General features: G+C 34.5%; 6 protein-coding genes across 7 annotated transcripts; 3 read left to right on the top strand and 3 right to left on the bottom strand.

The window, feature by feature from the left end:
* Positions 1-2,052: 2,052 nt before the first annotated feature.
* LOC126666598 (uncharacterized) lies at positions 2,053-4,901 on the top strand. Its single transcript, XM_050359445.2, has 7 exons — positions 2,053-2,237; positions 2,318-2,369; positions 2,612-2,678; positions 2,838-2,938; positions 3,201-3,245; positions 3,460-3,930; positions 4,523-4,901. The coding sequence occupies exons 1-7, from the start codon at positions 2,092-2,094 to the stop codon at positions 4,691-4,693; spliced, it is 1,053 nt and encodes a 350-aa protein (XP_050215402.1). The 5' UTR covers positions 2,053-2,091; the 3' UTR covers positions 4,694-4,901.
* A 461-nt stretch (positions 4,902-5,362) lies between these two features.
* On the bottom strand, positions 5,363-8,930 carry LOC126677278 (gamma-secretase subunit APH1-like). Its single transcript, XM_050371853.2, has 6 exons — positions 8,773-8,930; positions 8,543-8,698; positions 8,312-8,397; positions 7,549-7,674; positions 7,211-7,338; positions 5,363-5,890 (listed from the first exon to the last, which is right to left on the bottom strand). Exons 1-6 carry the CDS (start codon positions 8,883-8,885, stop codon positions 5,750-5,752), a joined length of 750 nt encoding a protein of 249 aa, XP_050227810.1. The 5' UTR covers positions 8,886-8,930; the 3' UTR covers positions 5,363-5,749.
* A 14,865-nt stretch (positions 8,931-23,795) lies between these two features.
* Positions 23,796-27,138, top strand: LOC126666271 (protein farnesyltransferase/geranylgeranyltransferase type-1 subunit alpha). The gene is made up of 5 exons (XM_050359280.1): positions 23,796-24,083; positions 24,172-24,281; positions 25,832-25,952; positions 26,101-26,196; positions 26,593-27,138. The coding sequence occupies exons 1-5, from the start codon at positions 23,838-23,840 to the stop codon at positions 27,022-27,024; spliced, it is 1,005 nt and encodes a 334-aa protein (XP_050215237.1). The 5' UTR covers positions 23,796-23,837; the 3' UTR covers positions 27,025-27,138.
* A 9,334-nt stretch (positions 27,139-36,472) lies between these two features.
* LOC126664206 (uncharacterized) lies at positions 36,473-37,057 on the bottom strand. Its single transcript, XM_050356482.2, has one exon. The coding sequence runs from the start codon at positions 36,979-36,981 to the stop codon at positions 36,595-36,597; it is 387 nt and encodes a 128-aa protein (XP_050212439.1). The 5' UTR covers positions 36,982-37,057; the 3' UTR covers positions 36,473-36,594.
* A 98-nt stretch (positions 37,058-37,155) lies between these two features.
* LOC126664189 (uncharacterized) lies at positions 37,156-45,009 on the top strand. 2 transcript variants are annotated; one of them, XM_050356480.2, is made up of 12 exons: positions 37,156-37,306; positions 37,636-37,712; positions 38,338-38,413; positions 38,505-38,577; positions 38,677-38,728; positions 39,443-39,504; positions 41,335-41,398; positions 42,174-42,231; positions 42,339-42,425; positions 42,812-42,905; positions 44,076-44,185; positions 44,624-45,009. In XM_050356480.2, exons 1-11 carry the CDS (start codon positions 37,224-37,226, stop codon positions 44,166-44,168), a joined length of 819 nt encoding a protein of 272 aa, XP_050212437.1. In that variant the 5' UTR covers positions 37,156-37,223; the 3' UTR covers positions 44,169-44,185; positions 44,624-45,009. The 2 variants fall into 2 exon arrangements, with proteins under 2 accessions (XP_050212437.1, XP_050212438.1); XM_050356481.2 differs by lacking the exon at positions 37,636-37,712 and having other exon boundaries at positions 37,163-37,306.
* A 9,355-nt stretch (positions 45,010-54,364) lies between these two features.
* LOC126666075 (tetrapyrrole-binding protein, chloroplastic) lies at positions 54,365-55,309 on the bottom strand. The gene has a single exon (XM_050359034.2). The coding sequence runs from the start codon at positions 55,219-55,221 to the stop codon at positions 54,454-54,456; it is 768 nt and encodes a 255-aa protein (XP_050214991.1). The 5' UTR covers positions 55,222-55,309; the 3' UTR covers positions 54,365-54,453.
* Positions 55,310-72,089: the final 16,780 nt, after the last annotated feature.

Consider the following 72,089-nt stretch of genomic DNA (forward strand, 5'->3'; position numbering starts at 1 on the left):
TGTTTTGAAGCATTATTGTGATCAACTGCACCATTATGTATATGGCTTGAAGCATTATTGTGATTGGCCACACAATACTCCATGTGTCTCACATCATTTCTGTGATCTGCAGCACCGTACTTCATACTAGATTGATTGATCGGTTGCGTCTGATCGGCAGTCCCTCTTTGCGAGCTGATCCGTGCTGGTGTGTAGCCAAGATCAACCATCTTGATGGTAGTTTCGGCGATGTTTTTTCGAGCCATGACTTTTGACATAATATCGTTTATGCTTAATAGGCTTCTTCCTATGTCCGACCTGATCTCTCTTTGAACAGTCATTTTTTTTCGTCAAGTACGGTCTTCATGGCTCTCGCTAATTGGTCTCCTTCATAATATCTCGGCCGATTTTCATGCGTGATCTTATTCCTCATGGTTATGGAATCGGCCATTGATAATGTTGAAGGATTTGGGGATAGGAAACGATTATCGTCACTCGAATCGTCATCTTCGAATTGGTTGAAATTTTTGACTCTAAGATCGACCGATTTCCCTTCTGTGGGAGGTATAGTAGTTCCCTCGTGCGACAGTTGGTTCTTGTCTCTCTTGGTCATGATCGCTTCCAAATCAGAGTCTAAATCTCATGGCGTCTCGCTTCCTTCGAATAAGCTTGATCGACTCATTGAGCGTGTATATCTTTTAGCTCTTTAGTACCGATTTTTGTGCTAACCATAAACATGTCCCCAGTGGAGTCGCCAAAAGATGTTCGCAGGAAAAACTTCCAAACTCAAATCTTTGAATTTGATAATGGGAACTGTTTCGGTTTGATGCTTTAATCGGAAACTCGAATTTCAATCAAGTCACACAAAAGAACAATAGTAACCAATTAAACTAAAATTACTAGTATCGCTCCGGAGGTTCAGAAACCTAAGCGGGATTGATTTCCAACTACTCCTAAGTTAAGGGTTTAATCCGGAGATTAAGATAGAAAAACCTGAGCTTTGATTTGTGTTTTTTGACGAAATTGTGTAGAGCCTTTATTAATCTGAAAAAATAACTATTTATAGGGACAAATCCCCTAATAATAGGAAAAAGAAAACAACTAAGACTCAATGACTTAACTAAATTCGAACCTGATAAGACTAAAAGTCTTTGACTCGGCTAATAAAAAAAACAATAATAAAAATGGCTATTATGGGCCCAATCCCAATTCAGCCCGCTATGCTCCATTCTAACTGACATCCCATTGTCTTAAAGTCTATTTTTGGACTGGTGTAAACACATTCTAATTCACATTTTTGATTTTCAATTCCACCCCTAAATACTAAATTGATCTCTTTTTCATTTGAAAAAAGTTAAAATAAATCATCCATTTTTAACTTTTTATGTGAAAAAGTGTTCAAACGAAAACTTTATAGGGATTTTTTTTGAATTTTTTTCGAGTGAAAAAAGTCCAATTTAATTTTAAGGGTGGAATTGAAACCCAAAGATACAAATTAGAGTGCAACTTAAAAAATTGCAATGTCAGGGTGCAACTGAAAAAGGGCTAAAAAATGGGTTTTTTTTGTGATTAAGCCAATCAAATATTAAGCATACTTTCTTTATAAGCTACCAATTCATTAATTCACTTTTTTTTGCTCATCAATCACTCGATCTCTCTGGGTTAGTGTTCTTTTTTGGGTTAATAACTCTTAAATTTTGTGTCTTTATTGCATATCTTTTGATTCTGGTTTCTGGGTTTTGTGTTGTGAGGCAACTCAAGATGTGGGTTATTTCTGATTTTTCATATCTTGTCAAATATTTGATTCTATGAATTCATGTGAAATTATATTGCTGGTTATTCTGTATTTAAGTTATTTAAGTAAATGTTCAAAATTACGAGGATATCAAATATATGTAAAAGTCCTATTCTTCTCAAGCTTGCTGTGTTTGTTTATGTGGATAATCAGATTTCTTTCTTGATTTTGCTTTTGTAAGTTTATTAGATAATATGGAGATCTAATAACTTTGGTGTTTGTTGGTAACTCGAATCCCTTTTGATTGATGATAGAAAATGTTGATACTTGCAGTTGTGTTCTTTCTCGGGAACTTATTTCCAAATAAAGCGTAAAGAATGCGTGCTCCCTCATTACTTGCACAATGCATACTTGGTTTGGTCCCTCAAGACCGAGCAAGTGTTAGCATTTCCAGTGTTTCAGATAGGGATGTGCAGCTTCCTTCTCCTGCAGTTGAGATTCTCCCCTCAAAGGTAACATCCTAATCTTTATCCAAATCTGCTCATTACCAACCTAGATATGCTCATTACGCATTCTATTTTCATGCTGTGCAGATCGCTCACCCTTTAGATATGCAGGAGAGAATGTTGAATTGCAAGGGCTAAATGTCTTCAAGGTATGTAAATTCTATCTCTTATGACTCTACATTGCACAGAAGATTTTTTAGTATTGAAGGGATTTAGTTCTTTAACAGTATTTATGTAGCTTAGCTGTTATGAACCTTTATTGTAAAATTTCCAATTGATTGTATTGGAAATTGGAAAACATTTCTTTCTCCCCTTAGGTAAAGCTTACTGTTATTTAATTTAATAGTTCATGTTTATGACCTTGGTTGATTCTCTTTTTGATCTTATTCAGGGAAGAGTTAGCATTGCTGATATTATTGGGTTCACAGGGTCCGAAATGATATCATCAGAAAGTGACGGTAAGTATTTCACATTTCTTTTGTGCACTTCTAAAATTAACTTTTTTGAATCTGATTTGGCAGTGGACATATATGCATAGAAGCATATGATGACACTGTAAAAGAATTCAAAGTTCTGAAGTGAGTAGTGGTGACAGCTAGACCCTTCTTGTTTCGCAGGGTCTATGAAATCTTGGAACAGCTCTCTTGATCTTGTAAATGTCCTTAAGCATGAAATCCGCGATGGACAACTGAGCTTTAGAGGCAAGAGAATTCTTGAGGTAATTAATTAAGTTAATGAAAAACTTTTGCTACTTCTATGCTTTTTGTTAAAAGTTTTCCTGATTGCTCCCCGCGCCCAAAAGGGTAGATTTCTCCTCACATGTTTTAGACAGTCAAGAAACCTTATTAGTTCCTTTCTTGAGGATTTTTAAGAGCAATAAGCAGCCCTTATATTCATGTTGCTGTCATCGCTCTTTTCTCATTTGAAGTACCGAAAAATGTCAGCTGATGGTTGATCTTTCTATTTGGTGATTCTTACAGCTTGGTAGTAACTATGGACTTCCTGGGATCTTTGCTTGCCTGAAGGTAAACTCCATTGACCTTTTTTATGTTTTCCTTCTCGTATCATATTATTTCATTAAACATGTGTGCGTTTCTTGTCAAATATAGCCTATTAAGTATTAGAAATCAAATGGGCTTGAATTTGTGCACTTTAACCCTCGCTCTTTTCATCTTTTGTTGCAGTCTTTAAGACTAACCTTTTTATTGTTATATATGTTGACAATTGTGGTAATTACAGGGGGCTTCTGCTGTGCACTTTCAAGACCTGAATGCAGAAACACTAAGGTGCATGACTATACCAAATGTCCTTGCCAACCTTGAGCAGGTTCGGGAGAGGCAGAGTCGACAACCAGAGAGCCCTCTTACTCCATCAAGGAACTCTCTGTCACCGTCAGTCCACTTCTATGCTGGGGACTGGGACGAACTTCCAACAGTGCTGTCAATTGTGAGAAATGATGCCTTAGAAGCAACAACAGGCATGAACCTTAGCTTCTCTGAGGAGGATTTCATGGATGCATGTAGTAGCCAGGACGGTAACATCATAGGGCACGAAACTTCCTCAAGGCGATCAAGGAAGCTTTCGGGAAGCCGGGCATGGGAGAGAGCTAGTGAGATTGATCATGGAGAAGATGGCTATGATGTTATTCTGATGACAGATATCCCATACTCTATAATTTCTTTGAAGAAGCTGTATGCTCTCATTAAAAAGGTTAGTTGGTCAGCTTCTTGTTCCCTACTTTCATTTTGTATTTTCTTAAAGCAATTTTTTGTTACCAGTCTACTGATTATTTAGAGCTCAGTATTTAAAATAATAGAGGATTTACAGTTTTTTATTTGGGATGATCATTATGGGATAGGGTAGATTTTGTCCTAATTGCACATTATAAGTGAACTAAATTGAGACTTGTATGAGGCTTTGATGTGCTAGACATAGCTTGTTAATAACCTGACAAGTGGATTCTGGAACTTGCATGAATCTTATAGAAGTCATTAGAGCTGTTTTGATGATAGCAGAAATTTAGTGATGATAATGAACAACGAAATAATTTGTCATTTTTGTTAAACAGTTTTGACTGAAAGTCTGTAAAATTTAAAAGGAAGTTGTACAATGTAACAAATTTGATTCCGAGTGATTTTAATGCTACCAAATTAGGCAGACCGAGTTGAAAAATACATGCATTAAATAGTTGGATTGATGTCTTCCTGCAAACATGGTTTTTTGACAAGGTTAATTTAATAAATGATTTGCTGCTTGTATCGATTTTGATTCTTAAGTAATATATTTACTTGTGGAAAAGCAGTGTATGAGGCCTCCATATGGAGTATTATACTTGGCAACAAAGAGAAATTATGTCGGTTTCAACAATGGAGCTCGACAGTTGAAAAGTCTGGTAGATGAAGAGGGCATTTTTGGAGCTCATTTAGTTAAGGAGATGGCTGAAAGAGATATTTGGAAGTTCTTTCTCAAGTAAAATTTGCTAACTGATATAGATCCTCAATATCTACGAGTTCAGAATCCTAGTCTTGTATATTACGTATCAAAATTATCCTTCATTTTTTCTTTCTTTTCATAACAGTGAAAAATCAGAATTTAAGAGTTAAAATTAGTGATTTTTGTGTCATACCTATGTAATTCTTTTTTGTTTTATTTCACATACAAAATATATAAATTCTTTGTCAGATTTTTTACACTACAGTTTAGCTTGTAAATTACAATGTTCCAAAAATCTCGAGTTTAGATTCATATTATTTGCTATTCATTTGTCTGGTTGTATATTTTGAAGTTCTGGAGCATAGTTATTTAAATTTTATCATGAATTTTGAGAAATTTCCACGTTAAATCTTTCCTCTCATCAAACTATAATAATGGAATATCTTTCATTAATAATATTATATTTTCGTCAAATAAGGTAATAGAAAAAAAAATGATATAATTATTTACACGTCAAGAGAGATCGTGACGTATACGTATAAAATTAGAGATGATTGTGTTATACATACTCATTATATGATTTATATAGGGAGCTTTAGAGTCAATCAACACTCGTAATAAGAAATAGCTCACCAATATGATTTCCATAGGCAACTCTGAGAGTTTATATTTGTAACTTTAAGTTCATTAAAGTTAAGCAGTGGAATCATTCAAATAAAATCACTTAAACTATTTTACAGGAACAAACAAATTTTTAGTGATTGCAATCAGTTCATTATGAGAAATGCAGTTTTTTTGCAGGTCTTAACTATATAAACTGTTAGGAGTCTAAACATGAGAGAGCAAATCCTAAGGCTTCTCTACTTTGAATGTCTTATTTGCTAAGAACTATCATTGAGCTCAATTCAGGATTTAGTAGTTACTGCCTGCAAAACATATTCATTGTAGGATTGCAAGCTGCACAGAAACACCTGAGAAGATTTTAGATGCAAATCTCAAATACGAGATGTACAGAGTTACAAATGATCTGTTTCATCTGCAAAAGTATTTCCCGGTCTTTGATCCTCTGGTTTTTACATTTACAACATTGAGCCGACTATGAGCTGCCTTGTGCTCTTCTGTTTTCTGTTAATCTTCTCCGCACCATTTTCCCACAATGCAACAATGTCAAGACTGCGATAAAATAGAGAAGAGGAATGCCAACAATGCAACCCCCAGATGCTGAATTCTCCAGTGTCTATCAAGATGAACAACAACAAGTCAGCCTAATTCAAGCAGCAAATCAAAGTAACATTCAAAGTAATTATGGATCAAGACAAGTTCTTTCCATAGCATAAAAAAGTCACGAGCAGTATCTCACGAACTATAATCAAAGTGCATGAGTAATTCACAAGCAATCCTCCCAATCAAAATTAACATTTACTGCAAATGACCAATATGCACTCTGTCAATATCACACATGAGCTTAGTACAGTTCCCCTTTATATCTAATCTAACTATTCTTTTTCTTTGGGCTTAATCACCAAAAAAAACCCACCTTTTAGCCCCTTTTCAGTTGCACCCTGACGTTGCAATTTTGTCAATTGCACCCTAATTCGCACCTTTGGATTTCAATTCCACCCTCAAAATCAAATTGGACTCTTTTTCACTCGGGAAAAATTCATAAAAACCCTTATAAAGTACTCGTTTGAACTCTTTTCCACACAAAAAGTTAAAAATGGATGATTTATTTTAACTTTTTCCAAATGAAAAAGAGATCAATTTAATACTTGAGGGTGGAATTGAAAACCAAAGGTGCGAATTAGGGTGCAACTGATAAAATTACAACGTCGGGGTGCATTTGAAAAGGGGCTAAAAGGTGGGGTTTTTTTTTGGTGATTAAGCCTTTTCTTTATTCCAGCCCCTGAGTTGTTACCCTCATTCAAGTGAAAGTCGGTCTATTTAAAGGAAGCAATACATTTCTTCCACGTATATATATACTATGCGCACACAAACATGATAAATTGGATCAACCACCTATTTAAACTTTGAATTAATGTAGATTCTGGTCTAAAAATATGAATTTGTTATTATTGTCATCAATCTACAGTATTAAGCTTAAATCAGGGGCCACTTCAATTCTGTGATCAACAAAATTATAATCAGTCTTGCATCATTTACAAATCTAATATTTTGTCTCCCCAGTTTGCTGCTATCATATGTCATTTGATACACAATCATTTACCAAAAATCTAAGAATTTTAATTTTAATTTGATTGAAAAACCGACAAGGTTTTCAAATTCCCGTAAAACACTACAATTTTATGAAAACTGTAAAGTGAAAGTGCACCTGAAATACATTTCGGCAGCAAATTTACCAAGCCACTATCTCAAATTTTGAAGTTATCAGTTAGTGGCCAAGCAAGAAATATATACTACTGTTGGCACTTAATTCTTGCTGTTCACAGGTTAAGTATTTCCAAATTTCAGCTTTCTGAGCACATATCAGATAAAATAGAAAAGAAAAGATAAATGAAATGACATAAACAAGAAAAAAACCAGAGCTTTTTGTTTTTACCACCAATCCTGCAACAAGATGAACTATGGGGGCAAAACTTTGGTCCACTTTATTCCCTTCAGCATACCCATTAAATGCAATGACCATTGAGAAAGTATGAATTGTAACAAATGCAAGAGCAATCATAGCTGCAATGTGTAAGAAAAGTAATGGTTAGTGAGATAAACATACTCCAACTTAGCTTATAAAGTGCCTGTGGACTGCTTAGAACTAAAATGATATTTACCAATTCAGGGAAGTTCACATCAATAAACTGTAAAGTCTGAATTAGTCCGAGCACAAGTCCAAATTCCAATTGAAGGAAACACATACAAAAACGAAGTTTAAAAAAAACTTACCAGAAACAAGGAAAAATGGAATACGTGAACAACTATCTACGAAGTAGGTTGCTGGGCCAAACGCCGGTGTTAAGAGGCTAAGACAAAAGAACACAGCATGGGCTACACCATGACCTAAACCACCAGCTGCATGATTTGAAGTAACAACAGCTCAAACATCAAATATGACAGCAATAAGCAGAACATACAAACAAACTTTGGAACAATATCTGCTGCAGGTATAGAAAGCACTCTGGAACCATCCTAGGTTGCGACTTTGTTCCTATCTGATTATCACCAAAAGTAGGAACTTTATAATGACATCAAATTAAGGAATCCAGGTCCAACAAGAGGTCAATACTCATATAACATAGTAACATAATAGACATAGTAGAGGTCAGACGGTCAATATGATATAAATATCTATTATGAAAGACACCCTACTTCATACTATACAGGCCAATTGTTTAATGATCTAACTACAAGATATTGTTGAGAGGAACTAGCCATCCTGTACATAATGCTGGTTGAACCAGTATCTAGAGAAAATTATAGTTTTAGTTCAAGTCTTTTACCACATTCCCCCTTTTATTGCCTTGTTAAAGTTGAAACTAAGCTATAAACATTCGATCAAATACATGAAACTACAAATGTCGTCAGTTTATTTTTTTCCGCCTGAAAAGGTAAAGCGAAATATGGAGTCCATAGTCGCAAATTGAAATGGAAGTTGTGAGACTATAGGCATTAGCAATAAAAAGAGAATTAAAAGCTGTTGAGAGATTACCCATAGCAATTAGCATCTTATCTGTCAGAAATAATGGTGGTTTTGAAAGCCTGTCAGCAAAACTATCCAAAATATTCTCCAACCGCCTACAAAGTCCACAAACAAGAATGATACATGACCAACAGATGATAATACGAAGGATGACACATAGTACAACACACATGAAGATCCAATTCATTGATATGAACACAAAACTAAAAGCATATATAGCAGCGATTCTTGGAAACTTACTGGTAAACTTTCCAGAAAAGAAGACGGAGAGCTTCTTGGAAACAAACAGAAGAAAGAATAAGCAAAGCATAGGGCCACCATGCTTTTGTTTGCAAAGGAAGAAAAGCCCTCCAGACTCCAGACAGCACAATCAGACTTATAAGCCATAACAGTGTACTGCTCAATGATGAAGATTAAATTAAAGAAATGGGCAGTGAAATTGTACTACTAAAAGAGTGAAATTAGGGTACCTGGAGAGGACAGTGAGGATCAAGAATGGTTTCTTGGAGATGACAGAAATGAAGAGTGAAAGGGAAGGTCCTAATGCTATTAAACCATACCCGATCCCTGCTAACACTGTCATTTCTTCTTCTTCTTCTTCTTCTTCTCTCTTCACCACTTTATAGTTTTAATTTTTTTTGGCCAAACCCATACTAAGGCCCCTGTACTATTAGATTTTTGTTTAGATGGCCCCTATCTCAAAAAACTTATTTGTCCAGTCCCTTTACTAACATTTTTAGCGATTTTAATGTCCTTTTGAAGAGAGTGTATCCCACTCTCCGTTAAATAACAAAATTTGCCGTTAACTAATAAAATTGCCGTTAACTCTAAAAGTATATTTGTATGATAAAGTCAAATAATGCCACATCACAATTCTTTTAATAATAAATGAAAACTGACAGGGGTAAAGTTGGTATTTAACCATCTCCTCCAAATTCCAGCAACCTTAACCACAACATACCTCCACTATCCTTTCTCCAAATCCCAGCGCCATAACCATAACGCACCTCCACTATCCTTTCTCCAAATCTCATCCACATAAATGAAGACATCCTGTCAAAATCTTACAAACTCAACGACCACCACCTCATCGTCAAGCTTCCTACGCCGTGGCAACTCATTCGAGTCCGTCCTTGATTGTAAGGTCGTCATCCTAGGCTTTCGCTCTTATCCTGAAACTAAACCCCTTGTATCATTACAAAATCATAGTTAAGAACATTGATACCAGACTCTTCGATACACGATGTCGCTCTCAGTTGTAATCGATCTTTAGACAACAATTCACCTTGCGCGGCATGTACTGTAAGATTATCGAGGAACCTTGCATCGTATTTGACCAATAATCTATGAGTATTAATTTTTTATTTTTTATTTTGATTTTTCTGATTTTGTGTGTTGGGTTATTGGCTTATTGCTAATAATTTGTCGGTATTTATTTAAGAGGAGAGAATACAAACTTGGTGATGGATTTGGTGAAGTTGCTCTGATATTTGTGGTATTCGATTGTTTCAAATGGATGAACTCTATTTTGAATCGATTTAATCTGTTTCGAAGCGATAGTAATGAATTTGTATTCGGTGACGTTGCTCTCTGTTTTGAAGAGAAATTGACATGGTCGTGATGATCATCATGTTGAGCATAGTTTAGTAATGTGAAGAATTATCTCTGTAACGAAACAAACCCAGTTCTTGCTAATTAATTGTTTTGTTATTATCAACTGTTTTAATTTCTTCATCCCTATTATTAATCTATATATGATCTTACACCTGTGAAAATCGCCGCCGCTTGAGAAGAGGAAGGAGCTGTTGCCGTGGAAGCCAAAGACGCCGCCGTTAGATCAGATTTAGAGGTGGCCGTTGTGGGAGGAGAGAGAAGCTGCCTTGGTGTCTAGAGATTTTGTAACTGCTTGCGTGGTGGAGCTGTTGAGCGCTGGAGGCTGCTGCTTGTGGAAGACCTGCTGCCGTGGATCTTGAAGAAGCTGGGGCTGCTGGACGTGGAATTTTTTTTCCATCTGGATATTATTTTTTTCCATGTGGATTTCATGTCACATTCCTTTTCTTACACACTCTCACTAAACGGAGATTGAGTTACACTCTCTGCATTCCGTCCAGATAAGGGCATTAAAATCGCAAAAATGTTAGTAGAGGGACTGGACAAATAAGTTTTTCGAGATAAGGACTACTTGAACAAAAGTCGTATAGTACAGGGGGTTTTAATATGTATTTGGCCTTTTTTTTGTCTAAAGATTTGGATCAATTTTTACTCGGGATAAGGTACAAAAATGATCATAATGTTTACTCTGTGACTCACCTAACCCTCTAATGTTTTTCGAGTTCCAAAAATACCCTAATCTTATCAAAGTGGAATAAATATGTCCTCCACCGTTAGACGGAGGGTATATTTGTTACACTTTGATAAAGTCAGGGTTATATTTGTTCCACTTTGTTAATGTTAGGGTCATTTTTTAACATTAAGACAACTGCTAATTGTATGTCGCCTTAGCCGGGTTAACGTTTAAAAACACTACCATCAAATGGAAGACAAGGTAAGCCACAAAGTAAATATTAAGGTCATTTTTATACTTTGATCCTTTTTACTCTATCAACTTTATTACTCCATCACTTCCGGTCCCATTTCATATTTTAGGCTAATAATCATGCATGGCTTCTGACTTTAAAGGGTAAATGTACAAAACCCCTTAATGTTTAAAAACGGCACAAAACCCCCTGATCTTTATGACTGCGTTCACAAAACCCCCTAAGGATGAAAATACCCATGGCGCCTTTTTTTTAGTCAACTGACATTCTTAAAAAAAATATGGCGGCACCACATCAGCTGAAACGTCATCAAAAAAGCTAAAAAATTAAATCACTCAAAAATACCCCTAAAATCCAACCCAATTCAATCTAACTTAAACCATCGGTCAAATTATCACACCACCGACCCGACGCGGTGGTGGTTGGTGGGGTGGTGGTTGGGCCGATTGTTGGGTTAACCGAATGGTTTAGGTTAAATTAGGTTGGTTTGATTTTTTTTGTTTTTTTCTAAATTAAATTAGGGTATTTTTCGGTGTTTAAAATTTAAGGTATATTTCTGGCGTAAAAGATGATGTGACAATGTCAGGTTTTTTTTTTTAAGAATGACGGTTGACTGAAAAAAACAACGTCAGGGGTGTTCAAGTCATATTAGGGGTTTATGGGGTTTTGTGAGCGCCGCCACAAAAATCAGAGGGTTTTGTGCCCGTTTTTAAACATAATGGGATTCTATGCACTTACCCTCTAAAGTCAGGGGCCATGTGTGATTATTAGCCCATATTTTATACAAAAATTTAAAAATAAAAAACATTAATTGCTATATTTAATTATTTTATTTTTATTTACAATTGTAAAATTCTCTGTAATTTTTTTAAGGTCATTAAAAAAAATTAATATATTTTTTCTAAATGAAATTTTCTGTATGAATATCTTTCCAAACGTCCCTTTTAATGCTCTCGTATCCATTTCATGATATTATTAAATCTCTAGATTTTTGAATTGAGTTTGATTTTTGAGTTTATAATTTAGATTGACATACGTTCTTGAATGTTTAAAATGTTAGTGATGGGGATTTGACTACTGAATTATTCTCCACTTTGACTATCTCTAAAACTCCAAATGCTACGGGTCCCTCGTTTTATTCATTAACTTTCAAGCTCCAAGGTGTAAAGTGTACGGTTTCTAGGTGTCACGGTCCAATCTCATGGACCGAGACCGGCGCTAGGGAATGTGAGTGGTTACTCTGAAACCCGTAGCAAGCCCAAAAACGTAAAACAATTTTTCGCGAATCATAAACGTCATGCATGACGGATAATAACACGTGTCATGCTGAACTCACATGTCAGGCATACATATCTTCTGGTCATCACAATATAAATAACGCAGCAAGCGTAAACATTATTAACTTTAAAACATTAAGTTATATTTACAGAAAACTATATAATAGAAACTGGCATACAAACCACCTATCTACTGCAGCTCTAAGAGTAAAGTACTGTTTCTTTACATACTTTCAAAAATACGCACTTCTGGAAGTAGGATAGAAGCTCTTTGCTTCAAAGCGTCTTTTACCTGAAAGGAAATCTGTGAGGTGTCAGTATATGGGGATATACTGAGTGAGTTCATACATTTACTAATAAGTATTCAAACAAATCATAAAATAATGCCATAGCATTCAAAACGGATGCAGTCTAGTACGTGATCCAATTGAAACCCTAATCCTCAAACATACTAATCATATATCATCCAATCCAATCATTTAATCTCAAGTTGTGAGTCCAACTCACTGGTGGCTCCAACCAAGTAGATACGGGGACTCCAGGTTACACCGTAACAGAGTGCTCACTCGTACCAAATTCATATTTCCAACTTCGAAATTCATACTCATAATTAATCTCACAGCTGTATCAAATCAAACTGGTGATCACACAGTCCTATTGCCGCTCAATAGGTAGCACGTTCCATCGGATCAATATTGGTTCCCGAACTCCTGGTCCAGCTGCTTCTTGCCTCGCTAGATCTAAAACAATTTCAAAATATTAGACTCAAATCAGAATTCTATTTTAAGATTGACTCTAGAATCGAGACTCAACACACTGAACTCTCATTAACCATCGTGCTTCTCACGTATATCCCAATAAACAGTGTCTAACTCGTTTATGGATCAATTACCGTTTCTAGAATTCGTTCTCGTTTAACCTTGTTAGGTTAATGTCTTTCAAATTAATCGATAACTAGTCGAATACTAATCAATTTCAAATCTCGGTATGCGTGTACGACAAATTTTCCTTAGAACGGGTCAATCGGCGAAAACAGTGTGCGTACGCGTGTCTTCCTGTGCGGCTGCACAGGGGACTTACGTCCGCACAGTCTAGCTTTGCGTTCGCACAGCCACGGGCTTAGCCCGAGGTCGATTTCCGACGTGCTTTCACTTATAAAAACGTTCCAAACGCATTTAAAACGCTAATTCTAATATCAAAACATCCAAATTCAATCTTATACTCGATAAAACGATAAAATCGTTTCATGGCCTAAAATTTTGAATCGATATAACTCAAAATATATCCATCTAACCGATAAAACGTCAAGCTTACCGTGATACGCCACTGAAATACGATCATTTCGAGTTATAGAACGTCGGAAACGGACGAGAAACAGAAATCAGGCGACGAACCGTACGAAACGAACGAAGAAAAGAGAAAGAAAGAAACTGATGAAAGTTTGGTATCTGGATCCTTCATCATGGAGGTTATATATATATCGGCTAATTTGTATTTTGGTCCTTGAAACTTTTCAAAAGTTTCAATTTAGTCCAAAACCTATCTGCGTTCAAATTTTAAACAGTCTCCGATTGACTCGAAACTTTTATCATAAATACTATAAATTATTTCGCGAACTTTGGTGAAATAATTATCGTCACGAGATTTATAAATTATTTTATATTAATTTTCAAAGTTATTTCTTTAATTCCCGTAAAACCGCTTAATAAAAATTACTCCAAATTCCCGATATAATTAAATTAAATTCTCCTTATTTTAATTTATTGGAAATCTCGACACGTGGCACGACTTAATTATCTTAAAATATTTTGGGGTATTACATTCACCCCCCCTTAAAATAAATTCGTCCTCGAATTTAAAACTTTAGCCAAGTACCTTGAGTAAATAGATATGTGTACTTCTGCCTCATATCCTCTTCTGTCTCCCACGTGCACTCTTCTATGAATTGACTCCTCCATAGGACTTTCACCATCGAAATTCTCTTCGTCCACAATTGTCGGATCTGCGTATCGACAATTAACACTGGCCGCTCTTCGTAGGTTAACTCTTCGTTTACGTGCACTACTTGTGGTTGAATTATTCGAGAGGGGTCTGGTACATATTTCCGAAGCATGGAAATATGGAAGACAAGATGAACTTGCGAAATCTCTTGTAGCAAGTCTAGCTTGTAGGCAACTGAGCCTATGCGCTCTATGATCTGGTATGGTCCGACATATCTCGAAGCCAACTTGCTCTTCTTTCCAAAACGAATAACTCCCTTCATCGGTGATATTTTGATAAACACGTAATCTCCAATCTGAAATTCGATATCTTTCCTCTTGGGATTTGCATAGCTCTTCTGTCGACTGGAAGCAGTAATTAACCGTTGCTTTATTAACGGTACTTTCTCTGACGTAATCTGGACGATCTCTGCTCCAGTGAGCTTCCGTTCGCCAACTTAATCCCAACAGACAGGGGATCGACATTTATGCCCGTATAACGCTTTGTATGGAGCCATCTCGATGCTCGAGTGATAACTGTTGTTGTAGGCGAATTCGACTAAAGGTAGGTATGTATCCCAGTTACCTCCGAAATCTAGCACGCATAGTCGAAGCATATCTTCTAACGTTTGAATCGCTCGCTCAGATTGGCCGTCCGTCTGAGGATGAAATGCAGTGTTGAAATTCAATCGCGTTCCTAACGTTCCTTGTAGGCTCTTCCATAATTGAGAGGTAAATATGGAACCTATGTCTGACACGATTGATACTGGAACTCCGTGTAAGCTCACGATCTTATCGATGTATTCTTGAGCTAACTTCGCCACCGAATACGTTGTTTTGATAGGTATTAAGTGTGCTGACTTCGTCAAGCGGTCTACGATTACCCAGATGGAGTCAAAACCCTTGTGTCTTGGGTAGTCCGACTACGAAATTCATCGTGATTTGCTCCCATTTCCACTCTAGGATGGGTAACGGCTGAAGAAATCCATAAGGTCGTTGATTCTCCAATTTGACTTGCTGACAGGTCAGACATTTAGCCACAAATTCCGCGATATCTTTCTTCATTCTGCTCCACCAATACATTCCCTTGATGTCATGGTACATCTTTGTAAAACCAGGGTGAACACTATAGACCGTTTCATGCGTCTCTTCCATGATCTTCTGTCTCAAGTCTTCCACGTCTGGAACGCACATGCGATTGCCATATTTTAGTACTCCGTTAACGATACTGAAATCTTGACTCTTTCCGTGTTGAACTTCCTCAATTAGATGTTTCAATTGAGGATCATCAGCTTGCAACTCTTTGATTTTGGTCTATCAATGTTGATCGTATCGTTAGTTGTGCTATCAGGTTTCCGAGAGATGAAATCTCGAACTCAATCCCTTTGCTGAACATCGTATGAATCTCGTTAATTAATGGTCTCCTCCATTTTGTTGCAATATGCGGGAGACTTCCCACCGACTTCCTGCTTAACGTGTCTGCCACTACGTTGGCCTTGCCTGGATGGTATTGAATCGTGCAGTCATAGTCTTTCAATCACTCCATCCATCTTCTCCGTCTGAGGTTCAACTCTCGTTGATCGAAAATGTACTTTAAACTTTTATGATCTGTAAATATCTCGCACGTGGCGCCATACAAATAATGTCAGCAGATCTTCAGCGCGAAGATCACCGCTGCTAGTTCTAGATCATGTTTCAGATAATTCGTTTCATGCCTCTTAAGTTGTCACGAAGCGTACGCGATTACCCGTCCATGTTGCATAAGGACGTATCCTAGTCCAACTCTTGACGCATCAAAGTATATTGTGAATCCTTCTGTTCCTTCTGGTAGCGCTAAGACTGGTGCCGTTGTCAGACACTCTTTCAGTTTCAGAAAACTGATCTCACACTGGTTCGTCCAGTTAAATTTCTCATTCTTTTGGGTTAGCTTTGTCAAAAGTACAGCGATCTTCGAAAAGTCCTGTACGAATCGTCTGTAGTATCCCTCTAGACCGAGAAAACTTCGAACTTCGGTAACCGATTCAGGTCGTTTCCATTCTATCACAACTTTGATCTTCTTTGGATCAACCTTAATGCCGCTTTGTGAAACCACATAACCTAAGAACGCCACTTCCGTTAGCCAAAATTCACATTTAGAGAATTTGGCGTAAAGCTGATGCTCTCTTAATATCTGTAGTACTATCTGTAGATGATGTGCATGTTCTTCTTCTAAACGTGAATAAATCAAAATCGATAAACACAATCACGAATTGATCCAAGTATGGTTTGAATATCCTAATCATCAAATCCATGAATGCTGCTGGCGCATTCGTCAATCCGAATGACATAACGAGAAATTCGTAATGTAAGCAGTCTTTTGAATATTGTCATCACGAATCTTCAGCTGATGATAGCCTGATCTCATATCGATCTTGGAGAAATACTTCGCTCCTTGTAACTGATCGAATAAATCGTCGATTCTAGGTAACGGGTACTTGTTTTTTATCGTCACCTTGTTCAGCTGTCGATAGTCGAGACATAGTCGAAGCGATCCATCTTTCTTTTTCACAAACAACACTGGTGCACCCCACGGGGACACACTCGGTCTGATGAAACTGCGACCAAACAATTCTTCCAACTGATCCTTAAGTTCCTTGAGCTCTGCAGGCGCCATTCGATAAGGAGGTATCGATATCGGCTTCGTGCCAGGAGCCAATTCGATACAAAACTCAATTTCACGATTTGGGGGTAATCTAGGTAATTCCTCTGGAAAAACGTCTGGATACTCCGATACAACTGGTACATCACTTATATTTATACTCTTCTTCTCCACGTCTCGTACTATCGCTAAAAATCCTTGACATCCTTTCTGTAACATACGACAAGCTTTAATAGCTGAAATAATACTCATAGAAGATTCTATCTTGTCACCCTGGATTGAAACAGCTTCAGTTCCAGGCGTGTTGAACGTTATTGTCTTCTTCCGACAATCCACATTGGCATAGTGCTGAGCTAACCAATCCATTCCTAATATAACGTCAAAAGCTAATACCTCGAGTAAAATCAAGTCAACTAACAAATCTCGTCCTTGGACTTTCACTAGACACGACGGATAAACGATACTAACTTCCACAGTCTCACCGACTGGGGTAATTTCGAACAGAGGATTCCTAAGATACGCTGGTTGTACTCCTAACTTACTAGCAAAGCTAGGCAAAACAAAATAATGCGTAGCACCCGGATCAAACAAAATTAGTGCGTCTTGAGAAGCGATAGGAAAGGTACCTTGCACCACCGCATTGGAAGCATGAGCCTCCTGAGGATTCAGTGCAAAGTACCTGACCTGACTCCCGCCAGCCTGCGAAGCCTGACCAGTACAGCGATCTTCGCCGTTCCTTCCTCCTCGATTTGCATAACCACGACCTCTCTGGCCAGTAAAGGTACTTCTAGTCTAATCATATCCTGACGCTGCATGATGCGCAGTCCTCTGTTGCTGATAAGAAGGCTGTACTACTGTAGTCATGGAGCATTGAGGCATCTGCCTCGGACAATCTCTAGCAAAGTGACCCTGCTGGCCACAGCTAAAGCACGCCCCAGTAACACTACGACATACTCCATAGTGCCTCTTATTGCAATTCAGATAAATAGGTGCTCCACCTCCCATATCACTCATGGATCTGGCACTAAATCCGGTGCCTGAAGTACTAACTCTAGTTCCATATCGAGCTCTCTTATTTCTCTGCTGATGTGATGTGGGTCGAGAATGACTTCCAACGTATGACTGGGTAGGTGCGCTCTGTATGCTGCGGAACATATTACTCCTCATAGGTGCAACATTAGAAGGATCAGGAATCTTCCCAAAACGGATCAGAGAAACTTCCATTTGCCTAGCGCTGTCGATTGATTGCACCAAAGTTCTTCCGATATCAGACGTCAGACTCACAAATTCAGCTCCTAAACCTTCCACAAACCTCGAGTTCACTCTGACTAGGTCTGTCGTTAGGTCTGGTGTAAACCTACTCACTCTGGTAAACTCTGTCACAAACTCTTGCACAGACCGATTGCCTCTACTCAGGGTCAGCCACTGATTACGACAACTCTCCATCACCGCATACGGTAAGAATAATTCCCTAAAACGATTCACAAATTCAGCCCAGGTCATAGTATCCATGGTTGAATGAATGTGCTGCTGAAACCAGTCTTTTGCGGACCCTTTCATTGACATTTCCACCATGATGATGGTTTGTCTCTCGTTAGCTTGCAGACGTTGAGCATTATGTTCTACTTCTTCGAGGAAATCTAGAGCATCACCTGAGCCATCAAACTTAGTTGGCTTAAGGCGCATATAAGCCAAGACGATATCTCGATCAGTAAAAGCAACATTGCGTAGCTGTTGCTTCTGTAGTTGTTCACGATGCATATTCTGCACCTCAGCCTGATTGGCTTGCATAGCCACAATTCCTGTAAGAAATTGATTCAGATCAAAACCCACAACATTAGGTTGCTGGGCTTGCGCTTGCACTCCAGGTGCCTGCGCCTGGGCCTCTTGGTCACCACCTCCGCCATGAACAGAAGACTCATCTTTAGCTTCTGGGTGAACATCATGTGCCCCTTCTACAACATGTCGTGCTGCAGCGGCAACTTGCTCTTCTTCTTGTCGTTGGTCTGACATCCTGACTAAGACAAACAGCAGTACTTAGCCGCATAATCGCATATCATCGCAAACGTATATCGTATTAAATGCGCATCTTATCACATGCGAACACACACCTATGACAGACTCACATCCTAGAGGGAAGGCTGAAAGTTCGAAAATCAAATGATTACATAACAAAGACAAGACTCGAGTCCTATGTGCTGCAGTAGAATCCCTAGGATTCCTAATCACATAGCACTTTATTGAAATAAGCAATGGTAACTGAAACATGCTCTGATACCAACATTGTCACGACCCAATCTCATGGGCCGAGACCGGCGCTAGGGAATGGGAGTGGTTGCTTCAAAACCCGTAGCAAGCCTAAAAACGTAAAACAATTTTTCGCGAATCATAAACGTCATGCATGACGGACAATAACATGTATCATGCTGAACTCACATGCCATGTATACATATCCTCTGGCCATCACAATATAAATAACGCAGCAAGCGTAAACATTATTAACTTTAAAACATTAAGTTATATTTACAGAAAACTATATAATACAAACTGACATACAAACCACCTATCTACTGCAGCTCTAAGAGTAAAGTACTGTTTCTTTACATATTTTCAAAAATACACACTTCTGGAAGTAAGATAAAAGTCTGTTGCTTCAAAGCGTCTTTTACCTGAAAGGAAATCTATAAGGGGTCAGTATATGGGGATATACTGAGTGAGTTCATACATTTACTAATAAGTACTCAAACAAATCATAAAATAATACCATATCATTCAAAACGTATGCAGCCTAGTATAGGATCCGATTGAAACCCTAATCCTCAAACATACTAATCATATATCGTCCAATTCAATCATTTAATCTCAAATTGTGAGTCCAACTCACTGGTGGGTCCAACCCACTAGATACAGGGACTCCAGGTTACACCGTAACCGAGTGCTCACTCGTATCAAATTCATATTTCCAACTTCAAAATTCATACTCATAATTAGGTGTATCAAATCAAACTGGTGATCACACAGTCCTATTGCCGCTCAATAGGTAGCACGTTCCATCAGATCAATATTGGTTTCAAATCAAGCGTATGTGCAATTCAAATATAAAACTTTCGCACTATAAACATGCAAATCAAACATAAAGCAATATAAAATAATTGCTTGTATAAATACTTTAAAAGCAAATCGTATAAACTCACTGAAAACGCTTATCCAAAAATACGCCGGGGCTTGAAACGTCACGCTTCCCGAACTATAGGTCCAGCTGCTTCTTGCCTCGCTAGATCTAAAACAATTTCAAAACATTAGACTCAAATCAGAATTCTAATCTAAGATTGACTATAGACTCGAGACTCAACACACTGAACTCTCATTAACCATCGTGCTTCTCACGTATATCCCGATAAACGGTGTCTAACTCGTTTATGGATCAATTACCGTTTCTAGAATTCGTTCTCGTTTAACCTTGTTAGGTCAATGTCTCAAATTAATCGATAACTAGTCGAATACTAATCAATTTCAAATCTCGGTATGCGTGTACGGCAAATTATTCTTAAAACGGGTCAATCGGTGAAAGCACTGTGCGTACGCGCGTCTTCCTGTGCGGCCGCACAGAGGAACTGTGCGTCCGCACAATGTGTCTGTGCGTTCGCACAGTCTCTCGACTGTGCGTTCACACAGTCTGTAGACTGTGCGACGCACAGCCACGGGCTTAGCCTGAGGTCGATTTTTGACGTGCTTTCAACTGTAAAAACGTTCCAAACGCATTCAAAAAGCTAATTCTAATATCAAAACATCCAATTCAATCCTATAATCGATAAAACGATAAAAAAAATTTGTGGCCTAAAACTTTGAATCGATATAACTCAAAATATTTCCGTCTAAACGATAAAACGTCAAGCTTACCGTGATACGCCACTGAAATACGATCGTTTCGAGTTATAAAACGTCGAAAACGGACGAGAAACAGAAACCGAGCAACGAACCGTACGAAACGAACGAAGAATAGAAAAAGAAAGAAACTGATGAAGGTTTGGTATCTAGATCCTTCATCATGAAGGTTATATATATATATATATATATATATATATATATATATATATATATATATATATATATATATATATATATATATATAAATATGGGCAACTTTGAAACTTTTCAAAAGTTTCAATTTTGTTCAAAACCTATTCGCCAAATTTTAAACAATCTTCGATTGACTCGAAATTTTTATCATAAATACTATAAATTATTTCGCAAATTTTGGCGAAATAATTATCGTCACGAGATTTATAAATTATTTTATATTAATTTTCGAAGTTATTTCTTTAATTCCCGTAAAACCGCTTAATAAAAATTACTCTAAATTCCCGATATAATTAAATTAAATTCTTCTTAATTTAATTTATTGGAAATCTCGACACGTGGCACGACTTAATTATCTTAAAATATTTTGGAATATTACACTAGGGAAGCTTTTATTACTATATTTGGTTTTTCTGACGAGGATCTTTCTAACATGAGTCACTCTGTTTTATCGTTTGTGGTGTGTATCGGGACTTGATCTCTGTCCCATATTGAGTGGGATGATCATAAACGCAATTGCTCGTTGTTTAAATCGCTTGATATTTGATTTTTTCAGCGTGTGATTTCTTATTCTATAAACGCTCGTGGCATGTCGCATGAAAAAATGACTAAACATGATTTGTTTTTTTATGTGATCCCGTGTCTCAATCCTATGTCTTTCGTGGTGAATCGGATGGACTCGCTCCCGTTCCTCCCCTTGAGCTTTGCGATGAAGAAGCTCCTCACAATAAGGGCTTCAGATCACCTTCTTTGCCTATCTCTTTTATGCCTACATCTCACCCTTTTGATCACACATCTTCCTTTTCTTTTCAAAACGATCCATTAAACTCTATTTTTTCGAGTCTTCAATCCTTCCGCTCCTTGGTAGAGTCTAACTTCACTTTTATGGATCCGTAAGCTTATAAACTCTATTTCAAAAAACAAATCAATATTTTTGTATATATATTTTTCATTAAATTTTAAAAAATCCTATAAAAATAAATTTTAATTTAATTTGATTTATATTAATGGTTCCGATTTTGCTCATTTCAATTTTTAAATCATATTTATGCATAAAATGTTGTGCTGAATAATACCATAGTGATAGTAAAACTTTAAAATTTAAATAGTATTTAAAGCATTATAATGATATAAACTTAAATTTTATTTTTTGTTTAATACATTATTAGCCAATTTGAATACTAACCATATAATTAAATTCAAGAAAAAAATTTCACTAACTTTGTTTCAACTCATTTTTATTAACAAAATAACTTTTGCACAAAAAAGGGTTAAGCTTTAAAAAATGTGTATAACAACTAATAAAATATTAATTCATAAAGATATATTATTTCCTCCAAAAACAAAGAATAAAATAAAATATCCAACATTATTATTGTTCACAATATGGTATATCCTGGTTAGAATGAAGTGAAAAAGAAAGGGTATATGCAGTAACACAGTATCAATATAATAAAAACCTCTCTCCTCTCTCTAAACATATCCTAGCCGTTAATTTTTTTTTTAATTTTTTTCAGATACTGTCAATGGTTTGATTTTCTTTATTGACGGTAGTCATCCCTTTATTTATGTTATTTAATTTTTATAAATATATATAAATAGCGACTCTTTTTCATTTTTCTTAATAGATTAAAATCTATCAACTAATCGCAATTCATTTACTAAAAAGTGTATTACTTTTAGCTCTAATTACTTAAAAATCACCCATCTTTTAACTTTTTATTTTTATTTTTATCATGATTTAGAAAAAATTTCAATTATACCATATTTTTAATTTTTATGTTTCATCTGTACCATAAAATTAAACTTTTTAACAATTTAATTAATGTAAGGATGAAAATATTAAAAAATTTAAATAGAATGATTATATTATATTTTTTTCTATTTGAAAAAATACAAATGAAGTACTAATTTAATTTTTTTTTTAAAAATAGGTCAATTCAATTCATTAGATTAGAGATGAAACATAAAAATTGAAAATAGGGTATAATTGAAAATTTTTATAGGTCATGATATAAATGAAAAAAGTTAAAAGTTTGGTGGTTTTTAAGTAATTAGGTTTTAGTTTTATTAATTTTTTATTATTATTTTTTTAAATATTTTATGTAGTCTTTTTTTTATGAAAAATTTGTTGCGGTGAGAATGGAATGCTGTGAGTTGTGGGTGATTGGAGAAATTTGATCGGAGAATTATCGAAGATTGCACTTATTTAGCGAATCAATTAATAATTTATTTTTATTTTCGTAAGTAAGATCTGCAAATTAGGCAGTATGTCGTGTGTTATGGAATTTTGTTTTCAAATTATTTGATATTCCATTTAATGAGATTTGATGATTTTTAAAAGGCTTAATTTCTTAAAAAAACCCCACCTTGCATTTTTTTTTTCGTTTATACCCTGACCTTGTAAAAACACCATTTGTACCCAATTTTGAGTTTTTATGTTTCATCTCTACCCAAAACATTAAATTGTACTCTTTTCATTTGAAAAAGAGTTTAAAACAATCCTTTATTTTTAACTTATATACTAATTAGATATTAAAGTTATTAATAGTACAAAAATACCATCTTCTTCAAAAAATTAAAAATAATAATAATTTTTTTAAAAAATAATTCCGAATTTTTTGTTTATTTTTTTAATTTTTTTTAATTTTTTTAAAAAATATTTATAACAAAAAAATTAAAAATAATAATAATTTTTTTATTTTTTTATTATTTTATATAATTAAAAAAAATTAATTAATTATTTGGATATATTTGATCATTTTTTAAGTTTAAGGATTTATTTGTACTTTTAAAAATAGAAAAAAGTATGTTTTAATTCTTTTCTAAATGAAAAGAGTATAATTTAATGCTTTTGGGTAGGGATGAAACATAAAAATCCAAAATTGGGTACAAATGGTGTTTTTACAAGGTCAGGATATAAACGAAAAAAAAGAAAAAAAAGTGCAAGGTGGGGGTTTTTTAAGAAATTAACCCTTTTTTAAAAAAAAATCAATACCATAATCAAGCAGCTACTGATCAAAAATGGACTCCGACGACGATTTACGGCCGGAGGAGGAGAAACCGCCACTAAGCCAGAGAGCAGAGTGGTCAGATGTGATCCCAATCCCACAAGACGACGGTCCGAACCCAGTTGTCCCAATAGCATACAAACCTGAGTTCGAAGAGACCATGAACTACTTCAGAGCCATTTATCTCTCCGATGAACGATCCCCACGAGCTCTCGAGCTCACCCACTTAGTTATTTGTCTCAATCCTGGCAATTACACTGTAACCCACTTCCCCCTTTTGTACTCTTCTTTTTCTGTCTGATTAAGTGCTATATTTATATTTGATTGTGTTTTTTGTTTGTTTAAAGGTTTGGCATTTCAGAAGACTAGTTCTCGAGGCATTGAATGTAGATATGTATCAGGAGTTGGATTATGTTGAACGGATTGCGAAAGAGAACACTAAAAATTATCAGATATGGTGAGGATTTATGAGTTTATTATGTTTTTGTGATTGGTTATTAATTGTGTTTGATTTAGGAAAAGCATCATAATTTTTATAGTTGTTTAGTGAATTATGTAGCACGGACACGGACACATGGAAACGGGACACTCGGACATGGTGAAACGGTGTTATTTTAAGGTTTCCTGTGTAAAAAATTAAGTTCTATGGCCGAAACATTTCCGAAGAGGGATACGTATGAAGTGTCCGTGCTACCTATTTATATGTCAAGGTTGCTCCTTTTTATTTGTTATTCTCACAAAAGGTAGTAAATTGCTAAGTTGGTCATTAACATTTCAGGGATTTGAGTGTATGATTTTATAGCTGCTAATTGGTCCATGTTTTAATGGTGAGCGGTCAAATGATTGAAACTTTATGCAGTTGGCATTAGTGAAGTGTGTGTATCTATGTCCTTATTGTTACAAAAGACTTTAAATTGAAGCCTAGGTGGTTAAGAAATTAGATATTTATGGTTTTATCATTGCTAATAAATCCTTTTCTATTGTTGATAAGTGAAAAGTGAAAGTTTATGTGGTTGTTTAGTGACGTTATGGATCAAGAGGTACCTGCTTTTGTTTGTCTTAGTTCAAAGTGGTAGTAAGAATTCATCTTGTACATATTGGATTAGCGATTTATAATTTTTTAAAGCTGTCTACAAATTCAAAGGTTCTATATGTAGTATTTGGTGGCTGTGTTATTTATGAGCTTTTTAATATGATTTTATAGCCGGCAGTTGATTATGCCTGCCTAATCAGAAGTGAAAGGTTGAAATGTTGATAGTTTCTAAGTGAATTATGAATCAAGATAGCTCCCTTTTGTTTGCTATTGTCAAAAAAGGCAGTAGATTGATCACTGGGTGGTTAATACTTAATACATTAGGCATTTCCATATGTACTTTACCTGCGGTTAACTGCGTGTACCACAATCTAGAACTATACTCTTTCATGAGCTTGAATGTGAATTTCACAAATGAACATATACAAATTTTTTCAAAGACACATGTTTGGAATGATGATTATTGGTGGGGTTATCTGTTGATTCTGTATTGATTTATGAGCTTTTCCATTTGAATCTTCTCACTGCTTTTTACTAGAGTTCAACACATATTTTTTCCGATCAGGGAATAACATTCAGTCACTTCCAACTTTTCTTCATTTGTTTTAATGGTTCTGCTCTTAAACAAACATGATAAAATTACTCGGTGATTGTTGATGTACGGCATAATTGGCTAATATAAGAGCTTTCCAGTGAAATAGATTGCTTTGATTATCAGCGGTAAATCAGTGGAATTAACTTGAGGGTTCACTTGTTCTTCTGTTTAACTCTATAAGAATACACGTTGAGTGAGTGGCTATAGGAAGAAGTGTAGACTAGTAATACATATTTACTTGTTTGAGTGGCTTTTGGCCATCTCGTTCACTTTAATTTAGGCAAACCATCCAAAACTCAGTTAGAGCTGTTATCTACTTTAACGTCTTTTGAGCATTTCAACTTTTATCATCAACTTAACAATAATTAGATGTTTGCAGGCATCATAGGCGGTGGGTTGCCGAGAAATTAGGTGCTGATGTTGCAGCGAAAGAACTTCAGTTTATCAGGAAGATTCTTTCCCTTGATGCGAAAAATTATCATGCCTGGTCCCACCGACAGGTTTGTTCTTCTTTAGTCCTCTATGCCAAATGCATTTCTCTGTTATTTTCAATCTGAAATGTTTAGATGATACATCCTTTGTCGGTTTCTTTTTATCTGGTGTGCATTTAACATTTTGAATGAGTTCATGTCTTGTCTCTGTGTTCAGTGGGTACTGCAGGCTTTAGGAGGATGGGAAGATGAACTTGACTATTGTAGACAGCTCCTTGAAGACGATGTTTTTAACAATTCTGCTTGGAATCAGGCAAGGATCGCACATTTCGCATGCTATTCAAATAATTCATTACATAAACATACTCCCTCCGTCCCAAATTGATAGGCACTATTCCAATATTCTTTGTCCCAAATTATAGGCGGTAATTTATTGCTTGAATGCTTAAATGGCACATATACCCTCATTAATTATAGCATATTACATTGAAAAGAGAGTAAAACCCACTAAAAAGCAAAGTCAATTCTGCATTAAATAAGGGCAAGTGTGGTATGTTGTTATAGAATTACTCATTTTACATAAATTTACTAAATTTCTTAATACTTGTGTTTGTCCTAAACTGTCTATCAATTTGAGACGGAGGGATAATTTAGATTACACTTTTAATGGGGTGCTGAGAAATGTGTTCATATCTTTGTCTTGTAACAGAGGTACTTTGTTATAACTAGATCTCCCTTATTGGGAGGCTTGAAGGCCATGAGAGAATCTGAAACAACGTTCACAGTGGAGGCCATTTTAGCTAACCCTGACAACGAGAGCCCCTGGAGATATCTTCGAGGTCTCTACAAAGGCGACACAGAGTCTTGGATTGATGATCCTCAAGTCGCCTCTGTATGTCTGAAAATTTTGGGTGCTAAAACTAACCACGTATTTGCTCTGAGCATGCTTTTGGATCTTCTCTGCCACGGGTTTCAACCAAACCAAGAGCTTAGAGCGGCTGTTGATGCTTTGACGACTTCAAACTCTGATCCATCTGAACCAGACTTGGGAAAAGCAGTGTGTTGTATATTGGAGCGTGTGGACCCGATGAGAGTCAACTATTGGATGTGGAGGAAGAGCAAATTGCCTGCATTAGCCTAGCTGATTACTGATGCCTGGAGGCTTCTTTGTCCATGGCTGTGTGAGTTGGTTACTAATTTTGTATAACTAAAAAAATTTCTAATTTCATTCGAATCTATAATTTAAGAATACTCATTCAGGAGGGCTAAAAACTGAGTTTAGTCATAAAAAGTAATTTCCAGCTGTCCTTGTTGCTTAGACCGTAAACGAATGATCGATTTCGTTTTCATATTTGACATAAGAAGGCTTGTATGAATGATTCACATGTTGCTAATAATGAGAATGCTTGTGGTGGTGCAAACTGAAATAAAATTGATATTTCAACATTCATAACAGTTCATCTCTATTTTTCTGAAATAAGTTTGCTCCCCCCTTCGTTGAGTTTTTGATTCGTTTTACATTTAAACTGTAGTAGCCAGCAATTTTGTCACAAATTGGAAACAAACTTGGGAACGATTCCATTTGGCTAAATAAATTCCATGTTTGAAATAAAGACATGTAAATTATAGAATTAAAAAAATCCACATTCATATCTATTCTCGGTCTAAATTGCATGGAAACTTTCAAATGGAAATAATTGAAACGGGAAACAACAAAAGAATTTTTTTTGAACAATATTAGTTTATAAATATTAATTTAAGAGTTTTAGAAGCATTTCCAAATGTGGAAGTGAAACGCGAAACATAAAACTCCAGTAGGTCCCATGTACTATTTACATGAGGCAGAGGGATGAAACAGACTCGCATAGAAACTGTAAGGTTATTTCAGTTCTACGTAGCACCGACACCGATACAGGAAAAAGCAATGCGACACTTGGACACAAACATGATGATTTAGTGTTATTTTAAGGTTTCATATGTTAAAGATGAAAGTTGAATTTGCTTGTGGCTCTTAAAGAGTCATATCTGTCCGGGGTACAAATTTTAGAAATTCCTTTTAAAAATAACTTTCCTGTAGGTTATGGATTGGGAAACTTGATTTGGCTATCCCGGTTCCCTTCGCGAAGCGGTTATTTTTGAGGAGCAACTCACAGCTGGCCTTAGGTTCTCTTTGCATCCTTTTATTTTTGAACTTTACTGCGAATTGAATATCGCTGTTGGGAAACTTCATCCCAGGATTATTCAAATTTAACCTCTTTTATAGAATTTTGTAGGCTTCGGGGGTAGTCCCCTTCCATGACCGTTTTTCATTACGTCGATTCTTTGTCTAAAAATGATGAGGTTTTGATTTTTCCGAATGGTAGAAAAGGGTAGTATGTTATTACTTTACCGTGTCTTGAAGGGTGGAGATCAAAATTCTTTATCATTACGCATGACTTTGCTTTTTTGCGTTTTCCGAAATGTTTTCCGATTAAGGTGGTGAAGACTTCGCCTTCGCTTTTAAGCTTGCCTAAGTCCACTCTGACTTTTAATTTGTCTTTCCATAGCATTTTTCAAGAACCGATCTTGTCATTATTAGTTAATAATCATCTTAGGTGTCGGTGGTTGTCTTTGGAGGATCCATCAAAAGGACTTGTTGATATCTCTTATTAAGAGGTTGTTGAAGGTATTATCTGATTTGTACTTGTTTTTGTTTTTTGTAGGATGTCTTTTTCGTCTGGTAAACTGCTTTTTAGGTTTTAAAGTGGATATGTCTGTTTCTATGGGCGAGATTGCCCTTGCCGGTGTAGATGCGATTTCTTCTGAGGCAATTCGTTTGAAGATATCGTCGAGGTATTTGCCCCCCAGACTTTGGTGGTTTCTTCAAACGAGACAACCGAGATTGTTATTATTGTTTCCTAACCTGCTGCTGAGTCGGTTCCAGAGTCAACTTCTAAGGGTGTTGAGCCTGCACCAAATGTGATTTTGAGGATCACACCAATCACGACGGGTGTAGATACTCCTGCTGCTAGTGGCAGCGATCCCAAGGTTAAGAAAAAATGCCGACTTGTTAAGAAGGCGAATTTTGAAGAGATTATGAGAGAGTGGCCGATTGGGTCGAAAGGCAAGATCCACCAAGCCTTCTGAATGCCGCTGTGTTTGATGGATTTATTAAGAACTTATCCGTTTCTGAGGATATTAAGTGGTTCGACAAGAAACCCGGCGAGGACTTGTCGAATTTAACTTATCTTCATGGCCTTTCGGTATGATTTTCTTCTTTTTTTGTTTTTCTACTTTGAATATTTTGTTTTCTTATTTGTCTTGACTTTTGTGTTTTTAGACTGTTCAGGCGATCCTTGTTTTGAACGATCATCGTCAATTTGTTGAAGACAAAGTTCAGAGGCTTGTAACCCTGCTCGCCGAGTCTGATTCAAAAAGGGCGATGCTGAAGGGATCATTTAAGGATCATGACACTCTTCTTTTAAAGTTGAAAGCTCAAACTACGATTCGTGATCCTTAGGTGGCTCTTTTTGAAAAATGGGCTGCTGAGCTGACTCGGGAGATTGAGGCTCTCATCACTACCAATGTTCAAGTTGTTGGAGAGAGAGAGATCATTTCAAGGCTGAAGTAAATAAGCTTCATTTTTGCATGCTTGATACGAAGTCATTTCATTCGGCTTTGGTAAGTTAATATCGGGTGGCCATTGGTGATAAGCTGCAGGAACAAAATTATAATATAGATCTCTTCGGGGTGATCAAATTGGATCCTAAAAATTTGGTGGGGTTTTAGACCTTTTTATTTGTGGGGTTTTAGACCTTTTTTATTTGTGGGGTTTTGGACCCTTTTTCATTTGTCGGGTTTTGCGCTGAAAGACTCCTATTAAATCTAAAAATTTGCTTACAAGCTACTTTAATAAAAATAAAGATAAAATTTAACATTCATCTGGTAGGTCCTGAGTCCCTAGTGGCGATGTGTTATTTGCTGACTACTTTCTTCTTCCTTCTTTTCAACAGTCTTCTTTGACTCTTGGAGGTCCACTATTAATTTATCGTAGTATTTTTTAGCAATCTTTTAATCTCATCTTATGGTCACGACTTTTTTCTCAGTCGATATCTTCATAGCGAGTGCCCTTATACTAGTGATAGCCACTGAATCGTGGAGGAACAGCCTTCCCAGTATCACATTGTTCGATATGTCCATATCCATTATGTTAAATAGTGTGTTTTTTTATTGATTCCTCTTTATGTCCCTACAGTAACTGCTAAGGTTAGCGCTCCGAGGGGGTTGATAGGCGGTCTGCCGAGTTCTGATAGAGGAATCAAGACTCGTCAGAGTTTGGCTGCTGTTCCACCTAGACTTTTGTAAGCCAAATTTGTCATGAGGTTCACATCACTTCCTTCATTTATTAGAATTCGCTCTATGTTCCAATTCTCGATTATTGCTGTCACCACTAGGGCGTCATTATGGGGTGCTTTGACATGCTCATAATCTTCGACATCGAAGATAACCGGACGCATTGGCGATTCTCTAATGCTCATAATCTCTCGCCTCTATTTCTTCCTGATGGTGAAGCTGTTTGTGCCTGCTTCATTGATCATGTAAATTGTTCCCATGATCTTTGTCGGCCTCTCTTCATCTCTCTTCTCCTTCGGTTTTTCGTCTTTGTACCTCTTATCTCTTGGTCATTGCTTCCGCAATTTTTGGAGACAAACTTCTTGAGTTCGCCTATTTGGATCATTCTTTCGATCTCTACTTTGAGATCTCGGCATTCATCGGTGCCGTGTCCATGCTCATCATGGAATTTGCAGAATCTGTTGGTATCTCGTATCTCGGCCCTTAGTTCCGGTGGCCATTTTACATTATGTACGTTCTCCTTTATCCATATTAAGACGTTTGTCCTTCTTGTGTGGAGTGGTGTGTAGTTTTGTTCATCGTTTCTCGCTTTGTACCTATTTTGTGGGGAGAATCGCATGCTTTTCTCATGTCGATGGCTCTTCTCCTCGGGTCTCGACCTTTATTTTTCTTTTGATTTTTCTTATTTGGATTCCTTTGCTTTTGCTTCTTTTCCTCTTATAGTCCTTCACCGTTTATCGAGCTCAAAGTATTTGTGCTATTACCATCAGGTTTGTAAAAGTTGTAGATTTGTTGATCTGCAATTTATCTACTAACTTTCCGAATCGGGTCCCCTCACTGAGGGATACAATCGACATTGAGATTGTCGATTTTCATTGCCTCTTTATTGAATCTTTTGATGCAGCTTCTCAGCATTTCTCCCTCCTCTTGGACGCAAGACCTCAGAATGCATGTGGTGGTCTTGGCTGGTATGTTAGTCAGGTATCTATTTAAGAATTTATTCAACAAAGCTATGTAATTTTGATAGATCGCGGTTTCAGCCTATTGAACCACTTTTGAGCAGTTCCAGTGAGAGTGGTGGGGAAGACACGACACATGATAGCGCTCGTTACATTGAGTAGGCCCATTGTTGCGTAAATCTGGACGTGTAGGCTCTTGGATCTCCTTCTCCATTAAACGTCGGCAAGATTGGAAGTTTCATGTTGTGATGATGGTTTCCTCCATTATTTCAGCCTATAGGGGCATGTCCTTTAATTTTAGGTCGTCCAAATCTAGCTCTTCAGCTTTTATCCCTTTTAATGCTTTGGCAATTTTTTCTTCGAGGTCTTTCTATACTAAATTTGTAGTTTTGCTTCGAGGTGAAGATTCAGAGGATTCACATTCGTCTTCCTGATTTTTCTTCTTTTATTGTGCCTTATGGGGCATTTTTCTACTCCTTTTTTTTGTCCTTTTGTCCTCATGGGAGTTTCTCTATCTTCTCCTCATCTGTTGTTTCCTTGCATTTTGTTCACTACTTGCGTCGTCCCTTTCTTCGCCACTTTGTGCGGCGTTTCTCCGATTGTCTAGGTTTCTTCCTTTGCTTTCATTATTTTTGTCCGTGTTTTGCCTGGCCTTCTGGGTGCTTCTTTCTTCTTTAGTATCCTCTTCATTTTCTCAAACTTTTAGGTTCCTTCCTTCCGGATTCCTTCCTTCCGTTTCCATTCTTTTCTTGTGACAATTAGGAGGAGGGGTCATGAATTGAGCTCTTTGTAAGTTTATGCTTTCTACATGTGCGTTTGCGGAATTTTTGGCTTTTTCCGCAATTTTATCCAGGTTGGCCTGGAATGTTTCTAGCATCTTCTTCAGCTTGTGGCGGTAGATCTCTGGGAAAAATATTGTTGGAGTTGGTTCATCAGTTACGTTTAGATTAGGGAAAACAATTGAATTGGTTCCCCTAATTTGTTGAGTCTGGTATTTTGGTGTTGAATTTAGGGGGTTCAAACTCGAACTCCCTACTACGATGGAGGTCACCCCGACGATGCTAACAGCATCCACTTTAGTGACTTTGGAGGTGTTGGCTCCGGTATTCAAGGCCTAAAGAGGCGTTTTATCCAAAAAATTTGGATCCATTGGTTGTATGTTGAGTTCAAATAAAATCTCCTTCGATTTTTTGAAGTTATCAAGCTTTTTTTACAGACGGCGCCAATTGATGGAGTCTGTCTTCTCAACTGACTTTGAACCTGCAAAACAGCGTAGGTGACTTATCGGACGGTGGTTGTCCGATTAGCGTTCCGATGCTTAATTCAGTCTTTGAGCTTAGGGGAATATTCAACGTAAATTATGTTATATGCAGTACCTCAAGTCCTTTATATAGTGAGCATGATAAATATCTTTTAGAGTTGGAATAGGAAATGAATTCATATTTAGTAGTATGCATCTGAATAGAAAAATGATTCCTATTCAGCAAGAGTCCTATTTAGGAATTTCTTCCTAAATATGATTATTTTGCTAGATAGAAATACGTTTCTAAGAGGAAAAGTGATTCTGGAAGATCTGGTCTTCTAGAATCTTTGTATCGTTTCTCATGTAATCATATCTGTTGGCGACGCGATTGGGATGTGATTCCGAGATTTACCGAATTCTATGGGATTCGATCTTTCTGGGGATTCGGGTGAATTCTCTTGAGTAGTCTTTAGTTACGGCCAGTTCTCTATGACTCAGACACAACAAACTTTGGGCAAGTCCTTGGATTCGTTCTAGTGAACGGATCCTATACCACTCGGTTCAGTGTCTTATTATAGAGTTTGGTTTCCATCATAAACATTTATACAATTTCTTTTGAATGTTGTTTAATGAAAAATGAAATTTAAGGTTCAAGTTGAATTTTACTGTTGACAATCAAACTCTTTAACTAAGTCAAATAATAGAGTTAATTAACAGATTAAGAAAATAATTAATTAAATAAAATCGCAACGGAGTAAATAAAGAATTTTTTTTAAAGTTATAGGAAACAAGTAAATATGACCTAATACAAGGGGTAAGTAGTAATGAATCCTTCATTATATATTTTATATGGAAAATGTTTTATAACCCACCATTTTAACCCACCTTATTTAACCCTCTTTATATGACTGTATTTTATTCGTCCAATTTTCCTCCAAAAATGTAAATCTTAAAGAAAAAAAATTCCATACTGTCCGGATAGCAGGAAATTCCTGCAGCCTGCGATGTGTCAGCCTAAAATGATCCACGCCTGATTTACTTTTATTTCTAATTATTTGGTTAATTAACCCTTTAATACTGATTATTTAACCAATTTGATTTTTCACAAATAAAGAGAAAGTGCAAGACATGCAAGCCATTTTCTTAAAAATAGAGTAAAAATAAAAAAACTTGTTTTCTATTATGAGATAGAACGTTAAATCGTTTGGATAAGTTGTGTTTTCTGTTGGCCTCTCATTGAATAAAAATATTTTTTCTTTTCTCTTCTTAGATATTGTTTTTTGTTTTTTTGTTTTTATGTTTCTATTTTTTATTCTTTTTGTTCTTTGTTTACTTTGGATTGTCGTTTTTTTACTATAAAAATAATCAGTAATGAGAGAGAGATAATCAAAAAGTAGAAACTAGTTTCCTATTCCTCCACCCTTCAACTAAACACAAAACATTTTTTCATAGCAATATCCAGAAATTACATATATAACAAATTTAAAATAATTTGTATTAGCAGTGGAGCATATAATAAAATTAAATTATAAGTTTAAACTTTTAAAGATAAACTGTGGCATTGATATAATGTGGCTTTGTAGGTGAAGTGCACTAATTTCTGGATATTGCTATGAAAAATGTTTTTTGTTTGGTAGTACGAATAGGAGGAAAGAAAACGAAGGAAAAAAACATAGTTTAATTTTAAAATTTATTATCAATTTTTTTATGCAGGTATGTTTATTAAATGGCTTAATTGCATAAAAAATCACAAACTTTAACGTGTTTTGCAAATTTAACATAAACTTTCAATTTTGGCAAATTAATACACAATCTTTTAATTTTTTGCAATTTCAACACCGATCAATTTTCTGTGAAAAAATGCTGATGTGGACGCTGGAACAGTGGTTATTCCAGTGTACACATCAGCATTTTTCTCTATTTTTTTGAAGAAAAATTGATCGGTGCTAAAATTGCAAAAATTCAAAAGTTTGTGTATTAATTTGCCAAAATTGAAAGTTTATGTTAAATTTGCAAAACACGCTAAAATTTGTGATCTTTTATGCCATTAAGCCAAATATTAATGAAGACACATTGTTTGAATTTTCAGTACAGCAAGTATTTTAAAAGCCCTCTCTACAACTGCAACAAATTCATCAATTATAGTTGGAGCATTTTGGTGTTGAAGCGGATCAATAGTTCTAAAAATCTTAATATGCATTCATATCGAGTCTGTTAAGGGGTTGACAGCTTAAACGATGTCAAATATTATGGTAGCAAGTACACGTGGGAGCACTTTTGGGGATTGTTAGCAGAACTCGACCTGTTGGGATTACTTTCCATTTCATCAGAATAAGAGCACTTTCCAAATAACTTTCACCGATCTTGAGGAACCGCTTTTTGACTAGATTTTATAACCCTTGTGTCTTCTCTGCGAGCTATCCTGATTCTTCGGCAGGATCTATTAACTTAAATCCCCGTCTCCTACTTGGCCTATTTTCTGCATTCTTCTCAAAGATATGACATGGCATACATATAGAATAAAAAAGGTCCTAGTGGTCTTCCAACGAGGAGCTTCAAGCTTAATTCTATCGACCCTCTCAATTCACTCAATCATTATCAACCTCTTCAACTTGGCGTTTGATTTTGTCAAGGAACAAATATGTATTAATCTTGAAGCTTTCTTGCTTAACAACATGTATGAGCAGTAGTTATAGACAGCACTAAGAACCAATCTTTTAACTGCACAAATAGTGATGTTTTCATTTGGTAGAACTTACAGAAGGTATGATGCAACATCAAAATCTTTGATGAGAAAGATGATAAGTTTGATAGGCCTGAAATGATGAGGGATAACAAAAATGTGTGGGATGAGATTGCCGAATTATGGACTATACGTACCAAATAGCCCAAATCAGAAATCATGAAATATTTTGTCTAAACTATTTAACAAATAGCAGAATTTAAAGTTTTTTGTTGTAAACCGTAAGACATGTAAAAAAACCTGATTAGTGCAATCATGAAAATGTGGAGAAAAAAACCTAATTAGTGCTATCTGATCATGTGAAGAGAAAAACTTGATTAGTTCTATAATTCAATGATGGTGAGAAAATTAAACTGAAAGACAAATACCACAGATATTTTTGCTAGCATTCTATCTAATACAACAGAGATAGATTACTAAATCAAAACAAATCGACAAACAAAACTACTGCTAAATCATGAATCAAGACAATCGTTTTAGATAAGACAATCAAAAATGAATTTGATAAAAAGAGTAATACTTATTGATTATGTGGATAAAACGAACCAAATCCAAAAATAGAATGAAATAAACAAATCGAATAAAAGATTAAAATAGATAAAAGGACAAGATTTCTGAGACTTACAGATTGATAGATATTGGAAGCCTAGAGATAGATACTGTGCAGAAAGCCAACCAAATCCAAGGCCAAGCCTCCTACTGAAAAGAAAAAAATGCAGCAACGCGCCAGTGAAAGAATGAGAAATCATTCATTCAGCAATTTCATTTGTACATATACTAAGCGGAAAGTTTGAGCCCACTAATCCATAATTGACTGCACGCTGCACTACAATTTACCGAGTATTGAATCATAAAGTATATTTCTTGAATAACACCATCTACCTCTCACTTCCAAACACTCTCAACCTTCTTCAGACAGCCTACAGAAAACCCTTACACATAACTTAAAGGATCTATTTGCCAGCACTGACTAACTGAATTAACCTTATCCGTCCTTCTGCTAACGTATTTCTATAGTTCATCATGATAGATACCAGTAGCCAAAATTCATCAGCAGTGAATTGTTGTTTCACTTCATTTCTCCTCTGCTAACTAAAACTACCCTGAAAACAACTGACAAGAAAATTTTCTGCAATACTATTCAAATCATATGATTCATCATTTCATCGCGAACAAAATGTACCCAGCTCTAAATTCAGTTATTCGAACAATCACATACAAAACAATTAGAAAAACACAAGACTTATAAAACAAAGATATCCCCATTTACTATTGAGTTTTTACCATCTCAGTAAGTAACAACAACAACATGTGAATACAAAAAGTACACAATTTCAATCATATTTATACCTTCAATGTCAAAATTTGAGATAAAATTTCATTATTGATTACAAATTGTATAATCAGTGGGTGCATATACCTCAGTCAATGAAATCAAATATCAACAGGCCCAATCTCACCCAATTTCTCAACACCGCCACCAACATCAACACCGACCCGTTTAACCGAATCGAATAAAGGCAAAACTCTCCTCCTATAATGAACGGGACGCGAAAGCTCTTCGTCGAGATCGATATCAATGCTACTAACCCCAATTTCTTTAAGTCGAAACCCTAATTTCTCGCCGACGCGGGAGGCCATTTTGGCGTCCCAGAAATTGTGGGATCGGGGGAATCGATTGAGTCTGGCACGGTACTGAGCGAGGAATTCTTGCTCTGAAGAAGATGACATGGCGATAATTGTTGAGGTGTTGGAGTTTGTTACCTGCGCTGTTATTTTCCGACATGAGAGTACTAGTCGGAGCAGGTGCTGCTGCTGCATTTCTTTTTATCTTTTCGCCACACGACGGAGAATAACAGAGTTTGTGTTGGCTCTGTGTAAAAAGTCAGCTTCTGTGTTTAAACGACAGCGTTTTCAGTTCAAAAAAAATGTATTCTCAAAAAAAATAAAGTAGTAGTATATCAGACAAAAATGTATTTTCAAAAAAATATAAATTGCTAAAGACGAAGTAAAAACAAATTGTAAAAGCCTAATTTATCTTCTTCCAATCTTGAACGAAAAGCATGTCAAAATACGGATTGAATGCAAAATGTTTACTCTTACATCTGCTCATCCTTCATTTTTTACCTGGAATTACATCAATCAGGTACCCATTTCCTTACATTTCCATTTTTTATTAAAGATTTCAATTTTCTCAATGATAATTGGAGAACAAGATTGCTGAATGGGTTATGCCTAGCAGCTGTTTGTTTAAATTCTTTGAAATCTGCTCACATTTTAGGGTTTTATAGTGTTTAATATTTTGCTAAACCTGTTCACTATGAAGTTGATACCGGGGAAGAATGATAATGATGGATTCCGTTAATGGGGAAATCCCATTCTTATTCCCATATTATCTTTTTCAACTAAATACGAACAATAGCAATCAATAATCATTCCTCACTCTCATTCACATTTCTTCGTAATGAACTGCAGAAAAGATATCGGATTGCAGGAGATAAAAATTTGCAGAAATACAGTTCAAGGAAGATTTTTATTAACTGATGATAATGGTTAGTGTTTTCCAATTATGTTTGATTTTCTATAAGTCTGGGTTTAACGTGGCTTGTATTTCATTTTATAATCTTGAGTTTTCTTTTCTCAAACTGATGATCATCAAAGTTAACTCTGATTCTGATAAATAATGAATCCAATGAAAATTTTATAATTTGTTTTAAGCAAGATGCGCCTTATGAAAAATTAGAAAAAACATTTTATTTCTCCTTCTAAAAGTTGAGTTGAAGTCTAAATTTACAAAAATTATGTGCAACTCTCTGTACAATGTTGAACATGTATGCATTAGTTAGAAGACTTGTTTTTCTACAGACATGTCAATTATGTCGATGTATGAATCTGAATAGAAATAGTGTACGCAGGTAGGATACAGTTGCATCAGTTAGAATATAAATTGAAAATACCTACTGGGATTGTTATAGAGCAAGAGATCTTAAAGGAGATATGTTCATGCATGAACGTGCAATGATGGATTCAAATGCATATTTGACTCACTTTGGATGAGAGGAGAATGAAATTTCCAGTTGCAAAACAAACTCTGACGGTTGTTGGATATATTATGATATTTATTAATTACTTAAACAGGTAAATTAAATTCACTTTTATCTTACATTTGTATTACAGGCCATGTGTGTGATGCTCTATCAGTGGATTCTCAGTCTCGCTGTTGTCCTGTAAAAGGAGAGAAATACTCTTGTCAGTGAGTTTTTTCTTATCATTTCTCTGAGGTTTAGTCCTTGCGCTGGCACTTAGAAATTTGACTAAAGAAACTTTTTTGACCTTTTTTGCAGTGGATGCAACCTTCTTTCACATTGCTGCAATTCCTATGAATTCTGTGTTTCATGCTGCCTGAATCCTGCAAGGGTATTTTATTGAAAGCTAGATGGCTTTCTTGCATTGATTTGGTTCTAATCATGTAAACTGCAAAAGAGTACTCATTTCTTTGATTTATTGTGCATGCAGACACAAGAGGAAGAAGTTATGAAGCTGAAAATAGCCAAGCCAGTTACTGCAGGTCTACTTCCTTCCGATCCTCTCCTTATGATATGTGTCATAAAAAGCTTTGAACACAACTGATTTTTTAAACAATGTACAAAGTTATGAATGGCAAAAATGGTTCTTGTAGAAAATTACAGTAAGAGGAGGGCATGCAAAAGTTTATAAAGTCAATTTTCAGCTGAAATCCGCAATTGATATGGACAGATTGTATGAAAGCTGTAAAAATTACTTGCAATTGGATAGATTGCTATATCTGAAGAGGTTCTAACAGGTTCTGATCGTTAGTTTAAACCGGCATTTCCTCGGAAAACTTGAAATACGAGAAATAATACTTCACTCTGATTTCTTGGCTACCATTTAATACACCCTTTGGGCTTTGTGTGGATAACCAGCATGCATGTTTTAATGTTACAGGGCATGCAAGAGTTTTATAGTCCATTTTCAATTGAAATCCATAATTTGATATGGAGAGATTGTATGAAAGCTGTTTAAATTACTTGTAATTGAGTAGTACATTGCTATATCTGAAGGGCTTATAAGTTTTAACAGGTTATGACAGTTAATTTAAACTGGCATTTTCTTGAAAGTTCTAACAGGTTATGATCGTTAATTTTGCCGGCATTTTCCTGGAAATTTTGAAACAAAAAAAATTGTCTTCACTCTGATTTCATGGCTACCATATAATACACCCTTTTTGTGGATAACGGGCATCCATGTTTTAATGTTTCAGGAACTTACACAAGTATTTTTGAATTCTGTGCTGGGAGGTGTCGCCATAATTCTGAGAGTGTGGTAAGATCTTATTGATTTTTTCCTATCTCCCTCTCTTTCTCTCTCTCTCTCCCCCCGAATCAATTGATTAAAATGTTATTAGAAATTATGCAGGTGATCAGGGTATTATAGTCTAAAAGATTTTCTCCTAGTTAAAGGATGGGTAGAGGGCTTGATCTTAGCTTATTTATTTAGTTTTCAGTAAATAGACAATAAGATAATGGATCTCCTAGGAAATAGTGTCCCCGATTTGGATCTGTCGTATGATAGATAGAGTGGCTTATGCTATGCATAAGTCCACCATAGACAGAACTCATAGAAAGAGAATAACAAAAAGTTGGATTTGAGTGTTCCCTGGAAATGCTTTACAACGATAAGCATAGCTCTTGCTTAGATTGGCACTTATAGGATTGTGAGCCTTTGTTATAAGGAATACTAAGACCCTGATGTAAAAGTGGAAGATGGAATCCTTCCGCTTTTGATCTCCCAACATTTTCTTTCAAATTGAAACCTAGAAGTCGGGGGGGGGGGGGGGGGGAATAGTGATTTTTCAAAATTGAGGAGGAAAACAGTAATTCGTAATTCAGACATAAACTCAGGGGGATTATAGTAATTGTCCCCTGACTCCCCTACATAATTACAATTACAGATAGAGTCCACAACTGAATGTTATTTTACACTGCTAGTCACCACCAAAATGAGTTTCTTGGAGGATCTTGAAACTTTAAGCCACCACAATAGCTGCCTTAATTTTGATTGTTAATTGCATAGTAGACTCTGTCAATCCATTCACGATATCACTTTTAAAATCTTGTCATTTTTTTCTAATTATCAGACTTAATAACTGCTAAAGCCTAATGTGGGGTCAGTAATGACCGATACAACAACTACATATTGTGATTTTGAATTTCCCATATAGGCCTCATTTGGCATCATAAGTTGGTATAGATTATGCTAAGTATGCACATGATATAAGACACTCAAAAGCAACTTTTTAGAGACTCCATTTCCTAGCCTCAGATATCTGCTTTTCTTTTGTCTCGTCTTTTGTGCATAGTTGTAAAAATGCCATGACAAATACCCACATGCCACATAGTATCAAGTATTAACTAATATTGTTTCTGTAACCAAAAATTCGGATGCTTATCAGCCATATCAGCTGAGATCATGTTTACATAAATATTGCTTGAGTTTTCCTGCACCAGTAGTCCTCACTCCTCACAATAAAAACTAAGAAACTGAACTGTTCTTTTGGACAGGCACAAAGAACATTTTAGTGTGATGTTTGAAGAGAGGTGAATTCTTTTTGGAGAGTTACTGAGAAGGCAGGGTAGACTACTTTCACTATAATTGATATGGGTTTAGATGGTAGATTATGAATTTGATATAGGCAGTTTTATTAAATGTGTTATCCTGTGTCAGTTTGGCAAGTTATGTTATTGTTGGTTTTATTAGTATATCACTTGTTTTAATTTTGTTTATAGTTGAAGTTTGATCATGCTTATATACTTCAGTGTATAGTTATAGCATGTTGTAACTTTTTCTTTATGTATAGTAGTTCATATTGAAATTGCTGCTTCTTTTTGCTTGTTGCTAGCCTTTTCTGAAAAAAGGTAATGATGATTGTAATTTTGAAAATGATAGTAGCAACAGAAATAATGATGGCAATGATGATTATTTTAAGAAAATAGTGGTTAGTAAAACCTCAATAGAGTCAAAACACATTAAAAAGAAAAATTGAAGCTTGAGCTGAAATAGGTCTAGCTGATTCTGATGTATTTGCAAATTGTGCCAATTAGTTAATATCTAATGGAGATGATTCCACAACTCAAATAAATATGAATTTTACAGGTTCATGAAAATGCTTATCTGAGTGATTTCCATCATTGCTTTTCTTTGCGGTCAAATTCTACAGGTATGTGTAGTTGAAATCTATTCTCATATTCTCATATGTAGCATTAGCAAAGACTTAATGAAACAAGATAGGTTCAATTGGGTAAAACATCCTTCCACTGTTATGCATGTTCTTAAGCTTTATATATAGCTTCTCTCTCTCTTTATCCTCTTTGTGGTATGATGTGTGAGAGAAGGTTGAAGTTTAGCGGTATCTGATCAGCTGCTTGCTCTTTTTTCGGTGAGAGGCTTGCTTTTTCATGTTGTTTAACTTTGGATCTCACTGTATCGGTGATTAATCTAGTTTATATGCTAAAAATTACACCATGCTCTGTTTCAGTGAATTTCCGCTGCTGACATGATACCAAATTGTAGTTAGCTCAGCTGGATTATGCTCCTACTCTTGTGCATGCTTGTGTGCTTAACAATTGATACCTCCTGTATTTTTTTGTAGTTTCCCTCCATGTCCTCTTTTTCTGCCTGGGATGTAGTTTTGGTGGGAGAAGGAGATGTCTTCTTGTCAATCATTTTTACTTTACTTTATTTCCATGCTCTTTCAAATTATGCTATTTGTTAATTTAAGAACTGTTTTGATAGAATCTTTCTAAAATGTGATGTATTATCTCAATCTCAATGATTGTTTGCTTCCTTTTCTACATATGATAATTTGACGTGATTGGCTAACAATTTGTTCTTACTTTCTGATTAGTTTTTGAATTTGGAGCCTTTTGGTATTATTCCTGTTCCCATTATACTAAGAAGTTTATTTTTTATCTATTGCATGTTGACTGTGACAGCTGCCAATTATACACAGCTAGAAGCAAGACTAGTTGGCATTAATGTAGTCATTGGGAGGTGGGTTAGGAAGGTGATCCTTAGTTTCCTTTTCTCCTTTATTTTAGCTTATGCGTTGATAAATCGGTGCTTACTCCTGATGAGGATTTATCATCACTTATTGATAGGCAAGGCGAGTCCTGTGATACAGCTTGCAAGTCGAGTGGACAGTCATGTGTCTTGAATAAACTTCTGGTACTTAATCAGTGTGACATGTAAGTATCTTTTCTGTTAATTTCCATTTTGCATTAAGTGGAATTAAGTTTGTTATGCTGCTCCTGAAGGATTTAATGCCCCGTTTGTGTTTGGTCACAGTGAGGATTGTTAATTTCTAACTGTTTAACCTGAAAATTGTGCATGCCATCTCTTCTCGGACATTTTCATTGCGTACCATCTAATAAAATGAAGATGAAAATTTTCCATCACCAAGATTACTAAATAAACGCAATTAAATACATAGCTGTTTCATTTACCTTCATGTTCAGGTGAGAGAGTCTATTAAGTCTTAAGAGGGCATAAGTTTGAGTGCATCATTGGTTTGTTTCTTTTTATTTTCTGATAGAAATTTTCTTATTGTCTAATGTTTTCTCTTTGTGAACAGTTTGCAGAAATATATGAGTTGCAAAGGAGCATGCTTAGCAAGCATGGGAACCGATCAACCTGCTGAAGTTGTTGACGATGCTCCTAAAGATTTGGTATTTTTCACCTTTTTCTGAAGTTTTGGTAACTTTTGGCATATAATGAAATATGACCTATTTTTTAAGGTTAGGGATAAGTCCAAATTGGACCCTCAACTTTTATGAAAAATTCAGATTGTGACGTCATATTTTTTCGCCAATGGAAACTCACCCTTTTGAAAAGGGATTGCATCATATTTTAACTGAGGCTTATACCTCAATTAGAGAACATTTGAGGTGGACTTAATAGTGATGGCATAGCAAAAAAGTAAAATAGTAATGTGGACCCCCAACTTTTGGAAAAAGACAAATTGAACCTTGATAAGAAAAACATATTAGTCTTACAAAAATCAAAAGGTCCAGTTAGAAGTGAAATTATATTTTATTAGCAAAATACAAATAATTGAAAGTATAAATTGTTAAAAGGTATTAGTATTATAGAAATAATATTAACTAAATTTAATAATATCGGGCATGAAATATAAATTTATTTCTCAATTTGATTACATATGTTTGAGTTTCTGTTAGAAAAAGGTCCAATTTTGTCTACTTTTGATACATTAATATGGGAACAAACATGAGGTTCCATCTGAACTTTTCATTGAAGTCGATGATCCAATTTGGACCTTATCCCTTTAGGCTATAAATTCATAATAAGGAAAAAAGTAGGTGCATTAAAAAGTCCTAGTAATCATTTGCTCTTAGTAACTCTTTCAAGGGTGCGAAAACTACGATATTAGGTGTGTCCTTTCTCATGTTATATTAAATTTTTGATATTATTCCATGTTCAGATGTATTGTATTTTTAAGGGTTGCCCTTACAAGATCCTCATGTTCATTTTTGATCCAGAGATGCATTATTATTTGCTGTTGAGGTGCATGTTACATTTTTTTCTTTCTTGGTTTTAGGGTTCCAAAAAATCAGAAATTGTGAGAAATGGGAAAATTATATATGTGGCATGGAAACAGACGCTGAAACAGGATATGTAGAAACAGAAAACAGGGAACAATTATTTTACAAGAATAAGTTATAAATATAAAAGTTTCAAAAGTATTTCCGAAAACAGAAATAAAACACCGAAATATAGGGCTCGATTATTTTGCATTCAACATTGAGGGAGAATGTCTCTTAAATAAGTTATTTTGAAAGTGAGCTTCATATCAACTGTTTCACTTTCTATTTTTACAGAACCCAGGAGCATGCTTGTACACTCGAACTCAGTCAATGCTTTCCTGTGATGGTTCACATCGGCATACCCGGAGGCTTTGTCCTTGTGCATAATGTCTGCTTACTAACCGGTTAGTGCTGGTTTCTTCAGATGCAGATGCGAGAGTTTCATTGCATGTAGCCCCATAATTAGTATATCTAGTCAAATTGAGAAATAAATGTATACGTAATGTTACTAAGTACCAATGCTGCGTGCAATGTTATGATGCTACATGCAATGTTACTAAGTACCAATGCTGCAACATTCGTGGTGGATTTTTGTAATTCCTTTTCCTTCTGGCAAAAGAAGAAGGATTTTTTTTATAACCGGGAATATTACTCGAGTCCTTGGGATCATGTGAACTGAACCCGAAGAGACTAGCTTAACAACTCTCCTCTGGGGCTTTCCACTTCAATATGGACTATGACATTATGCAAGTCCATATAGAAATGGAATTCAAATCACTTATCCTTTTTTTCATTCATAATTTATTTGTTTCTCTTATTTATGGTTCCCAATTTTTGTGCAGGAAACCCGTTTTTTTCAAAGAAGATGACTTTGAGTCAATTTTGTATTGGAATTTACTAGCAAGGCAGTTCAATTTATTGAGGAAAAACTTCTGCTGGAAAAACAGAAAATGAAGAATCTTCTATATATGTTTGCGAAACGTCAAAGAATACGACGGTTTTAGTTTCTCTGTGAGAAGGGTTCAAAGGTCGATAGTCATGTAGTTTAGACTTTAGTCATTATAGAGGAATGCCTTTTATGTTTAAACTAGGGGGTCTATAGTGTTTCAGAATTCAGGCTGCAGCTTGGTAGACAATAAAATAGAGTTTAAGTATTTTTTTTTTGGTTATCAAAAGATAAGAGTTTAAATCTATATCTATTAATACTATATTATAATCTTGAACTCCACATGAAGCATTAAGCATATTTTGAGTGGATTGACTATAAACTGTCAGGTGGTAATTTTTTTATTTAAATTGATTTATTTTTTCATTAATTAATATTAATGTTTAAAAGATATGAAATATGAGAAGTTGAAATTTATAGGATTTTAAAGGTTTAATTGTTATGAATTGAAAAGTTTTAACGTATAATTAATTTTTATAAATAATAAAATATAAAGAATTTTGTAAAAATTAATCAAAAATATATTTAAAAATTTAAGCTTATAAAATTTTAGAAGTTTTAAGATATTAATAGTGTTTTATATGAAGAGTTTTTATATATCCATAAACTGATAATATTATATGTTATGGAATATAAAAAAATTGAAATTGTGGATTTAATTAAGAGGAAAGGATAAACACCCCATTAAACTTGGCACGAATTATCAATGTCACGACGCAAATTCTCAGTTCAAGACTGGCGCTAGAAAATGGGAGTGCTTGCTACGAAATCCGTAACAAGCCTAAAAACACGATAAACTTTTTGCTTCAAACATACCAAACAAATATCATATGAACCAGTTGCATACATAGACAATTGAGAAAATTACACAAATAGGCTAACAACGGGCCTTTCTTACATTTTTGCTAAGGCTCTCCAAATCTTTCATCAATGCTAACTTTTTCTTTACTTTTATAAGCTAAAAACGGTAAATTATTACATCTATTACATAATTGATGCTAGCCTTCCACCTGTCATATCTTTGATTCATTTTTTTGCATAAATCAACACATGTTGCTTCTTCTTCCTTATTCCTCTTTCTATTTTCATATTTCTTTCAGCCATGGTTAACCTTTTCATTAGTTTTTTTTAATTCTTTTTAATTCTCTATTTATTTATTTATTTCGTTCTTTTTGATTCCTCACTCCTTAAATCAAAACCTCATCTGTTCTTATAACCTAAAATTCATCAGTTCTTTTTGTTCTTTTTAATTCTCCATTTATTTATTTTTTTCATTCTTTTTTAAGATGGGCATGGTGATGGAATTGAGTATTTTCAGATGTGACTATCTTTTTTGTCTCTCTATATGTACTATATTTTAATTTTATATATTTTGGCACTTAAATTCTGATGAATCTAATGACTCAGGTTGAAGTAGAAGCACTATTAATCTAAGGGCCAAGGCTAGCCACAGTGATGAACCAAGTGAAGAAGCTAGATGTGTCTGTCCTTGTTCTAGGCTAGAAAAAACCCTCTCCCCTTTTCAATTGGTGAGTCCAAATCTACCCTTAATTTATCTCTAATATTTCATCTGTAATCTCTAATTGGTGTTTTTGCAGTCTCTGTAGAACGAGCAGTAGTGAAGAGTTTGTGGAGCAATGCATAAATAATGTAGAGTGCTTAACAATTGAAAATGAAAATGGAGGCTTTTTCTTCTATTAAATTTAAAATGCTCAAGGAATTGAAGACGGTTTGTGGGATTGGTTCGATTTGTTGTAAAACAATTGCATTTGAGAATGACGAGGAAATAGATTGACTTTGTATATTATTAGTAGAAGTAGTTTGACCATTGAAGAAAGTCATGAAAAGGGTGATTAACATATTGAGATTGGCTTCATCAATTTAAAAAGTGTATGGATTTTGTGCACTTTATATATATTTATTATGAGATATAAAGATGGCAAGTTATATATATATTTTATCAGCGAATCGACTTCATCTTCAGTTCTTAATTTAATAGCATTAGAGGCTAATTGAGAATTATAAGAGCCGTAGTGAAACAAAAGGAGGATAATTTTGGAAATTTTCAGTCTGAATTGGCCATAGTATATGTATTATTAAAATTATATTTGACATGTATTATTTATGTATTTGAAATATATTATTTATATATTTTTATGTGAATACATCGTTTTTTATATTGTTACTTTTTTATAATTATAAGATTAAGTATTAAATGTGTTTCATAGATGTATTTGAAATATATTTTTTCAATAAGTTTCATTAGTAGTATGTGACTGTTTTCGAAACACATCTTGAATACATATCTGATACATATGTTATACATATCGGATACATGTCAGAATCAGCTCAAATATATTTATTTTTAAATATATATTAATTCATCAAATGTGTTTGACAAGTTTAGATGTATTTATTAGATAAATTTTTAATATATAATTTATACATGATAAAAATATCCTTAATATGCGTCTTCTTGTCAATGGTGGTACCTTAATGTTTTCGAGATACATTTTCGGTACATCTCCTATACATTTTCGATACATCTCGGATACATCATCAATATATATCAGAAACGGTTTAAAGAATATTCAAATATATGTTTTATAAATATATATGTCTTTTAGATGTATTTTAAGATACATATTTCATATACAATTAAAACATGATAAATATATCCTTAATACGTTCACTGATAAATAATTTATACAATTTATAGAGCATGCGGCATATTTTTTATTTTAATATATGTTATAGATACATTTCAAGTAATCGTAAATTATATATTCAATGCGTTAAATATATAACTCAAATACAAATATTATACATATTCTATACATCTTTTGTACATAGCAAAAATAGTTAGACGTATATTTTTTATTTTAATATATGTATTATGTGCGTATTTTGGAATGTGGTATTATCGATAGATCTCTGATACATTGTGGATAGAAGTTGTTGTAATTTATTAGAGCTGGCAAATGAAAAGAGTCGTGAAGTAAATTGTGTCAGTTTGAATAGTTTTTGAGATACATAAATAATACATATTAATAATATAGTTTTGAGACGCATAAATAATACATTTTAATAATATATATATAGTATTTTTATCAATAGCGACAAATTTGATGAAGTGGATAAATATTTTTATTAGTTCTTTTTTATATCACATATATATAAAGATGTTTATATTGATAAAATTTGAGTTAAGAAAATCATAACTTATTATTTATATGATATCAAAATGTTATTAATATTATTTGATGAGTGAACTTTTAATTAAAGCACATGATTTATATATCTTCTAATTTAAAGTATATCATACATATACCTTAGAAACACATAAATAATACATATTAATAATATATATATTTATTTATTTTTATCTTAGAAATATGAAAAAATAATAGTCAGATATGTTCTTGATACATATCAGATACATAACAGATACATAAATGATACATGTTTGAATAGTTTGACGAACTGACGCGTGACTGACGCACGGTTATGACGCGCGTGTCAGACGCATGTTAGACGCGTTTCTGACGCGTTTTTGACCTATTCTGACGCGTTTTTGACTTTTTTTCTACCCTTCTCTCCTTACAACGTGTCAGCTTCTTGTGGAGTATGTATTTGATGTAATTTTTCAAATTTTGTATGTGCTGCTGTAATTATTTGGCTGATTAAGTAATGTTGTTATTTGCTTTCTTTTTTTGTATAGTTTTGTCATTTTCTCTAGACAATTGGTAAAGCATATAAACGATTAAAAAGTGTAGTCTCAAATCCATACAAAACATATACGATCCAATCATACATCAGAGTATATACGATACATATAAAAATCGTTTGTTAACATCATATTTTTAGGACTCGACTAATGCAATCCTATCAACTGAAATCGTTTTTTCTTTTCATACTTCAAAAGTACAGATTTCTGTAACAAGAGTAGAAGTCCGTCACACCAAAATGATATTTACCTAAAAGGAAAACGTTGTGGGGTCAGTCGAAACTGAGTGAGTTCACTATTACTTACGATATTATACAAAATAAATTACACAAACATATATCAAAATATAACAAAACAATCCAAATATTAGATTCAATCGAAACCCTAATCTTAACATAATATAATCAAACTGAACTATTTCAAAACCTATCATAAAAATACTTTTTTAATCCAAATGGTATGTTGTCGAGATAGTTCCACTGAGTTAACCAATGCCATGTGACATAGTTCTGAGATAGTTCTACCGAATTAACTCATGTCACTTCTCAAATTCAACGATCGAGTATGAGTCCCGAGATAATTCCACTGAGTTAACCTCGTATCAAACAAATGAGACGAGTACTCTATAAATCGATCGAGCCTATTCTGTGACTAACCTGACACTGGTGATCACACAACCTATTGACGTCCAATAGATAGCTCGTTTTTTCAGATCGTTAAACCAAACATCGTACTTTACAATCAAACTACTATATAGCACACACAAATATAACCATGTCAAATACGATGCATTTAAAGAATTTGAGGAAGATCCAACTGTCTTCGTATTCAGTACAAATATAAGAACACTCCCTCATTTAAAGGCCGGAACAAATCCACGAAAACATCGCCCAACGGTGAAGACTTAGAAAACATTGTTATGGTTTCTTGCTAAAATTAGCAAACATCTAACAGATAGCTATCGCTCTGGTAATGTGTCATACCTCGCACCATTATGATATAATTTCTGACGTATAACATATGATCTGTCGAAATCACGACGTGACACAAGATATATTTATCATTTGAAGATGTACGCAATCGATATATGAATTGGTGACATGAGAATACAAATTAGGATTTACATTTGAATCAAAAAGTTATAAAATAATTGAGAGATTGAAGTGAATTGTGATTACAATTCATTAAATAAAAATTATTTTAGATATATGAAAACATTTGAGTGTCATTATTTTGGTGAGATTTATGTAAAAGTACTCTCTTCATACCTGCTATTTTGTTAATGGACGATTTATTCGGATTTTGTTATGTGGACATAACCCAAAATTAAGAGGGAACCGCGTTAATATTTACTATTATTTTATTTTTACCCGTCTATAATTAATTCTTGTCAAAGTAATTACGTTGTGCCTCCCAATAGTTATAAATAAAAGCTTCTGTATTACGTTTACATGCATTTTGGAATTAGAAAATTATAAAATTTGTAGCATTAAGAGAAGAAACGAGTTGGAAGCTAAGAAATAGATGGAAAAGTGATTTTTAAAAGAAATAATATAGTAATTCGATTCATCGATTTGGAAAAAATAACAATTGATTGAAAAATCTGTCAAGATATTTGAGTGCTTGAACACCCATCCGAGTATTGCTTTTTTCAATTGGTGGAGTGTAAGTTTATGAATATTTTTAATCCATACCATATATAAATCACGGATGGGATGGGAGGCACACATTTTTACCAAATAGCTTTTTATAATTTATTATTAAATGATTATTTAATTTAAGCATTTATAGTCATTTGTTAATTATATATAAAATTAAATATTAATTTAATTAAGAGGTAGCATTCTATTATAAAAAGAAGTACTCCCTTCGTTCTTTTTTAGTTGTCCATTTAGCAAATATCACATACCAAGATAATGCTCCTTTCTCTTCTTTTTTCTTTTTAACAAACCCTAACCGCTCAAAACTTTTTTCTTATTTTTTTCTTCGGCAGCCGTTAATGGCTTAATTTTTCTATTGACGGTAGCCATCCATTTTATTTATGTTCTTCTAATTTCATAGAATATAATAAATAGCTAATTCTTTTTCATTTTTCTGACGGATTAAAATTTGTCACGAAGCGCAATTCAATTATCAAGAAACGGCGATATATTGAAAATTTTTCAGTAACAAAATGGATTCGTCTATGTGATATACTAATTTTATTTATTTTGTATTGTTTATCTTTTTTATGAATGTTTTGCTTTGTCTTTTCTTTATAAAAGGTTTGTTGTCCTTTCTCTGTGAAAGGTTTGTTATCTCCTTTTTAGAGGAGTTGTTTTCTCTTTTTTAGAAGGAGTTATATCAAGTGTCAATTGAATCGGATGTTGTGAGTTTGCGGGTGTTTTGAGAAGTTTGAACGAAAAGTGATTGAAGACTGCACTTAATTCGCGAAACAGTTAGTAATTTATTTTTATATTCGTAAGTAAGGTCTGCGAATCAGGCAGTATGTTGTCTGTTCCATGTCAGGTCATCGGGTTTAGTTTTCAAATTATCCCGAGTTTATGTAACTGTTTCGTATTCAATTTAATGAGATCCGATGAATTCAAAAAAAAGAAAAAGATAATGCTCCTTTTGTCTTAAATTATGAAGAAAAATACTAATATAACTCTATTAGTTAATAAATGCTTTTTAAATGAAAACATGGAGTAATTTATTAAGGATGGGTAAATTTGGAAGATAATAGCTAAAATCACATTAAAATCCTAAATGTACAACTAATTAGAGATAAATATATTTTGCTAAATGGACAACTAAAAAAGAACGGAGGGAGTAAATATTAGAAATATAAATTTTATCTAACAAGAAAGTACAATTAAAGATAAAATTTTATTGTAATAAGGTAAATATTAGAGACTTCTAATAAAAAAAGTAAATACCAAAAAAATAATTATATTATAATAAAAACAATAAATTTGATTTAGATTGTTAAGTAACTGTTTTTAACGTTTGTACACGGCATAGTAGCTTTCACTACTAGAAATATATCATTTAGCGACGGATTTTTCCGTCGCTAAATGTCATAAATCCGTCGCTAAATAGCATTAGCGACGGATTAACGACGGATTTAATCCGTCGCTAAATTCCTGATCGCTAAATCATTTAGCTACGGAAAGAAAAGATTAGCGACGTATTTTAAAAAATTTAGCAACGGATTTTAATCCGTCACTATTTTTTTTTTTAAAAAAAATAAAAAAAATTAATTTTTTAATTAAAGCTAAAAATGAAATATTATTTAATCTATAGCCCACGATCACCCATCCACCCGCGATAGGTCACCTATCATCATCCTCCGGCAATTTTCGCAAACTTTTCAGTAGGTCACCCATCCTTCAATTGCTCTCAGCCAAACCTCTTTAACCTTCTAGTTCTTCCGCGCGTAACTCCATCTTATCCAGCTCAGATTCTTGATATATATTTATGTATATTATATTTAAATATAACTAAAAGGAACGAATATTTACTCCCGCAATTAACAGGCACATTATAAAATAATTATTTTTCATAAATATTTATTTTTTATACATAATTAATTTTTTAATAAATAATTATTTTATTAATAAATAAATATCGTTTAATAAATAAATATTTTATTAATAAATAAATGTTGTTTAATAAATAATTATTTTATTAATAAATAATTATTTTTTAATAAATAATTATTTTTTAATAAAATTAATACTTTTAGCGACGGATTCTGAAAACCGTCGCTAAAAGTAAGGATTTAGCGACGGATTCAAAATCCGTCGCTAAATCCGTCGCTAAATTTTATTTTAGCGACGGATTCAAATCCGTCGCTAAAATCTGTCGCTAATCGACAGTTTTCTAGTAGTGTTTCTTTCTATTTATTTTAATAGCTTGAAAAAATTTATGTTTAATTTTTTTTTAATCATCTAAAATTGCCATTAAGGTAAATTACTTCTAACAAATTAGTATTTAATATTTTCTTTTTATATTGTATATAGATATAAAATTTAAGTATTAATAAAAAAATTAAACTAAAATAAACATCTATAATAAATAAGGTAAATATTCCTAATTAATGACTATTTTTATTTTATTTTTATTTTTTTATATATAGATACAATTAATAAATATATAAATAATTATTTATCAAAAATAAATATTATTTACCAAAAGTTATTATAGTATAGAAAATAATATATTTTTAATCGTTAAATTACTTTTTATTTTTATAATTAGTATTAATAGATAATAAAATTAACAAGTCACAGATGAAACAAGTAAATCAACACTAGTTTAGCTAAATTTGTAAAAGCATTTTATCTACAATTGTGCAATCCACGGGGATAATCTGTACTTTCAATTTTTATTTATGAAATCTATTTTTAGACAAACATTATTATTTTGTTGAAACTGATATTCAATTTGGAGAAATAAATTAAATGGGTATGTATGTAATAAATGAGGTTGGAAAAATGTTTTTCCATTTTAAAAATGTTATATTTTTCGATTTAACACATATTTTATTTTTATACTTTTAATTTTTAAAATGGAGAACGCTATATAATCTTATATTTTAATCCAGTTTATTGTACCACCTTACGTGATATATTTTATTTGTTCAATTTCTATTTAAAAATATATGTTTCAATTTCACTTTTGAAATTGAACCATTTGTTTGTTTTCACATCTAGTAGTATAATAAGATGGGTTAAAAGAGATAAGTTAAATAGCATCACTTGTCATATAAAAAAATAAAATTTAAAATTAAGATTTTATAAAAAAAATAAGAAAACACTATACAAATTTAAAATTGTAAACTTTTAAAATTGATGAGAGTATTACATTTTTTTTATCAGAAATAAACCTACTCTACACTAATTGTTAGTAAAAATTAACGAAAATTAATATGGATTTTTTAAATAAGATTAGAGAAACCATAGGTTGAAGATAACCGGAAATTCAAACTTCCGACAACGTCCTGCATATCGAATGACTTGGCCATTAGACTAAGCCTTCACATGCTGATGAGAGAATCATATGAAGGCACTCCAATTGTCGAAAAACATTTGGTTCGAGAAATAAGTCAGAGGCGTTTATATATTCATGTGAAAGCAAAAAGACAAACGTAAAAACGATGCAGGCTTTTTGACTCTGTCTTACACTTCAAATACCACACCATGCTTAAGCAAACACAATGCACCTTTCTATAATTATCTCCTCTCTAATCACAATTAAACTCATGACATATTCCAGATTTAAAATTAATAATATCAATTACTATAGTAATATGAAAAAAGCCTAATCACTCAAAACCTTTTCCTTTAACTCCTTTTGTAAATATAACCCGACATAGGAATTTCTCCAATTTTATCTTAATTTGCCTTTTTATGTTTCAATTGTACTCTAAATTATTAAATTGACCTCTTTTTATTTAAATTTATTTTTAAAATAATCCTCCATTTTTAGCCTATATATCAATTAGACCTAATATTATTAATAATATAAAGAATAAAAAATTATTTTAAACTTTTTTATAAATGAAAAGAGATCAATTTAATGATTAGGGGTACAATTGAAACATAAAAGGGCAAATTAGGATAAAATTGAAGAAATTTCTACGTGATAGTATATTTGTAAAAGCGACTAAAAATGAGGGGGTTTTAAGTGATTCACCTATGAAAAATTATCATAGTTTTTGCCAATATACAACAGTATTCAAGTAATTTAGTACACTGATGAATGAATAACGATCAAAATAAAATAGTTGACATATCTTTAAAAAGTAAAAACATTCATTAAAAAAATAAAAAATAAACCTAGATTCAGAAAATTCAGACACAATTGATGCGATATTTTGAAAAAAAAAAAAAAGATGAAAAAATATCAAATAAAAAAGATACAAACTCCATCAACAACTTTGATTGCATATATTAAAAGCCCAAATTCCAAATTTTCATTTTTTTGTTCTAATTTTCTGTATACAATTCCTGAACTCAAAAGCTATAATCTGATTTAAATACTCTTTGAGTCAATGGCTTCAACCCTTTAATCCCTCCATTTCCATTATCATTTCCACTACCTTCAACTGCTTCTTCATCTTCTTCAGCATCAAAAGCCGGATGGGTAAAAATGCAATTCAGAAGCTGAGTTCCTCTCAGTGCATTTGTCAATGGCAAATGACCTTGTGGTGTCTCATCATTCAGCTCCCAAATAAACTCACTGGGAAAAGATTTATAATTATACTGCAAAACCTCAGTATCAAGCTTTTTCATCCACCCAACATTCACAAAAAACTTGCTGAAATCTTTCTTGGACTTCTGCTGCCATATTTTCTTTTGAACACTGTAACCAAATTTGTTATCGCTGTACTTTTTCCACAGTTCATCAATGGCTATAAGGTCATCTTTGGATATAAACTTTACCTCCGAGAAGAACACGTACCCTCTCTTTTGAGCTGCTTCTCCGGCGAGAACTATGATAAGGCGGCGGGTTTCTTCGTCGGCTTCCCGGAAGTTCTGGGTGGAGAGGTGGTGTTGGAGTAGGTCGAGGGAGAAAGTTTGTGAAGTTGATGGAGTGGTGGTGGAAGTGGTGGGGGAGATGGAGAAAGTGGCGGTTGTGGTGGAGGAAATGGAGAGGGAGAGAGATTTGGTGGCGGCGGTGGCGGTGGAGATGGTGGTGGTTGGTTTGAGGAAAAGAGGAGTTTCTGAAGTTTGGAGGTTGAGAAGTGAGTGGCTATGGTGGTGGAGGGAATTGGTGGCCATGAGAAGTTGAGGGGTGTGTTGATGTGTGTGATGGGGTAGGAGTATTGTGTAGTAGTAGAAGTGGGGAGATATATGCAATTGATGGGAGATAAGGAATTTGTGAGGTAGGAAGTGAGGGGGTAATGAAAGGTAATATAATGAAGGGATTTGATTGGCTAGATTTGGGTGAGGTTGGATACTCTTTTTCTCTATGGATTTTTAGTGTTTTTTATTGTATTATTAAAAACTCTTTTTGCTTCCTCAAAAAACAAAAACAAAAAACTTTGTTTGCAATAAAGAGGAGAGGAAAAGAAAGTTATTGCTTCCTAAAAGGACATTACATCAAAATAATAAAGTGCAAGTGAAGAAAGAAACATTTGCTTGATGTTGTGTGGTGAAAATATTGTGAGAATCGGACCGGACCGATAAGTTCAATTTGGTGTTTTAAAAACCAAATCGGAAGCTGAATTAGTGAGGCTGGCGGTTTCCGATTCAATCTCTAATTCAACTGATCGAGTAAAGTACATATACAAAGTAATTTTGGACAAAAATTAGGGTGTAACCGATAATCGGGAGTTCAATCTGAATCAACCGGTGCCCAGTCACTAGATTTCTAATTTTTGGGATAAATCAAACCTAACACCTGTCGGTTTCCAGTTAAACCGATTTAGTCGGCCAATTTAATCCAATTGTCTAACCACTGGTTTAACCATATATTGAAGATATATTTAATTTGTTTTTTCTTAAAAATTTAATTTTTGGTTAATAAATCAAAAAACAATTATAAAAATAAAAAGGCATTTTAAAAAATCGCAACCTTTTAGCCTCTTTTCAATCCTATCCAGACGTTTTAAAATCACCAATTTTACCCTATTTTGCATTTTTGTGTTTCAATTGTATCATGAAATATTAAATTGACGTCTTTTTCATTTGGAAAAAAAACTCAAAAACGTTCTCCATGTTTAGCATATATTAATTGTATATGTTTAAATTTATTGAAATTTAGTTAAATTAATTAAGAATTTAAATTACTTTTATTATGAATATGGTTTTTAGTTAGTTTTTAAAAAATAAAGAACTTATTTGTAATTTTTTGAATGAAAATGAATCTAATTTTATCCTTAAACTTAGTTAATTGAATGATTTCATCTTTTAAATAAAACAATTGTCAAAAATTAACAAATTGGGGTACAATTAACCAGTTTTCAATGTCATGATGGGATTGAAAAAGGGTTAAAAGGTCGGGTTTTTTAAGGCATTAGGCCAAATAAAAATTATTGAATCAATGTACTGTAAAACCTTTTGATTATCTATGTTTCATTTATTAATTTTTAAAATATTTATTGGCTAAAATCTGTAAATGTATTTAAATTGGTATAATTTCCAAAATTACTTTTGCAAAGTAATTATAATATTATGCTAATTTCACTAGATACCCACTTTTAAAATAATTTCAAAAATAACCCTTTTTAACTCATGTCTCGATTGAGAACATGCATGTCTCCATCGCGACATGTCATATTTTCAAAAAAAAAACCATAAATACATCATAAATACACTATAAAAACATCATTCGATCAAGACATGCCTTATCTTTATTTTTTAACGTATGTCTCGATCGAGATATGCTTCTTCTCGATCGAAAAAGTAAAAATATATTTTGAAGATTTAAAATAATATGAAATGTAATAGGGGTCAAAAAATCGGGTACCGGTGAAATTAAGTTTAAAAAGTAGAGTATTTTATAAATAATTCTATATAAATATAAACATATACTTTTATTTTGAAAAAATATATACATAGAATATGTAGTTTTTAATTGTAAATTTATAATCATAATGGTTCAACCACAAATTATATTTCCGAAGACAATGCATGTGACCAATTTAAATGAGAATGTAAAAACCATTTGAAACCATTTTCAAAATTACTTTTAATCTGTTTGGTTTGATTTCTCTTAACTTTAATTTTTAGTTCAACAAGTAAAAGATTATAAAAGTGGAACTTCTTAAATTGTAATAACCTTTTAGTTATTTATGATCTTATTTATTAATTTTTTAATATACTTCTTGAATTGTAATAACCTTCTAGTTATTTATGATCTTATTTATTAATTTTTTAATATACTTCTTGAATTATAATAACCTTCTAGTTATTTATGATCTTATTTATTAATTTTTTAATATATTTACTAGTTTAAATTTTACATAGGTATTAGACTTGATGGAAACTCAATTTCACATAAATGCTATAATCCGCGTCTAGTGAGGATTCGCCGCCAAGACAGACCTCAAGACTCGGCGAATAACAAGCGTCTAAAGATAAACAAGACCGGGTCCTTCGAGACTCGACCACATAAATAAGTATTTGTTAGAATTCGTCCAAACAAGTGGAAAAACCGAATCCTATAAGATTCGACAATCATATCCGAATACAAATATTCAAAGATAGAGTCTGAATACAACTAAACTACAATATTGATGATAAAGGAGATTTTAAATCTTGTAAAAGAACAAGAAATATATTCCTATTCAGAATCATATTCATTAACAAGAAGGACAATCTTATTGAGGAGATTCATTCCTAAATAAGCCCATAAGCCAAAATAAGGCTCCTTTTCCAATTGGGATTCATATGCTAAGTAGGAATCTCTTTCCTATTAAAACTTAACAAGGTATTCCACCATACTTACTATAGAGGACTTGAGGTATGCCTACACACAGACTAGATTTACAATTAATACTCCCTTAAACTCATTACTAACTTAAACATCGGAGAGCTAATCGGAAAACCACCGTCTGATCAGCTATTTATCCTATTTTGCAGGTTAACGCCCATTGAAGACAACAGACTCCATCAATTGGCGCCGTCTGTGGGAAAAGCTCAAATAAAATTTCAATTCGAAGGAGATTTTTTGAACCAAACAAATACTATTGAAGGATGAACTCCAATGGGAATGATGACCCTAAAAACCAGCAACCTATAGATCCAAAAGATCTTGAAATCACTCCACCTCCAGCACCAGTTACCGGAGAAAAAACATCAATAGCCACAAGGCTGAAATTGGCTGGAACAAGCTCAGGTCTAAACCTTGTGAATTCAACACCTGAGTACCGAACTCAGCTTATCGGCGAGAACAAGATCAGGTCTCAACTTATTGCATGTGCATCATAAACCATATTTTCTTTATCTTTCTTGTACTTTATCATATAGGAAAAGATATTGACAAACTCCACCCATTTAGTATGTCTTTGATTCAACTTATTTTTCCTTTTCAGATTCTTCATGGATTCATGATATGTGTGAATCACGAACTCTTTTGGCCACAAGCAGTTATTCCATGTTTGAAGTGCTCGTACAAGGCAAACAACTCATTGTCATATGTTGGGTAATTCAAGGCTCTCCCATTCAGTTTCTCACTAAAAAAAAAAGCCAATTGGACGCCCCTCTTGCATCAATACAACCCCAATTTCAACATCATTTCATCATATTTAATCTAAAAGATTTTATCAAAATTAGGCACTAGCAAGGTGCACTTCACAATTGTTTTCAAGTAAATTAAAAGCATTTCCTTGTGCATTACCCCAATTAAATGCAACATATTTCTTGACTAATTCATTCAAAGGTGCAGCAAAAGTACTAAAATCTTTAATGAAATGCCTATAAAAGCTAGCCAATCCATAATTGACTTTCATTAGTTGGTTTTGGTCATTCATGAAAAGCTTTCACATTTGCACTGTCAAATTCTAAACCATTAGAATTAACAATAAATCTAAAAAAAATTGACATGATCTAATAAAAACTACACTTCTTAAAGATTAAAAACAACTTTTCTTTTCAAAAAATTTCTAAATCAGCCCTAACATGGATTATATGATCATAATTAGACTAGAATAAACTAAAATATCATTAAAATATACAACCATAAACTTACCGAGGAATTCATGCAAGACATGGTTTGTCACACCCGTACTCTAATGTTAGATTATGCATTCATTAAATATTCATTATCATGCATTAAAATGGTAGAATCCATATAGAATGTCAATTCATTGGTTTGAGAATTGATAGGACTTAATTGAAATGAAAGCTCGTCGGTAAACTAAGTTGATTTCGTTAGTTGAAATGAATTGGAATGTTGAGGTCTAAATGGAATTTGTGAAATTATTTAAGGACTAAATGAACCCTTATTAATGTTTTTATTACTTATATGCAAATCAAATATTTTGTTTTACATTACAAAATTTCCTTAGTATAAGCTAAAAGTTGCCTCTTTGACATTTTCATTCAACAAAACCTAATAACCTAAGAGAGAAATTCGAAATCCACAATCCCTAACTCCATTCCAGCAATCTAAACCTCGATTCTTCAAGTTCTATGGCATTAGAAGGTGTGGGAGTACCTACTTGGTAAGTTCTTGTATCAATTTGTGCTTTGAGTTATAGTTTACCTCTTTGTTGCTTTGTTATGTTTTGTGACAGAAATTATAGCTTTTGTATTTTGCACACAAGTCGAGTTATATAGCTTCAAATCAAGCAACTCTTGATTCTAGAGAAACTTTAGAGTGTCTCCTACAACTTTTGTTCTTTGAGTTTAAATTGGTTCGATCGTTGTGATACCTAAAATAACCCCAACATGTTATTTCTTAAACTGTGAAGGCAATTTGACCTACGTCACTAAAACTTGCATAACTCATTGCTAAGATGTTTAAAATTATTTTTATATTGTTTCCAGGACATGTTTGATTAGAGGCCTAATGTTTTGCCTGCTTAGGCAGATTTGTTGTCAAGTTTATAGTCATGCATAAATCATATAGGAATCCATTTTTAGAAGATGAATTTAGGTCAATTCAGTATTTGATATATATATTAGTATGTGGATGTGATTGTGATGGTATTTTAGAATTTACATTTCTGATTTAGGTACTCGTTTTGGCAACGACGGTGCAAATAGGAAGTAAGGCTGCTTGCGACGTAATTTTAGATTAGTTTTGGTTGTTGTGTGGTGAGTAGATATACTAGCCCTTGCTACTTAAATCAATATGATATTTTGATATTCAAAATGTCAAGATTTATTGTGTTTTAAATGGTTATATATTGTTGTTTCGGAATGCACGAAAGGTGTTCGATGAAATATCTTCTTTAAACGTTTCAAATACTACCTTTTGCAAATGTTGTTTATAATGAAAGAAGTATTGGTTTAAATCTATATATTTTATTTTATTTTGGTAAAGCTTTGATGTTCTTGATATAATGATTATTTATTTATGAATGTGTAAGGCCTTCTGGCAATTCGACAGTGGTTTGATTTGGTTAAGTTTTGAATGAGAATTTGAAATAATTTTATTATTGAATTGTATTGAGTTTTGATGAAATGATTTGAGATTTCTTTAATGTGATATGTCTACTCTGTAATGGTATATTTGGGAGGTGTTGAGTTGTGATATGCACCTGGTTTTGTGCCGAGTTAGTTATATGCACATGTGAGATATTGTGAGTGTCTATGCGCATTTGACATAGGGCACTTGATTAATTGGCAGTGAAGGTGTAATACCCCAAATATTTAAACTGTGCCACGTGTCATAAATTCCAATAAATTAAATTAATATGGGTTTAATTTAATATTATTGGGAATTTACATTAATTTTCATTAAGCGTATTAGCGGGATTTGAGGAAAAAATTAGAAAATTAAAATAAAATAAAATATAAATCCCGTAAAAGAAATTATTTCGCCAAGGTCCGCGAAGTGTTTTATAGTATCTGTGGTAAAAGTTTCAGGTCAATCAGAGACCTTTTAAAATTTGGACGCGGATGCGTTTTAGGTTAAATTGCAATTTAAGAAAAGTTCAAGGACTAAAGTGTAGATTGGCCAATTAAGCCTCGAAAATTGCAACTAAAGGATTATTGATGGAAACTAGTAATTTTGGGTTAGTAGTATTTATTTGGATATAAATAATACGAAAGTAATTGAGTTAAAATGAATAATTAACCATTTAGTTAAGATAGAAAGTTTAAAAGAGAATTGGTTTAAGTTAAAGAAATGAAAGATTGAAATGGCACATTGACCAATTATATATGAACAAAGGATCACTTTACCCCCTGAACTTGGCACAAAGTATCAAAAACGTCCAAATTAGCAAAACAGTATCACTTTTACCCTGAACTTGTCAAATTTGGTACAAAAGCCCCCCTCCCCACTCTCACCTAGGAGAGTGAGACACACTCTCTGATTTAAATGGTGGTTTTTTTTCCTAGGTGGTTTTTAATGGTAAAAGGTTTAAAATAATCCTAATTCTTTTAACATTTTATAAATTAGTCCATAATAATTAAAAAAAGCAATTTATTTTTAAAACCTCATATATCAAAATTATATTAACTAAAAACATAAAGGACCTTTTTGTACTTTTTACAAAAAAAGTCAATTTTTTTTAAAATTCAGATGAGCAGCTGCCGGAAAAGATTTTCCGGCAGCTGCTCATCAGCTGGGTTCGTCTCTCAAGACGAACCCAGTTCTGGGTTCGTCCTGAGAGACGAAGTTTCGTCTCTCATCTGAGAGACGCGGATTTCGTCTCTCAGATGAGAGACGAACAGATCTGTTCGTCTCTCAGATGAGAGACGAGATCTGTTCGTCTCTCAGATGAGAGACGGCTCAGATCTCGGCGGTGGTTGATAGGTCGCTACAATGGGTTCGGGCGGTGGTGTTTTGAGCGGTTATTGATGGATTCCGGCAGTGGTTGATAGGTTCTGGCGGTGGTTGATGAGTTTTTAGTGGTGGTTAATGGAGGTGGGATAATGGTGATGGAGGTAGAAGAAGATGGGGTTTAGATTAATTAGGATTAAAATATTTAATTAAAATTCAGTTAATTAGGGTTAATTAGAGTTAATTATTTGAAATTTAGAATCTCACTCTCCAATTAGGGCGCCACATCAGCATAGGGGTGTTTTTGAAACGGTTTGGCCAAGTTCAGGGTAAAAATGATCCGGTTTCGCTAATTTGGACGTTTTTGATACTTTGCGCCAAGTTCAGGGGGTAAAGTGATCCTTTGTTCAATTATATATATAGCCAAATGAATCATATGGAATGATCCAGAGAAGGCAACAGAGAGACGAAGAAAGAAAATGACGATCATCGTCGATCCGCCGCCGTTTCGCCGTTTCTCGTCTAAATCGCACGTACGTCGATTTGTTCAGAATTCTATTCTCTATCTACTACGAGCATCAAATCAAGGTAAGTTGATGGATTATCTATTTGAAATTAGGATTTTAAGTGGTTATATCGTTTTAACGATTTTGGATTCGAATTCGATGTTTTAAGCTTGAATATTGTATCTTTGAAGTTATTAAGCATTGCGGAATCGATTTGGAGTGATTAGCACGTCGGAAATGGCCCGGGGAGAGGACCCCGTGGTTGCACATCGTGCAGACTGCTGCACTAACGTGCAGCAAGTGCTGCACGATCGTGCAGTACCCTGCTGCACGAACGTGTAGTCCTTCGCCAAGGGGGGATTTTCGATTTGGGCTTTCAGGGCCCTGGCGCGACGTGGAAACTTGATTTCAGACAATTTCAAGTCACGTAATCAATCATGATTCGATTGAATTTCAAAATGTAAACTAGGACGTTTAATAATGAAATGTGATTAAGAGATTATCAAAGTTAAGAGTCGTATTTGGGATACGATCGTGCTAACCGAAGTTTATAACTTAGGGTTTTAGTATTAAGTTTACGTTTATGAATTAAACGTACGAGTAATTTGAATAGGAAACGGATATCGACGAGCTACCAAGCCGACGAGCTGGAATAGCTACGAGATCATATGACGCACGGAACCTATATGATGAATTGACGATAATGCAATTTTGGAATAACGAGTTCTGTGAGTTACATTTTACTTTCGCGTATTGTTTATAAAAGTTATTTTCATATATTATAATTTTATTCATCGCATTTATATGATTTGATTACTGAAATGATTTTTTTGAGCTGAAACTCTAGTATGCGATCCGAAGAAACTAGCTACCTATTGGGTGTCAATAGGCTGTGTGATCACCAGTATCAAGTCAGTCTAGTGTGTTTGCATATGAGAAATGAATTGATATATATATATATATATATATATATATATATGAATGATATGATTATGAATATGAATTTCGAAGTTGGACAATGAATTCGATACGAGTGAGCACTCGGTTACGGTGTAACCTGGAGTTACCGTATCTAGTGAGTCGGACTCACGCTTTGGGATTAAGCGATTGGTCGCGATCGACGTGGTAAAATGTGAACATTCCCGGGTCGGACTATCTGGATTAGTATGATTTGAATATTCGTAAGTCGTGTCACATTTTAGGATATTAGTTTCAAACGGATTAAGTACTTGCTTATAGATATTTTCATATTATTACCTGATTTGTAATGCGATGTTATGTTTTTACAATACCGTTAGTAACTTGCAAGCTCACTCAGTATTTCCCAAAATACCGACTCCCTCACAGTATTTTCTTTCAGGTGATCGGAGTCGGATCAGACATACCATCTCCTTTGTGTCGGCAGCCTTTGGGCTTACACAAAGTACGAGTCTTTACAGAGCTGCAGTAGTCAGTAGGTGTCAGTATAAGGTTTATGATTTAATTTCAAACGGTATTTTATATAGTGAACTCTGATATGATTTATAAATGGGATTTTTATGAAAAGGTGTTATATCCGTTTGAATTTGGTACCAATGGCCACGAGTGGAATTGGTTATGATTGTGACTAAAAACACGGCGGTGCTGGATATGAGATATCGCTCGGTAAGACCCTGGTTTTTAAGAATTGTTTCGGATCTGTTTTCAGAAAATGAATACGAGATTTTGATATTTGTAATTAAAGCTTTTTGGAAATGTTTTATATATAATAATATGTTTTTGTTATTCGCAAAAAATTCATAGTGGTTTTAGGCTTGCTACGGGTTCCGGAGCTACCACTCCCGTTTCCTAGCGCCAGTCTCGACTCAATAATTTGGATCGTGACAGAAGGGAGATGGGTTGTGCCGTGTTAATGACGGAGAAGGGTTAGTCGTCAAGTGTGCCTAGATATGCTAGCTAGGCTGTAGATCAGTGTTGTGTTCCCACTACTAAAAAACAGCCATTTAGCGACGGAAAAATGGCTAAATTCCGTCGCTAAACGAGTTTAGCGACGGATTAGCGACGGACAACGTCCGTCGCTAAATTTCTGGTCGCCAATTTTGCAGCGACGGAATAAAATTTTTTTGCGACGGATTTAAATCCATCTCTGATTTTTAAAAATAAAGAAAATATATTTTTTAATTAAAATCATAAAATGAAATATTATTTAAACGGTCAACCACCGTCACACACCCACCCGCACTGACCCACAAATATCGTAAATTTTCCAACTTCCCAGCAGGTCACCCATCCTTCATATTACTCTCATCCACTCCTCTTTAACTTTGCAGTTCCCCCGCGCGTGACTCCATCTTATCCAGCTCAAATTCTTATTTCATATCTATGTATATTATATTTAAATATAACAAAAAGTAATAAAAAGGTACTCCCGCAATTTACTCCCGCATTATATAAAAAAATTATTTTTTCATACTAATTATTTTTAAATAAAAATAAATTATTTTTTTAATTATTATTTAAAATAAAAACAACAAATTATTACTATTACACTTTACAGTTCTATTAATATAATCCTTTGACCTTGAAATCATCATGGATTTCTACATAGCTATTTCATGTTTTGATACAGTCTTACATTATCTTTAACAAGATAATGGAATAGATTGTCATTGGATATAAAAGTAACTATGTGAGAAATGTGAGTGACTGAGAAGGAATTTGTCCCTCATTTATTTGAGTAAGATATCTATGGGCCCCTTGAAAAAGATAGACTGAAGGAAATGCATATCCATGCTAATTGGTAAGGAGTTATCATTTTCAGTCTACTTAGAGTCAAGAAACTAATGATTGAATATTATAAGGATAACAGGACTATGCCTTATATTCAATCAGGATATCGAGTGACAAAGGGATTAAAATATTATTGTAAATGGTTAAATTGGATTATCGATATTCGTATAACTTGGGTAGTCATAATGTCTTGCTAGAGGCCACTTATGACTTGTGGGCTGAAATAGGGATTTCGAGCCTACTGCCAACGTTATATGAACCTACAGGGTCGCACACTAAGAACATGCCCAAAACAATTATGGGTTGTACAAGCCCAATGTAATTAAGTGATTAATTATATATATATATATATATATATATATATATATATATATATATATATTAATTCGGAATTTAAGGATAAGTGTTTTCCTTAATTTATTATTTTTTGGAAGATAATAAATATAGTAATTAATATATATGGATGATTACCATGATTTAATATATATCCTATCTTATCACATATAAAATAATCATGCAGAGCATATAACCAATAAGATAAACTTGAAAACATATTATTTCACTATTTTAAATCATATTTAACAACAATCACATAAATATGTTATTCAAGATAATTTAAATCATATTTAAAATTTATCATTAAAGTATTAAAATAAAATACATGATAAAAACACGCCGGCTTAAAAGGATAACAGTCCTTAATGGGGTGTATCAGCGGGGTCCAAGGGGCAGCGCCCCTGGCGGGGCTCGGGGGCAGAGCCCCACCAGAAATTTTTCTCACATGTTACTCTTAACAGAATTAAAATTTCTTCATCCGAAATCAATAACCTTAACTGATTACGGTTTATTTTAATATGTTCAAAATTTCTTTATTTTAATTTTGTAGTTAAATCAAACTAAAAGATAGGTATTTCTACTAATTTGGAGACAATTTAGTTATTTTTTACATACTAAAAACTAAATTTGAGATAATTTAGCTACCTATTATAATTAGGACTTTAATTAGAATAATTGATGGAGTCTGCCTTCTGAACTGGTGAATGAGACCTGCAAAACAGGGTAGAAGCTAACCGGACGGTGGTTGTCCGATTAAATCTCTGATGCTAAAGTCAGTTTAGAGCTTTGAGCAGCGTTTTGAGTTTATGAATGTAATTGTATTTCTAGGCATACCTCATGCTCCTTTTATAGTAGATGAATGCATACCTTGTAGAATTATAGTAGGTAAGTGAATCCTACTTTGTAGGAATTCACCCTGATTTGGCGTTATCTACCTTATTCAGACATGAGTCCTATTTAGGAACGTCTTCCTAAATAGTCTCGTCTTCCTAAGATAGAGCTTATCTTTCCAAGTTGGAGATTGTGTCCAAATGGGAAGATACTTCGAGACATCATAGTAGATTTAGCGATCTTTCTGAATCCTGGATTAACGCGCTTTGGACGGATCCGAAAGGATCCGGTCTTCGTCTTATTGAATGATACATCGGCGGATCCTATGGATTCGGCCGTCTTCCTCATATATTCAGGTCTTTCATTAGGAGTCCGGTATCACCTGAGAGTGGATCTCATGTGACTCAGCTCCATTGTAATTAGTGTAGGATTTGGTATCCATCATTAGCCCCCCCGCAAGTGAGCTGAAGTAATAGTATTCATAGCTTAGTAAATTTTGACTCTTTTGGAGCTGGGTCTTTTCATATTCTGGGCGAGTCGCTTCATATGTTGGCGAGTCGCTTTTTCTTCTCAAGTAAGATTCTTTTTCTTGCCACGTGTCACTATTTAATGATTTGACATAAACGTTCCCCGTATTTAAACTCTTCGTGATTCTCTTTTCTCTTTTCATTTCCACTTATCTTCGAAAGTACTCTCATTCTTTGATTATCTTCTCCTGGCCTTTTAGGATTATTATGTTCTTCGTTTGCTCATTGCTTTCCATCATTTGCTTTTCCAGATTTAAGGTATGTTTGTTTGTTTTGAAGATTTGAAGCTATTTCTCTGTTTTCTTTGATTTCTGCAATTGACATTCTGGGAATTGTTTTGTTGTTCTTGGTGTTCTTCGATATTTTCCTTGTTTAATCTTTAGTTTTTATTTGTTATTGTGATTTCCTGTTCTAGGATGCCTCTTAGTCGAGCTGAAAATGCATGCACCACCATGGCCATCACCAGATCTGGGCTTCGTAGGAGCGAAGTCTTATATATTTATTTTAAGTACAATTTTCCTTTCGATTATAGAGTAATATTACCCAATGCCAATATGGCTGCTTCCGAGTCTCCTGGTTCATCTTGTAGGGCGATTGTCTTTGAAGAGCAGTTCGCTGCTGGTCTTAGGTTCCCTTTAGATCCTTTTTTAGTAGAAGTGTGGAGGGATTTAGGAGTTGTCTTAGGGCAGCTCTATCCTGGTACGATTAAGGTAGTACTCGCCTTTGTGGAAGCGTGTAGGCTTCGGAGTCATACCCCTTCTCTTAATGTCCTTTATTACTTCGTAGATTTTAGAAAGTGTGACTGTTGTTTCGTGTTTGCACTAGGTAGGCGAGGTCGATCCCGTATTTATCTTCCTTGTTTAAATAATCGCTGACAGAGGCGTTTCTTTATAGTGTATCATAACTTTGCTTTTCTTCATTTTCCGGATGGTTTTTCTACTCATCAAGTTCAAAACTATCCGTCTCCTTTAAGTTTATCCGAGTCAATCCTTGCTTTTGACTTATCATTCCATAGTGTCTTTCAATGTCCTATTTTAGACGTTTTGATTAGTAGTCATCTTTGATATCGATGGTTTCCTTTGGAGGATCCTTCTCGAGGCCTGGCGGATCTTCATTATTCCTTTCTTCAAGGTATATTTATTATTTTAAGTTTATTAGTGTTTCATTTCCTTTTGTAGGATGTCTTCTTCTTCTGACGATTTGCTTTCCGGGTTTAAAGTAGATTTGGATATTCCAATGAGCGGTCCTGAAGTCCACATCGCTGAGCCTATTCCAGGAAATGAGGCTGAAGTTGCTGTAGTTCCTGACAGTGCAGTGTTGCTTGCTGGTGACGGAGTAATCGTCATAGCCGATGACGATGCGGTCGAAGAACCATTAGGTGATGAGGCTGTTGTAGCTCCGCTTCCCCCTCTAGCTCCAGTGAATATTGCGGAAGAAGTTGGGGAAGTGAATTCGGGCGAGTTGATTGTTATCGATTCGGAGGAGATTTCACCGAGTCAAGATATCGTGGATTCGCCGTCCAGGAAGCGGCGTCGAGTTGGCAACGAATCTCCTTCAAGGGAGAGTCTTCCAGGAGGTTCTTCTTTTGCTCCCAGTTTGGTGCAGTGGATTGAAGGTCATGATCCAGCAAGCTTGCTGAATCCTCGAGTTCTGGCGGAATACATCAGGACTTTCGCGATTCCTGAAGACATTACTTGGTTTGCCTCCAAGCCCAGGCAGGAGCTTTCGGACATTGCTTGTTTTCACGGCTTCTCTGTAAGTTGATTGTTATCTAAGTAAATTGCTTTTTAGATTCGCCGTTCCATTATATTTTTTTATGATTTGTTTTTCTGTGTTGGATGGCAGGCCCTTCAGTCCGTTTTGGTGCTGAACAATCGTCGTCAATGTGCCGAGGAGGAAGTCGAGTGTCTTTCTTCTCTCCTGGCGACTTCTGAGTCTGAGAGGGCGGAGCTGAAAGCTTCCTTAGAAGAGCACGATTCGCTCCTGTCACAGCTTAAGGCGCAGGATGCGATTAATGATCGCTAGGTCAAAGTGATTGAGAAGAAAACCAATGACCTGACCCAGGAGATTGAAGAGCTTATCCGGATCAATACTCTCGTTGGCGAAGAGCGAGATAAACTGAGATCTGAGGTAGAGGGCTTTCATATTCGTCTTCTTGATAAGAAGGCCTTTTATTCTGCTTTGATCAGTGAGTATCGTCCCGCTATCGGGAGAAAGCTTTTGAAGCAGAACCCAAACATTGATCTGTCTGGAGTCAACGGGTTGGATCCTCAAGCCATTGCTCATGATCTTCTTGAGAAAATGTCGAAGGATCGCGCCAAATAGATTTTTGTTTTTGCTTTTTTGTATGAGACAGTCTTGTTTTGTAATATTATTTGTAATATTGATTTATGAATACATCTCCTTTTCTTCAATATTGGATCGAATGTTTGCTTTTGTTTTTATTTCATTACGTTACTTGGGGTATTTAATATTTTTCGAGTCGATGCTTGATTTAGAATTAGTTTAGTCTTTTTGCCTCGAGAGTTAATCTAAACTCTTTGTTTTGGTGATTTTGTTTTGGCCGAGTTGATCTAAACTCTTTTGTTCGAGTTAATCTAAACTCTTTTGTGGTGGTTTGCCTTTTTCGAGTTAATCTAAACTCTCTTGTGGCGGTTCGCCTTTTTTGAGTTAATCTAAACTCAATTTTTATTATTTTTCATCTTTGGTTTAATCATTCATGATAAATCTTGATTTTCGTTTCTTTTGTGATTCATCCGGCCAATCATATAGTAGGAAAATTGAACTTTTATTGATAAAAAGACTGCATACAAAACATTAAAGATAGCTGTGACGACATCGGGTAAGATGTAGAATCTTTACTAACGATGGGTCGTTTTTCCTTCCTATTCTTTCTTCTTCTCGGTCTTGTTTTCTTGGAGTTCCACCACGGACTCGTCGTAGCATTTCTTAGCTATATTCTGATCTCCTCTCACCGTCACTACTCCCTTTTCGGTCGATATTTTCATTGCCAATGCTCTTATGCTAGTCACTGCAGCTGAATCATGAAGGAAAGGTCTTCTAAGGATGCATTGTATGTTAGCTCCATATTCCAATTCTCAATGATAGTAGTCACCACCAAGGCATCATTATGGGGTGCTTTCACGTGCTCGTAGTCTTCAACATCGAAGATTATGGGTGGCATGTGGGTTTCTCTGATGTTCATCACCTCTTTCTTTTGCTTTCTTTTAATTGTTGAGCTTCTATGTCCTCCTCCATTGATAATGTGTATGGTTCCCAATATTTTGGATGGGCGTTCGTCTTCTTTCTCTTTTCCTTTGTCATCTCTACTTCTTTTTTCTCCTTTGTCGTTGTTTTTCGTTTTGTGGGCCACGAATTTCCTCAGTTCTCCTGTATCTATCATTCTCTCGATTTCGAATTTTCAAATCTATACAGCTGTCTGTTTCATGTCCGTAGTCTTCGTGGAATTTGCAGTATTTTGTTGTGTCTCTTATTTCGGCTTTCATCTTCGGCGGCCATACTACGTTTTTGACGTTTTCTTTGATCCACATAAGGACGTTAGTTCGGCTGGTATTCAATGGTGTGAAGTTGCTTTCATCATCTCAGGGGTCGTACCTAGGTTCGTATCTTGTTTGGGGGGGGGGGGCGAATCGCCTGCTTTCTTCTGGCCTTCCTCTACTATATTCGGATTCGACTTCGGTTTCTCTTTGGATTTTTCTTTCGACTCTTTTCCTTTGCTTCTTTCCCACAAATCGCCCTCCGGCCCTCGTCTAGCTCGAAGTTTTTTTTGGCTATGCCCATCAAATTCGAGAAAGTCATGGGTTTATTGACCAACAGCTTGTCTACTAGTTTGCCGAATCGCGTTCCTTCTCGCAATGCTTCGGTTGCCATGTCGACGTTCAGGTTATCGATCTTCATAGGTTGTTGGTTGAATCGTTCGATATAGCTTCTTAGCGTTTCTCCTTCTTCCTGAATGCATGACCTTAGGATGCTTGTGGTTGTTTTTGCTGGTATATTCGTGAGATATCTGTTGAGAAACTCTGTCGACAATGAGGCGAAGCTTTTGATAGATCCTGGTTTCAGCTTGTTGTACCATCTTTGGGCGGTAACCGTGAGTGTGGTTGGGAATACCCTGCATAGAATTGTGTCTGATACGCTGAGTAGCCTCATGGTAGCTGTGAATCTGGAAGTATGATCCCGCGGATCTCCTTCTTTGTTAAATGTTGGCAAGACTGGTAGCTTCATGTTATATGGAATTGTTTCCTCCATGATTTCGGGCGAAAGGGGTGATCCCTTCAGCCTGAGATCATTTATATCCAGCTCTTCCGACTTCAATTTCTTGAGTGCCTTGGCTATCTTTTCTTCCAAATCTTCTTCCACTACGTATGTGGCTTTGCTCTTTTGGGGCGATTCTGAGGACTCGCCTTCCCCTTCTTGGTGTTTTTTCTTCGGCTGTTCTTTCCCTGCGTCTTTGTCCTGTCGTTTACTCCTAGGTGGGGCATCTTCTTTTTCTTTCTCCGTTCGCTCTTCTCTTTTCGAGTTTAGCCCGTTTCGGGCGCATCCTGATTCTGCTCATTTCTGGGTGTTTCAGGGGGTTTGTTCGTCGGATTTTCCTTTTTCATTCTCTTAATTTTCTGGGCATTCTTCGTCACTCTTGTTTTCATTTTCTCGTCGGTTTCCGTCGTTCCATCCCTCGTTTCTTTCTTCGTTTCCTCCGTTTCTGTGTTCCCTTCTTCTGTCGTTTCCTCCTCTGGTTGGCTCTTGTCGGCATGGATTTGCGTTTTTGGTTCTTCCTCTTCTTCTCGTTGCTGTTGGACTGAAATTATCCCTCAGGATTTTCATCGTTTCTTCATGCTTGTCGTTTGTTCTTTTTGCTTCATTAGACAATTTATCCAGGTTTGCCTGGACAGATTCTAGTACTTTTTTCAACATCTCGTTGTACAAATCTTGTGCTGCCATGCGTGGCGTTGGTTGTTCATCAGTGCTTAGGTTGAAAGCAATTAGGTTGCTTCCTCTCATCAGGTTGGTTTGGTACTGGGGTGTCGAAAAAGAGGGACCTCCGGTATCACTTCTTCCTCCAGAGTTGTGGAGCCCATCTTCAGTGACGTTGATTATTTCCGGCGTGCTTTTTGGATCCATTGGTTGTTTGTCTTTTAGGTTCATTCCTTCAGAAGTCATCTTCTTCAATGAAATTTATTTTGAGTTCAGAAAAGCTCCTTCGAATTTGAAGTTGAGTTAATATTTTCCCACAGACGGCGCCAATTGATGGAGTCTGCCTTC

This window comes from Mercurialis annua, linkage group LG1-X, assembly GCF_937616625.2.
Source record: "Mercurialis annua linkage group LG1-X, ddMerAnnu1.2, whole genome shotgun sequence".
Classification (NCBI taxonomy): Eukaryota; Viridiplantae; Streptophyta; class Magnoliopsida; order Malpighiales; family Euphorbiaceae; genus Mercurialis; species Mercurialis annua.

Bases quoted from the DNA above. Each gene is read 5' to 3' on its own strand.
- LOC126666075 (XM_050359034.2), bottom strand. From the start codon at position 55,221: ATGGCCACCAATTCCCTCCACCACCATAGCCACTCACTTCTCAACCTC.
- LOC126677278 (XM_050371853.2), bottom strand. From the start codon at position 8,885: ATGACAGTGTTAGCAGGGATCGGGTATGGTTTAATAGCATTAGGACCT. The intron at 8,699-8,772 runs GTACCCTAATTT...ATCATTGAGCAG, and splicing joins ATCCTCACTGTCCTCTCCAG to TACACTGTTATGGCTTATAA. The intron at 8,398-8,542 runs GTAAGTTTCCAA...TGGACTTTGTAG, and splicing joins CTTTTCTGGAAAGTTTACCA to GCGGTTGGAGAATATTTTGG.
- LOC126664189 (XM_050356480.2), top strand. From the start codon at position 37,224: ATGTCAAAATACGGATTGAATGCAAAATGTTTACTCTTACATCTGCTC. The intron at 37,713-38,337 runs GTTAGTGTTTTC...TTTGTATTACAG, and splicing joins TTTATTAACTGATGATAATG to GCCATGTGTGTGATGCTCTA. The intron at 38,729-39,442 runs GTCTACTTCCTT...TTAATGTTTCAG, and splicing joins AGCCAAGCCAGTTACTGCAG to GAACTTACACAAGTATTTTT.
- LOC126664206 (XM_050356482.2), bottom strand. From the start codon at position 36,981: ATGCAGCAGCAGCACCTGCTCCGACTAGTACTCTCATGTCGGAAAATA.
- LOC126666271 (XM_050359280.1), top strand. From the start codon at position 23,838: ATGGACTCCGACGACGATTTACGGCCGGAGGAGGAGAAACCGCCACTA. The intron at 24,084-24,171 runs GTAACCCACTTC...GTTTGTTTAAAG, and splicing joins TCAATCCTGGCAATTACACT to GTTTGGCATTTCAGAAGACT. The intron at 26,197-26,592 runs GCAAGGATCGCA...GTCTTGTAACAG, and splicing joins ACAATTCTGCTTGGAATCAG to AGGTACTTTGTTATAACTAG.
- LOC126666598 (XM_050359445.2), top strand. From the start codon at position 2,092: ATGCGTGCTCCCTCATTACTTGCACAATGCATACTTGGTTTGGTCCCT. The intron at 3,246-3,459 runs GTAAACTCCATT...TGGTAATTACAG, and splicing joins GGATCTTTGCTTGCCTGAAG to GGGGCTTCTGCTGTGCACTT. The intron at 3,931-4,522 runs GTTAGTTGGTCA...GTGGAAAAGCAG, and splicing joins TGTATGCTCTCATTAAAAAG to TGTATGAGGCCTCCATATGG.